This window comes from Aegilops tauschii, chromosome 6 (genome assembly GCF_002575655.3).
Source record: "Aegilops tauschii subsp. strangulata cultivar AL8/78 chromosome 6, Aet v6.0, whole genome shotgun sequence".
Classification (NCBI taxonomy): Eukaryota; Viridiplantae; Streptophyta; class Magnoliopsida; order Poales; family Poaceae; genus Aegilops; species Aegilops tauschii.
This window is the reverse complement of record NC_053040.3, coordinates 55,145,708-55,217,796: the sequence shown is the minus strand read 5'-3', so window position 1 is coordinate 55,217,796 and position 72,089 is coordinate 55,145,708. Positions and strand designations below refer to the sequence as shown.

Here is a 72,089-nt window from a genome sequence, read left to right as displayed (position 1 = left end):
TCGTTCTTTTAACATTTGATCACTGACAGTACTTCCCTACCGCTCCGCTTCGACAAATGTCTTTCCAATAATGCGCTCATAGTTGCCTTTCGGCAGAGACTTTGGTCGTTTTGTCAGGACAGCCAGAGTGCGCTTCGCTTTCACCGGATTTACCTTCTCCTCCGGAGGCGGATATTTCTTTGCTTTCACCCCTTCAAAGAAGTTCTTCACTTCGGCTCGCACGATCTTCGTGGTTTCCTCCTCGGTCCTCTCATATGGTAACTTCTCTGGAGTCTTCGGAGAAGGACCGAATCTGTATTGCCTCCCGCCTCTGGCTGTACTGCTAGACGCCGGCAGACCAGACGGAGCGGCTGCGGCTGTCTTCTTTCCTTGCTTACGAGGCGGAGGAGAAGGACTACGATGCACCGGAGCAGCCGGAGCGGCGACAGGTCTCTTCCGCCCTTGCTGACGAGGCGGACAAGGAGGAGGCTGGCTGCTCCGGCGCGCCGGCGCAGGCGGAGAGGAGGCGGAGTGCCGCCACGCGCCGAAGAAGGAGGCTGAGTGCCCTGATCACTTGGCGGAGGAGGAGGCGGAGTGCTGCCACGCGCCGGAGAAGGAGGCTGAGTGCCGTGATTACTCGCCGGAGGTGGAGGCGGAGTGCCGCCACGCGCCGGAGAAGGAGGCTGAGTGCCCTGATCACTCGCCGGAGGAGGAGGCGGAGGAGGAGGCGGAGTGCCCTTACTCGCCGGGGGCGTCCAGTTCGGAAGGTTGATGAGCTCCTTCCGCCATGGGCATGGAGTCTTCAGAGCAGAACCCAGCCGAGTCTCCCCTTCACCGGTAGGGTGGTCAAGCTGGAGGTCCTCAAATCCCTCCGTTATTTCGTCCACCATCACCCTAGCATATCCTTCTGGAATCGGACGACAGTGAAAAGTTGCGCCGGGTTCAGGAGGTCGAACAGAGCCGACAACCGCCTTGATTTGAAGTTCTCCCATCGCGTCATAAGGTGGCAATGTTGAGACTCCGTGATAGCATCCACGGGGTAGCTAGCAGGAGCCGTCAAGACATGCTCCGGCTGAAGCAACTCGGTGGAAGCCACGCTGCTTCTCCGCTCAGATGGCGGGGTAGCTTCGGGGGTAGTTTCGGCAGGTCGATTGCTGCGAGCGATGTCTCGTTCCTCTAGCGCTTGACCTTTCAAGCAGCTTCTGAATTTGGCTCTGCTCCACTTTTTTCCTCCTCTCCTGGCTTTTGTAACCGCCTGCGTCCGGAAAACCAGCCTTCCACGGAACGGAGCCTCGCGTGCCTCGTGTCCGTCCAGGGTGCTCAGGATTCTCGAGGGCCATTGTGAGCTCGTCGTTCTCTCTGTCTAGCACGAACGTCCCTTGGTGCGCTGCATTGGTATAGTGCTGAAGCCTCTTGACTGGTATTCTCAATTGCTCGTCCGTCCAAATGCACTTCCCTGATACAGGGTCCAAGGTTCCGCCAGCCCCGAAGAACCAAGTCCGGCAACAGTCTGGCCAATTCATTGTCTCTGGTTCCATACCTTTATCAAGCAGATCATTCTCAGTCTTGGCCCACTTAGGCCGGGCTTTGACCCTTTCTGACTTCATTTGTTATTTCTCATGCATTTATTGATTATTTTGAGCTATGAGACCCTGAAATTGAAAATCATTTCAAATGAACTCTGAAAAGGTTGAAAGTTGGCATGGTATCATCATTTCATCCACATAGCATGTGCAAGAAAGTTGAGAGGGTTACGGCAAAAACTGGATGCACTTCGTGTACAAAACGGACAATGGTATCATACTCGTCTGTTACAAAGTTGGCATGGTATCATCATAATAGTTGCGGGAGAAAGTCTTCACTTTTTCTTCACTTGTGTCATTTGCTTATTGCGCCGTAACCATGGATAATCTTCATCGTTTATCAGGATGCTTGGGTCAGCCTTGACTTTGAAGGGAGGAATTTCATGAAACTTTTCATAATCTTCAGACATGTCTGTCTTGCCCTCCACTCCCACAATGTCCCTTTTTCCTAAAAGAACTATGTGGCGCTTTGGCTCATCGTATGATGTATTCGCTTCCTTATCTTTTCTTTTTCTCGGTCTGGTAGACATGTCCTTCACATAGATAACCTGTGCCACATCATTGGCTTGGACGAACGGTTCGTCAGTGTACCCAAGATTGTTCAGATCCACTGTTCTCATTCCGTACTGTGGGTCTACCTGTACCCCGCCTCCTGACAGATTGACCCATTTGCACTTCAACAAAGGGACCTTAAAATCATGTCCGTAGTCAAGTTCCCATATGTCCATTATGTAACCATAATATGTGTCCTTTCCCATCTCGGTTGCTGCATCAAAGCGGACACCGCTGTTTTGGTTGGTGCTCTTTTGATCTTGGGCGATCGTGTAAAATGTATTCCCATTTATCTCGTATCCTTTGTAAGTCAATACAGTCGAAGATGGTCCCCTGGACAATGAGTACAACTCATCACAAACAGTGGTGTCACCTCTGAGACGTGTTTCCAACCAACTGCTGAAAGTCCTGATGTGTTCACATGTAATCCAGTCGTCACACTGCTCCGGGTGTTTGGAGCGCAGACTGTTCTTGTGTTCATCGACATACGGGGTCATCAAGGTAGAGTTTTGTAGAACTGTGTTGTGTGCTTGAGACCAAGAATGCCCGTCCCTGCATATTATTGAGTCCGCTCCTAGCGTGCCTTTTCCAGTCAGTCTCCCCTCATAACGCGATTTAGGGAGACCTATCTTCTTAAGGCCAGGAATGAAGTCAACACAAAACCCAATGACATCCTCTGTTTGATGGCCCATGGAGATGCTTCCTTCTGGCCTAGCGCGGTTACGGACATATTTCTTTAGGACTCCCATGAACCTCTCAAAGGGGAACATATTGTGTAGAAATACGGGCCCCACAATGACAATCTCGTCGACTAGATGAACTAGGACGTGCGTCATGATATTGAAGAAGGATGGTGGGAACACCAACTCAAAACTGACAAGACATTGCGCCACATCACTCCTTAGCCTTGGTATGATTTCTGGATCGATCACCTTCTAAGAGATTGCATTGAGGAATGCACATAGCTTCACAATGGCTAATCGGACGTTTTCCCGTAGAAGCCCCCTCAATGCAACCGGAAGCAGTTGCATCATAATCACGTGGCAATCATGAGACTTTAGGTTTTGGAACTTTTTCTCTGGCATATTTATTATTCCCTTTATATTCGACGAGAAGCCAGTCGGGACCTTCATACTGAGCAGGCATTCAAAGAAGATTTCTTTCTCTTCTTTCGTAAGAGCGTAGCTGGCAGGACCTTCATACTGCTTCGGAGGCATGCCGTCTTTTTTGTGCAAACGTTGCAGGTCCTCCCGTGCCTCAGGTGTATCTTTTGTCTTCCCATACACGCCCAAGAAGCCTAGCAGGTTCACGCAAAGGTTCTTCGTCACGTGCATCACGTCGATTGAAGAGCGGACCTCTAGGTCTTTCCAGTAGGGTAGGTCCCAAAATATAGATTTCTTCTTCCACATGGGTGTGTGTCCCTTAGCGTCATTCGGAACAGCTAGTCCGCCGGGACCCTTTCCAAAGATTACGTGTAAATCATTGACCATAGCAAGTACGTGATCACCGGTATGCATAGCGGGCTTCTTCCGGTGATCTGCCTCGCCTTTGAAATGCTTGCCTTTCTTTCGACATTGATGGTTGGTCGGAAGAAATCGACGATGGCCCAGGTACACATTCTTCCTGCATTTGTCCAGGTATATACTTTCAGTGTCATCTAAACAGTGCGTGCATGCGTGGTATCCCTTGTTTGTCTATCCTGAAAGCTTACTGAGAGCGGGCCAATCGTTGATGGTTACAAACAGCAACGCGTGCAGGTTAAATTCCTCATGTTTGTGCTCATCCCACGTACGTACACCGTTTCCATTCCACGGCTATAAAAGTTCTTCAACTAATGACCTTAGGTACACATCAATGTCGTTGCCGGGTCGCTTAGGGCCTTGGATGAGAACTGGCATCATAATGAACTTCTGCTTCATGCACATCCAAGGAGGAAGGTTATACATACATAGAGTCACGGGCCAGGTGCTGTGATTGCCGCTCTGCTCCCCGAAAGGATTAATGCCATCCGCGCTTAAACCAAACCATACGTTCCTTGGGTCAGATGCAAACTCAGCCCAGTACTTTCTCTCGATTTTTCTCCACTACGACCCGTCAGCGGGTGCTCTCAACTTCCAGTCTTTCTTACGGTCCTCACTGTGCCATCGCATCAACTTGGCATGCTCTTCGTTTCTGAACAGACGTTTCAACCGTGGTATTATGGGAGCATACCACATCACCTTCGCAGGAACCCTCTTCCTGGGGGGCTCGCCATCAACATCACCAGGGTCATCTCGTCTGATCTTATACCGCAATGCACCGCATACCGGGCATGCGTTCAGATCCTTGTACGCACCGCGGTAGAGGATGCAGTCATTAGGGCATGCATGTATCTTCTGCACCTCCAATCCTAGAGGGCATACGACCTTCTTTGCTGCGTATGTACTGTCGGGCAATTCGTTATCCTTTGGAAGCTTCTTCTTCAATATTTTCAATAGCTTCTCAAATCCTTTGTCAGGTACAGCATTCTCTGTCTTCCACTGCAGCAATTCCAGTACGGTACCGAGCTTTGTTTTGCCATCTTCACAATTGGAGTACAACCCTTTTTTGTGATCCTCTAACATGCGATCGAACTTCAGCTTCTCCTTTTGACTTTCGCATTGCGTCCTTGCATCGACAATGACCCGGCGGAGATCATCATCATCGGGCACTGGTTCCTCTTGATCTTCATCAGCTTCCCCCGTTGCAGCATCATTGGGCACATCATCTGGTTCCTCTTGATCTTCAGCAGCTTCCCCCGTTGCAGCATCACCGTATTCAGGGGGCACATAGTTGTCATCGTCCTCTTCTTCTTCGCCGTCTTCCATCATAATCGCAAACAAGGTAACAATTAATCCAACGGCATAATGATACTGTTGGGGAACGTAGCAGAAATTCAAAATTTTCTACACATCACCAAGATCAATCTATGGATTAACTAGCAACGAGAGAGAGGGGAGTGCATCTTCATACCCTTGAAGATCGCAATGCGGAAGCATTGCAAGAACGCGGTCGGTGGAGTCGTACATGAAGCGATTCAGATCGCGGCCGAATCCGATCTAAGCACCGAACAACGGTGCCTCCGCGTTCAACACACATGCAGCACGGTGACGTCTCCCGTGCCTTGATCCATCAAGGGAGAGGGAGAGGTTGGGGAAGACTCCGTCCAGTAGCAGCACGACGGCGTGGTGGTGGTGGAGGAGCGTGGCACTCTAGCAGGGCTTCGCCAAGCACTGCGAGAGACGAGGAGGGAGAGGGGTAGGGCTGCGCCAAGAGAGAGGGAGACTCGTGTCTTCTGCAGCCCCAAAACCCCCAGTATTTACAGGAGGAGGGGAGGAGGGTGCGCCCCCTCTAGGGTTCCCATCCCTAGGGGTGGCGGCCAGCCCTAGATTGGATGGAGAGGGCGGCCAAGAGGGGGAGAGAGGGGGGCGCGCCCTAGGGTGGGCCTTAGGCCCATCTGCGCCTAGGGTTTCCCCCTTTCCCTTCCAAGCTGCGCCTTGGGCCCTAGTGGGAGGCGCACCAGCCCACTCAGGGGCTGGTCCCTTCCCAGTCTTGGCCCATGCAAGCCTCCGGGGCTGGTGGCCCCTCCAGGTGGACCCCCGGAACCCTCCGGTGGTCCCGGTACATTACCGGTGACGCCCGAAACTCTTCCGGTGGCCAAAACCTCACTTCCTATATATTATTCTTTACCTCCGGACCATTCCGGAACTCCTCGTGACGTCCGGGATCTCATCCGGGACTCCGAACAACATTCGGTAACCACGTATATCTATTCCCTATAACCATAGCGTCATCGAACCTTAAGTGTGTAGACCCTACGGGTTCGGGAACCATGCAGACATGACCGAGACGTTCTCCGGCCAATAACCAATAGCGGGATCTGGATACCCATGTTGGCTCCCACATGTTCCACGATGATCTCATCGGATGAACCACGATGTCGGGGATTCAATCAATCCCGTATACAATTCCCTTTGTCAACCGGTATGTTACTTGCCCGAGATTCGATCGCCGGTATCCCAATACCTCATTCAATCTCGTTACCGGCAAGTCACTTTACTCATTCCGTAATGCATGATCCTGTGACTAGCTACTTAGTCACATTGAGCTCATTATGATGATGCATTACCGAGTGTGCCCAGAGATACCTCTCCGTCATACGGAGTGACAAATCCCAGTCTCGATTCGTACCAACCCAACAGACACTTTCGGAGATACCTGTAGTGTACCTTTATAGCCACCCAATAACGTTGTGACATTTGGTACACCCAAAGCATTCCTACAGTATCCGGGAGGTGCACAATCTCATGGTCTAAGGAAATGATACTTGACATTAGAAAAGCTATTAGCAAACGAACTACACGATCTTGTGCTATGCTTAGGATTGGGTCTTGTCCATCACATCATTCTCCTAATGATGTGATCCCGTTATCAATGACATCCAATGTCCATGGTCAGGAAACCATAACCATCTATTGATCAACGAGCTAGTCAACTAGAGGCTTACTAGGGACATGTTGTGGTCTATGTATTCACACATGTATTACGGTTTCCAGTTAATACAATTATAGCATGAACAATAGACAATTATCATGAACAAGGAAATACAATAATAACCATTTTATTATTGCCTCTAGGGCATATTTCCAACAGTCTCCCACTTGCACTAGAGTCAATAATCTAGTTCACATCACTATGTGATTGTAATGAATCCAACACCCATGGGGTTTGTTCATATCTCGCTTGTGAGAGAGGTTTTTAGTCAACGGGTCTGAACCTTCCAGATCCGTGTGTGCTTTACAAATCTCTATGTCATCTTGTAGATGCAGCTACCACGCGCTACTTGGAGCTATTCCAAATAACTGCTCTACTATACGAATCCGGTTTACTACTCGGAGTCATCCAGATTAGTGTCAAAGTTTGCATCGACGTAACCCTTTACGACGAACTCTTTTACCACCTCCATAATCGAGAAAATTCCTTAGTCCACTAGTTACTAAGGATAAGTTCGACCGCTGTCATGTGATCCATTCCTGGATCACTCTTGTACCCCTTGACTGACTCATGGCAAGGCACACTTCAGGTGCGGTACACAGCATAGCATACTGTAGAGCCTACGTCTAAAGCATAGGGGACGACCTTCGTCCTTTCTCTCTCTTCTGCCGTGGTCAGGTCTTGAGTCTTACTCAATACTCACACCTTGTAACACAGCCAAGAACTCCTTCTTTGCTGATCTATTTTGACGTCCTTCAAAATCTTGTCACGGTATGTATTCATTTGAAAGTACTATTAAGCGTTTTTGATCTATCCTTATAGATCTTCATGCTCAATGTTCACGTAGGTTAATCCAGGTTTTCCATTGAAAGACACTTTCCAAATAACCTTGTATGCTTTCCAGAAAATCATTTCTGATCAACAATATGTTAACAACATATACTCATGAAAAATTCTATAGTGCTCCCACTCACTTCTTTGGAAATACAAGTTTCTCATAAACTTTGTAAAAACCCAAAATCTTTGATCATCTCATCAAAGCGTACATTCCAACTCCGAGATGCTTACTCCAGTCCTTAGAAGGATTGCTGGATCTTTGCATACTTGTTAGCATCTTTGAGGATTGACAAAACCCTCTGGTTGTATCACATACAACCTTTCCTCAAGAAAATCGTCGAGGAAACAATGTTTTGACATCCTATCTGCAAGATTTCATAAATAATGCAGTAACTGCTAATATAATTCCAACAGACTCTTAGCATCGCTACGAGTGAGAAAGTCTCATCGTAGTCAACTCCTTGAACTTGTCAGAAAACATCTTAACGACAAGTCGAGCTTTCTTAATGGTGATACTTACCATCATTGTCCGTTTTCCATTTAAAATCCATCCGTACCCCACAGCCTTATGACCATCAAGTAGTTCTTCCAAAGTCTATACTTTGTTTTTATACATGGATCCTCTCTCGGATTTTATGGCCTCGAGCCATTCGTCGGAATCTGGGCCCACCATCGCTTCTCCATAGCTCGTAGGTTCATTGTTGTCTAGCAATATGATTTCCAAGATAGGATTACGTACCACTCTGAAGTAGTACGCATCCTTGTCGACCTACGACGTTTGGTAGTGACTTGATCCGAAGTTTCATGATCACTCTCATAAGCTTCCACTTCAATTGGTGTAGGTGCCACAGGAACAACTTCTTGTGCCCTGCTACACACTAGTTGAAGTGACGGTTCAATAACCTCATCAAGTCTCCACCATCCTCCCACTCAATTCTTTCGAGAGAAACTTTTCCTCGAGAAAGGACCCATTTCTTAGAAACAATCACTTTGCTTCCGGATCTGAAATAGGAGGTATACCCAACTGTTTTGGGTATTCTATGAAGATGCATTTATCCGCTTTGGGTACGAGCTTATGAGCCTGAAACTTTTCCACATAAGCGTCGCAGCCCCAAACTTTTAAGAAACGACAGCTTAGGTTTCTCTAAACCATAGTTCATACGGTGTCATCTCAACGGAATCGCGTGGTGCCCTATTTAAAGTGAATGCGGTTGTCTCTAATGCCTAACCCATAAACAATAGTGGTAATTCGATAAGAGACATCATGGTATGAACCATATCCAATAGAGTGCAGTTATGATGTTCGGACACACCATCACACTATGGTGTTCCAGGCGGTATTAATTGTGAAACAATTTCCACAATGTCTTAATTGTGTGCCAAACTCGTAACTCAGATATTCATCTCTATGATCATATCATAGACATTTTATCCTCTTGTCACGACGATCTTCAACTTCACTCTGAAATCACTTGAACCTTTCAATAATTCAGACTTGTGTTTCATCAAGTAAATACACTCAACATCTACTCAAATCATCTGTGAAGTAAGAACATAACGATATCCACTGCATGCCTCAACACTCATTGGACTGCACACATCAAAATGTATTACTTCCAACAAGTTGCTTTCTTGTTCCATCTTACTGAAAACGAGGCCTTTCAGTCATCTTGCCCATGTGGTATGATTTGCATGTCTCAAGTGATTCAAAATCAAGTGAGTCCAAATGATCCATCTGCATGGAGTTTCTTCATGCATATATACCAATAGACATGGTTCGCATGTCTCAATCTTTTCAAAAATGAGTGAGTCCAAAGATCCATCTACATGGAGCTTCTTCATGCGTTTTATACCAATATGACTCAAATGGCAGTGCCACAAGTATGTGGTACTATCATTACTATTTTATATCTTTTGGCACGAACATGTGTATCACTACGATCGAGATTCATTTTAGGTGCAAGACCATTGAAGGTATTATTCAAATAAATAGAGTAACCATTATTCTCCTTAAATGAATTACCGTATTGCGATAAACATAATCCAATCATGTCTATGCTCAACGCAAACACTAAATAACAATTATTTAGGTTTAACACCAATCTCGATGGTAGAGGGAGCGTGCGATGTTTGATCACATCAACCTTGGAAACACTTCCAACACATATCGTCATCTCACCTTTAGTTAGTCTCCATTTATTCCGTAGCTTTTATTTCGATTTACCAACACTTAGCAACCGAACCGGTATCTAATACCCTGGTGCTACTAGGAGTAAAGTACACATTAATATAATGTATATCCAATATACTTCTGTCGACCTTGCCTGACTTCTCATCTACTAAGTATCTAGGGTAGTTCTGCTTCAGTGACCGTTCCCCTCATTACAGACGCACTTAGTCTCGGGTTTGGGTTCTACCTTGGGTTTCTTCACTAGAGCAGCAACTGATTTGCCGTTTCATGAAGTATCCCTTCTTGCCCTTGCCCTTCTTGAAACTAGTGGTTTTACTAACCATCAACAATTGATGCTCCTACTTGATTTCTACTTTCGCGGTGTCAAACATCACGAGTTGCTCAAGGATCATCATGTCTATCCCTGATATGTTATAGTTCATCACGAAGCTCTAATAGCTTGGTGGCAGTGACTATGGAGAACCATCACTATCTCATCTGGAAGATTAACTCCCACTCGATTCAAGCGATTGTAGTACTCAGACAATCTGAGCACATGCTCAACGATTGAGCTTTTCTCCCTTAGTTTGCAGGCTTAAGAAACTTGTTAGAGGTCTCATACCTCTTGACATGGGCACTAGTCTGAAATCCCAATTTCAGTCTTTGGAACATCTCATATGTTCTGCGACGTTTCAAAAACGTCTTTGGCGCCTCAATTCTAAACCGTTAGCATTACGCACTGAACTATCACGTAGTCATCAAAACGTGTATGTGAGATGTTCGCAACATCCACAAACCACGCTCGAGGTTCAGCACACCAAGCGGTGCATTAAGGACATAAGCCTTCTGTGCAGCAATGAGGACAATCCTCAGTTTACGGACCCAGTCCGCATAATTGCTACTATCAACTTTCAACTAAATTTTCTCTAGGAACATATCTTAGTAGAACTAAAGCGTAAGCTACGACATAATTTGCAAAGACATTTTGACTATGTTCATGATAAGTTCATCTGATTATTTAATGAACTCCCACTCAGATAGACATCTCTCTAGTCATCTGAGTGATACATGATCCGAGTCAACTAGGCCGTGTCCGATCATCACGTGAGACGGAGTAGTCATCATCGGTGAACATCTCCATGTTGATCGTATCTACTATACGACTCATGTTCGACCTTTCGGTCTCTTGTGTTCCGAGGCCATGTCTGTACATGCTAGGCTCGTCAAGTCAACCTAAGTGTTTCGCATGTGTAAATCTGGCTTACACCCGTTGTATGCGAACGTTAGAATCTATCACACCCGATCATCACGTGGTGCTTCGAAACAACGAACCTTCGCAATGGTGCACAGTTAGGGGGAACACATCTCTTGAAATTTTAGTGAGGGGTCATCTTATTTATGCTAATGTCGTTCTAAGCAAATAAGATGTAAACATGACAAACATCACATGCGGCATGATCACCTTCGTCACCGGCATGACACCATGATCTCCATCATCGTGTCTTCATGAAGTTGTCTCGCCAACTATTACTTCTACTACTATGGCTAACGGTTAGCAATAAAGTAAAGTAATTACATGGCGTTTTTCATTGACACGCAGGTCATACAATAAATTAAGACAACTCCTATGGCTCCTGCCGGTTGTCATACTCATCGACATGCAAGTCGTGATTCCTATTACAAGAACATGATCAATCTCATACATCACATATATATAATTCATCACATCCTTTTGGCCATATCACATCACATAGCATACCCTGCAAAAACAAGTTAGACGTCCTCTAATTGTTATTGCATGTTTTACGTGGCTGCTATGGGTTTCTAGCAAGAACGTTTCTTACCTACGCAAAAGCCACAACGGTGATATGCCAATTGCTATTTACCCTTCATAAGGACCCTCTTCATCGAATCTGATCCGACTAAAGTGGGAGAGACAGACACCCGCTAGCCACCTTATGCATGAAGTGCATGTCAGTCGGTGGAACCTGTCTCACGTAAGAGTACGTGTAAGGTCGGTCCGGGCCGCTTCATCCCACAATGCCGCCGAATCAAGATAAGACTAGTAACGGCAAGCAAATTGAACAAATCATCGCCCACAACTACTTTTTGTTCTACTCGTGCATATAATCTACGCATAGACCTAGCTCTAATACCACTGTTGGGGAACGTAGCAGAAATACAAAATTTTCTACGCATCACCAAGATCAATCTATGGATTAACTAGCAACGAGAGAGAGGGGAGTGCATCTTCATACACTTGAAGATCGCGATGCGGAAGCGTTGCAAGAACGCGGTCGGTGGAGTCGTACACGAAGCGATTCAGATCGCGGCCGAATCCGATCTAAGCACCGAACAACGGTGCCTCCGCGTTCAACACACATGCAGCCTGGTGACGTCTCCCGTGCCTTGATCCAGCAAGGGAGAGGGAGAGGTTGGGGAAGACTCCGTCCAGTAGCAGCACGACGGCGTGGTGGTGGTGGAGGAGCATGGCACTCTAGCAGGGCTTCGCCAAGCACTGCGAGAGACGAGGAGGGAGAGGGGTAGGGCTGCGTCAAGAGAGAGGGAGACTCGTGTCTTCTGCAGCCCCAAAACCCCCAGTATTTATAGGAGGAGGGGAGGATGGTGCGCCCCCTCTAGAGTTCCCAACCCTAGGGGTAGCGGCCAGCCCTAGATTGGATGAAGGGGGCGGCCAAGAGGGTGAGAGAGGGGGGCGCGCCCTAGGGTGGGCCTTAGGCCCATCTGCGCCTAGGGTTTCCCCCTTTCCCTTCCAAGCTGCACCTTGGGCCCTAGTGGGAGGCGCACCAGCACACTCAGGGGCTGGTCCCTTCCCAGTCTTGGCCCATGCAAGCCTCCGGGGCTGGTGGCCCCTCCCGGTGGACCCCCGGAACCCTCCGGTGGTCCCGGTACATTACCGGTGACGCCCGAAACTCTTCCGGTGGCCAAAACCTCACTTCCTATATATTATTCTTTACCTCCGGACCATTCCGGAACTCCTCCTGACGTCCGGGATCTCACCCGGGACTCCGAACAACATTCAGTAACCACGTATATCTATTCCCTATAACCCTAGCGTCATCGAACCTTAAGTGTGTAGACCCTACGGGTTCGGGAACCATGCAGACATGACCAAGACGTTCTCCGGCCAATAACCAACAGCGGGATCTGGATACCCATGTTGGCTCCCACATGTTCCACGATGATCTCATCGGATGAACCACGATGTCGGGTATTCAATCAATCCCGTATACAATTCCCTTTATCAATCGGTATGTTATTTGCCCGAGATTCGATCGCTGGTATCCCAATACCTCATTCAATCTCGTTACCAGCAAGTCACTTTACTCGTTCCGTAATGCATGATCCCGTGACTAACTACTTAGTCACATTGAGCTCATTATGATGATGCATTACCGAGTGGGCCCAGAGATACCTCTCCGTCATACGGAGTGACAAATCCTAGTCTCGATTCGTGCCAACCCAACAGACACTTTCGGAGATAACTGTAGTGTACCTTTATAGCCACCCAGTTACGTTGTGACGTTTGGTACACCCAAAGAATTCCTACGGTATCCGGGAGTTGCACAATCTCATGGTCTAAGGAAACGATACTTGACATTAGAAAAGCTCTTAGCAAACGAACTACACGATCTTGTGCTATGCTTAGGATTGGGTCTTGTCCATCACATCATTCTCCTAATGATGTGATCCCGTTATCAATGACATCCAATGTCCATGGTCAGAAAACCATAACCATCTATTGATCAACGAGCTAGTCAACTAGAGGCTTACTAGGGACATGTTGTGGTCTATGTATTCACACATGTATTACGGTTTCCAGTTAATACAATTATAGCATGAACAATAGACAATTATCATGAACAAGGAAATACAATAATAACCATTTTATTATTGCCTCTAGGGCATATTTCCAACAGATACCAAGCCTCGGTATGAATGGCAAATTTTTTAATCTTTCTAATCTTCAAGCGCATTGCATCCATCTTGATCTTGTCATCATCGACGACATCCGCAACATGCAACTCCAATATCATCTTCTCCTCCTTAATTTTTTTTATTTTTTCCTTCAAGAAATTGTTTTCTTCTTCAACTAAATTTAACCTCTCGACAATAGGGTCGGTTGGAATTTCCGGTTCACATACCTCCTAGATAAATAGAATCTATGTCACGTTGGTCGGCATAATTTTCATAAACAATAAATAACCAATAGTTATAAAGATAATATATACCACATCCGAATCATAGACAGGACGAGGGCCGACGGGGGCGGATACCAAAACCATCGCACTATATAATAACAAGCAATAAAATAGTAAGAAAATTAGACAAGTATCTATCTAAAGTAAGAATTTTTTTTGCCAGAAAGAAGATAAGAACAAGAGGCTCACCACGGTGGTGCCGGCGACGAGATCGGCGCGGGCGATCGACGGCGGTGAAGACGGGAATGGGACGTGACGGGCTGCTAAACCTAGACAAATCTCGAGGAAAATGGAGCTTTGAGGTCGAGCTTCGAGAGGAGAAAGCTTAACTAGTGTGGCTCGGGCATTTCATCGAACACCTCATGTGCACAGGAGGTGAGCTAGAGCACCACAAAGCCCTCCCCTCGCCGGCCAGAGAAAAACAAAGCACTGGAGTGCTCTGCTCGCGGACGAGGGGTATATATAGGCACCTCATTGGTCCCGGTTCGTGGCATGAACCGGGACTAAAGGGCAGCCTGTGGTCCCGGTTCAAGCCACCAACCGGGACCAATGGTGGTGGACCAGGAGCGAGGCCCATTGGTCCCGGTTCGTCCTACCAACCGGGACCAAAGGGGCCAGATGAACCGGGACCAATGCCCCCACGAGGACCGGCAGGCCCCTGGCCTCACGAACCGGGACCAGTGCCCCCATTGGTCCCCGTTCTGGACTGAACCGGGACTAATGGGCTGACCCGGCCTGAACCGAAGTCCTCTTTTCTACTAGTGCTGCGAGCTGTATATTGATTCCACCGCATTAGCCACCTGACTGTCTGCAGATGTTACGTGTATTGAGGGATTGCATGGTCATGTACTATTAAAATGAAGCTAATTGAGTTTAGCCATGGCTTATTTTCATGAAAATAATCCAAAACCAAAAACAGTGTATGTACATAGGATGTCCACAATCATCTGGAATAAAATGTGCGTCGGTGCTTTGGTTGTCCACGAGTTTTGTCTAGCATTTTCGTATAATCATGCATCCTCAGTCGGATCGGAGAAGTGAGCATATGCTAGCGAATTTGGATGGGTCGGAAGCAGGTTATTCATGGATGCACCCAACACAAACTTTTTCAGCTCAACATGTCAACCCGAAGCCATGCGTGATGAAATGAAAGCAAGGTAAGCACATAGAAAATATTTTAGCTTGCTGCATTTCAATATTCAGACAAATTTAGAACAGTAGTAGTAGTAGACTAGTAGTAGCTATTGGATGATCAACACAATACTATGCATGGCCATCTTTTACATCTGTGAATATTAACCTAATTAGAAGAGAAATATATATACGAATTACAAAGAATGCTTTTAGAGCTTCAGAGTTTCAGCAAACCAAACTTGGAGAGCAGCCGCTTGAGAAGGGAGGGACTACGGGTCCCGGTTATCTGCCCCAGGCCACCAGCCGCGAAAGTTGCGTGTAAACTTGGGTCGGCTTTGATGAACTCCAAGCAGGCCTCCTTTAACCCGAAGCACCGTCTCCGCTCAGCCACGGCAAACATGTCTGCCACAGTTTCTGCGCGTATGAAACTGGCTAACTTCTCTTCACAGATCGATTTGAGCCTCTGAAGATCATATCTTTCCGCAGCTTCAAGGAACTGCAGCAGCCGAGGTGCATATATAATTTCATGGCCATCGTATGCTTCCATGTCAACAAATTCAGGCAGTGCATCAGTGTAGATGTAAGTCAGCAAGCTCCCGAAGACGTCTGCTTTCATGTCGGTTATCTTGACGAAACTCGATTCATTCATGGCACCAAAGAGCTGTGCCTTGAAGATGGAGGATCGGGCTGCAAGCACGCACCGGTGTGCAGCAAACTTCTCGCCGGCAACCTCAAACGTAATGTCAGCACCCTCCTTGCTCAGGAGGAGATCGGCAAAATGGCTCTTCAAGTCGGACGGTGGTGACAGTTCATTGAACGGAAGAGCGCTGGTGCCGGCGCCCTGCTCCTTGGTATTCCCATCCGACTTGAGCACAACCAGGTCACACCGGAGGACGAAGCGGTCGTGCTTGAGATGCTTTGATCTTTCAAAAACCTCCCTTTTCATGAATCTAAACTGACCATGATGGCCATGAACATCATGGCGTTCATAGAAGAAGACAGGTTCGCTTTGGCGGATGTGCTTTGACACCCGCAACTCAGGCTGGTCGATGAAACTAAAGACATACTGAACCTTCACGCTGTGATTGATATCGTCGTCAAGGACAAGGAAAACCGATATAAATTCTTCATCTTCCGAGTTATCGCCATTAGCGCTGTAGTCGATGGTCCAGCGACGGCCGCCAACAATGAATGGACGAGACTCGATCCACTCGCCGTTGGGAGTCGTCTCTTTGGTGCGCGAGTAGCCTTCAACGATGAGCAGGTGGTACCCGCTGTCGGCGCCAGAGTCGACGGCTGACTTGGTGGAGGCGCACAACATGCCATCGGCGACGAGAGATGCGCCAGCGAAAGCCATGCCGGACAAATTAAGCTCGAATAGTAGACGCCCGCGACAAAGTTTGGCCCTCTATTTCTTTCGTTTCTATCAAGTTCAGACTCACGGTAGAATTTCACCCCATAGTGCAGGTATATATATACACGCACGGACCCCTGGTTAGGAGCCGTATACAACACCGATCACGTTTAGACCTATACAGACTCCTACACGTGCTCCTGAACAGTACACATACACGATTAGGCAACAGGACCTTGAAGATATATATGATCATTTTTCGTAGTTATCTTCTTTTTTAGGAAAGGAGGTTGAAATCCCTAGCTCTGCATCACTGGGATGCATACTACTATAGCGTGATGATTTCTATGTAAAAAGGATACTCCAAGTAGATGATGAGGATGCTTGATGTATGACACTTAGTTGATCATATATAGGAGTATACTATACTTACACAGTTACACTTCCGTATCGAATAATGTTGTGGAAAATTCTAGCTATACGAAACTGATTTATATGTCCCGAACGAAGATAAGATATAGTAGTAAGTCAGATCTGAACTGTTGCAGGCGACGACGGGGGTGACCTTTCCCACCGTTGATCAGCGGGTAGGAGACCGCTTCTGGGCGTTATGCGACGACGCCGGCGATGCGGAAGACGAGGACGGGGATTCCGGCGGCGAAGAGTCACCGTTGAGTTCGCCGACGCCATCCGATGCGATTTGCGAGGCGTTTCGAGTGGGCTACTCTGAGAAGGATGTGGCGAGGCTCGTCGACTTGGCGATCCCCCTAGATGATCCGGCCCGGCAGGGACTTGAGGACGACGCCGTTGAGGTTGTCCGCCGGGTTGTCCACCTGCGTACATCGGCGACAGCGATCCGGCCATGGCGAGGACCTCTTCCAAAGGTACGTCTCCCTAAACCCACTTTGTCTGATTTCTTCGAGGCCGGGGCGTGGAAAGTTGTCCAGAGAAAGAAGAAATCGAGGCCGGCGGCCACAGCGGCGGCGCCGGCGCCGGTGACCGGCGGATAGGCTGAGATCCGAGCCGATTTGAACTGTTGCGAGTAAAATGCTGAGAATCACACAATGTAAGCGAGCGGATTTGTGGCACGCAAGCGCAGGGGCACCAATTCCCAAGCACGTCCTTTCATTTTTGTCTTCTGGTTCTCAAACCTTTATATCCTTTGAACGAGCAATCCAAATTAATTTATGTTTTCATACTCATGTTTCTTATGACGAGGGGTTTTAAATAAGATCCATTTTGAATACGTTTTAACAAACTGAGAAAATAAATGCAATTTATTACGAGGAACCGATATAATCATGATTTTTGTGCTTATAAATGACAAAAAAATGCCTTTAAGATTTATATATGAAACTTGGTAAGAGTGAGAGAGAGAGAATCACAAGTTTCAAATAAAAAGTCGTAAGTTTCAATGACTAAATCTTAAAACTCAGTGTGCCCTTGTGCGGGATTCAACTATTTTAGGAATTGTGAGGCAATCGAGCAGCCTGGCAGGTCCGTGCCCGAGCACCTGCGTGCCCATGCGAATTTTCGACAAATTTGACGACATCCATCATTTTTGGGGTCAAAGTAAATACCACTCATATATTTGAAAGGAAGTGTCTCAGTTTCACTTAGTGTTATCCGGGTCCTCAGAGCTAGTGGTTCGGATATTTTGGATGCTACATACGCTTCCTGGCCTTGTTTGATTCCTACGAATAACTTACGGCTGGAACCTCCAAGCGGTTGAAGTTAGATTTCAAATTATTTTTCAAATACTCAGATTCATCTTTTGAACTATACACTCCAACTTCTCGGAGCGTAAAGATCTATCCTATTAGAGTTTTACTATGGTGGAGATTGCAATTGGGCACAAGAAGGGATTCTTCGCCAATCAACCAATTTCTTATTTCCTTTGCAGGGTGTGTGCCTCAGTAGACCTTGGTGGTCGGCCATGGTATGATAGGTGGGCCTAGACCATGGTGTACAAGAGCATTGTGGTTGTGTGGCCAAGGCATAATTGGTCCGAGGACTTTGTGCCAACAATCTGAACTTTGAAATAAATGCGCATCTTTGCGACCTCTACCCTATATCTTTACTTTGTGCAACTTTGCTTCCCGCTTGCTTTCCTACACTGGCATCTGTAGGGGAAACATGGCTTAAGAAATAAAAATGGCTTTGGTGACCTTCTCCTTTGGTGAGATCATGGAAATGGAGGTGACAATACATGATGTCTACGATTTGGTGGTGCTTCTCAAGTACCTAGTCCTGCGCACCATGGTGAAAGCCCTAGGTTTGACCTAGTTGGTTATATACCTGGCAATGGTGGTTTACCTTCTTGAAGGCATTGCATGGAGTTTGCTTGGACTTGATCTTCAGGGTGAAAACCCACGATCTACCTTCTATTGTTAGATCTGGTGACGGCGGCGTTTATGGTTCGTTCCCTTTCTACATGCGTTTCTATTAAAGAAACCTTTATCGTAGTTCTTGTGTACTCATGAGATAGTTGGTACTGATGGTTGCTGTTGTATTTTGTTGATCGTTGGTTTGATCACTTTTGATTTTTTCCCTCCGCCTAGGCATAGCTTCGGTCCTATATGACTTTGCTCATTGCAGGTGTGAACTTTTGTGTGCGTGTGTTGGCTTTGTGCATTCTAGCTGTGTAGAGGCCTAGTGTGTTCATTTTGTTTGTATCCCCTTGATGCTACATTATGAATCAATAAAAGTGCCATTTATCGAAAAAAGAAATAAAATCGGCTAAGTAAAATTGATAATAGTCTATTCACCCCACCCATCTAGACTCTTTTTTCGGAATCCTCCCATCTATACTCATATATGCACCTACATCAGACCCCACACAAACACATCGAGGCCATCTTGGAGAAAGGATAGGCGCCCGAAGTTCTTCAGCCAATGAGTTCCCCTCCAAGATAACATCCTTAAAGGTTAGCACTGCATTGCCATGTAGGTTAACATGGTGCGGCAGCAGGAATCGCAAGGGGTGGGAGCACGATAATCATGGGATGACTGACTGTTGTGCCAGTGGGGAATAGTCGACTCTTAGATAGAGGCAAGTTTCTCTTGTTGTATGAGGCGGAAGAACAAGGGACGGGGAAGATAATGCTGACATGTGGCGTTCACATCCACTTCACGTAGTATACACATAAGCTATTCCACCTCAGTATGGGGTAAAACTGGATCAAAATATAGAAAGATAATGCTCATACCATTTTATTCTATACATTTCTTTGGATTCAAATGCGGGATGGATGTGGTGTGTAGATGTGGATTCGAATACCGGATCATGTCGGGTTCAGACTTGGTATGGTAATACATTGGACTCGACTCGGAAACATGCATATACAAGGAAAATATACATGCTCGGAACTAAAATTATACACAACCAATGGGAAAATATTGATACTTATACATTTGAAATACACATAAAGCTCTATAAGGTACTTAAAATCCAAATAAATCATTAACAAGCTTATGTCTCATATCATATGAAAGTATAACATTTATGTATTGCTAGTTAGTACTTAAACTGTACCAATAAACCGGATACCCATATTTAAAAGGATGGCTTGTCTGGCTAGAGAAAATAAATTATCCTACATTGTATATTAGTAATATCATATCCTATATTGCATCCTGGTAATCAGAATCGGATTATATTTAGATGTCAAAATCTCTTACCGTATCCAATACCACCGGAATTAGAAACCATTTCAGACAGAAAGTCTCATAATCACTTTCAACCTTACACACTAGTTTTCCCAGGCAAGTTCGTTGTTACACGACTCTCAATTGGCCATCAAAGTGGTGGTTACTTGATACTCAATGTGGTGTTTTCTTTTACATTTAGGACAGTCAAACTAAACCCCTTCCTAGCCCTCTCGCACATTTACTAGTAGAAAACATGGCTTTGGTTGAGGCCTGGGCAAGGGCATCAATCCCGGTTGACTCACAAACTGGGACCAAAGGGGGCATCAGTCTCGGTTCGTGAGGACAGCGCGCCGGCCGGGCCTCGTGGGCCAATGGTCTCGGTTCATCTGACCCATTTGATCCCTGTTCCAGACACGAACCGGGACCAATGGGCCTCGCTCCTGGCCCACAACCTCTAGTCCCGGTTGGTGGCTGGAACCGGGACCAAATGTTGTCCTTTAGTTCCGGTTTAGCCACAAACCGGGACTAAAGAGAGGCCTATATATACCCCCGCCCCTGCCCGCAAGCAGAGCCATCGCTCTGCTATTTTGGCCGGCCGTGGGAGAGCTTTGTGGTGCTCTAACTCACCTCCTATACACATGAGGTGTTCGATGAAATGCCCGAACCAGACTTAAGCTTTCTCCTCTCGAAGCTCCTTGTCCAAACTCCATTTTCCTCAAGATTTATCTAGATTTGGCGTTCCGTCCTGTCCCATCCCCATCCTCACCGCCGTCGATCGCCCGCGCCGATCTCGTCGCCGGCACCACCGTGGTGAGCCTCTTGTTCTTATCTTCTTTCAAAAGAAAAAAAATTCTTACTTGTATGATTTAGATAGATACTTGTATAATTTTCTTACTTTTATTATTTTTTGTTATATTGTGCGATGGTTTTGGTATCCGCCTCCATCGGCCCTCGTCCTGTCTATGATTCGGATGTGGTATATATTATCTTTTATAACTATTTGGTTTATCTAGTGTTTATGACAATTATGCCGACCAACGTGACATAGCTGTTTTTTTCTAGAAGGTACGTGAACCGAAAATTCCAACCAACCCTATTGTCGAGAGGTTAAATTTAGTTGAAAAAGAAAACAATTACTGATGATCTTCCATGTAAAGAATTTAAGACATCATAACCCTATGCTCACACATTCAAAAGTGTTGATGAAATTTTAAAAGAGTTGACACATTACTTAAGGCAGGAGATGAGTCCCAGAGAGCTAGGCTGTTGCTGTAAAAGAACTTCTCTTTTTGTCGCCAATCCTAAATTACTGATGATCTTCCATGTAAAGGTAATAGCCATTGTATATTCATGTATGAACTGAGTTGTATATTCATGTACGGCATATCTCTATCCCGTGTCTGCCTTGTGACCCATCAGCTCTAAATGTGACCAGCCCTGTTTTTTCAAAGGTGGTGGGTTGATGCTAGTAGTCATTGCCTCGATCTTGTACCCTATCTATCTCTGCTTGACCATGATTAATTCGATGGTCGAAAAAGGAGCTTTCTTTTGGGCTGTTGAGGGCACATGATCTGGCACTCAAATCTTTCATTGCTTCAGACAGTCTTTACATCTAAATCACGAAGGTCATCTAGGTAGGAGAATTAAAAACTTGCATGTCCCCCAAACATTTGCCACTACTTAAAACTTCTGCACCTGTTTAAAGAAGGCTACTCCCACTGTTCATTTTTGTAAGTTGTTGAAGACAGTTGAAATTAAACTGTATTAGATGCTATCTTAAATGTTTTTGCTTACAAAAGTGAACGGAGGAAGTAACATACTTTGCTTGCTAATCTCCGTACAGGTGTACCGGTGCAAGTAGAGCAGCCAGTTGATCCATCCATGGTGCTGCGCGGGTGCATTCATGGCGCTCGCTCTCTTGACAGGCAGATCGAACGCCATTAATCCCACCTTAATTGCCACCAGCATCTACTGACTACTGCTCCTGGAGAGGACGGATGGAAGCAAGTGTTTTGCTTGGCGGGCATGCCCAGGCGCGTCCCGGACTCCCCATATACGCCCCATATATGGCCTCACATGAAGAGTGCCGGTCAGTCCGGGCGTTTAGGCCGGATATGGGTAGTATGGTTAGGTGGCCTTTTTCGATCCGGACAGTGACCGGGCAGCCCGTCGGGACGTTTAGGGCAAGTAAGAAGGGTCCAATTATAGATTTTCTTAGTAAAGAATACATCCTAATTTATAGTGCCTAAAAAACCAGCTGATGAACCAGTAGAGGGGCAGTACGTCCGTAAAAATCTGAACCGGAAGTCACGCCGGTTTGGTTTCAAAAATTATATGGAGAAAGAACAAGAACAATTCTATCAATTACTATATAAGAAGGAGACTATGACAAATTAAATAGCAAGTAACAGTTTGTGCACTGGCTAGCCTCTCCATGTCAATGTTGTGCGGTCTTTGGTTCGAATACCGTCGGCTTCACTTGTCAAGTAAACAGAGATAACAGCTCGGGACGGAAATGTATGTGAATGTACCGCAAACGCAAGTTATCCATATGGGGCTCGCCATAGTGGTCGTCGGCCTCCTCCCCACTGCCTCAGCCATCCAGCGTGCTCGTGCACAAGGCCACCGTTGCATGTCCTAGTGCTCTCCCCTGCATAGCCGCCAAGAGAGAAGAGGTGATGCTCGACCTCGACGCCGGTGAGGTCCATCCGCCGCTCCAAGCCAGCGATGAGAGCCCATGGGCGCAGTTGTGCAGTGCCACCATCCCCAGTTGCCCCCTCCCAGTGCGCACAACGTGTTTGATATAATGTGTAAGAGAGGGGGAGAGAGGAGAATGAAGAAGACTTGGTCAACGCATGCATGTGGTGATTTTTTTGCCAAGTCAACTCCTTAAAATCATGCCCTGCCTGTCGGGAAGGTGCTTAAACAGGCCAAATCGGCTCATCAGTGTTTTCTGCAAATGAATTTATGTAGTACAAAGTGAATTTTGCAAAAACTAGGGACCAATTAGTATTCTACAAATGTTTCATCGTCGGAGACAATTATCCCCACTGCCAGCACCTTGTAGTCTATGTTTCCCCTCTATCATAATAGAAAAGACATGCAATGCTATTGCATGTTCTTCCAAAAAATAGAAAATATTGTTGTGATTGTTTGGTATCAGTGTTTTGGTTGTCTATACGAGATTTGTCTTGGGATATTTGTAACATCATGCATTCTCAATCGGTCAGAGGAAGAAGCAGGTCAAGCACCACATTTTCCGGCACCCCACTAGCCAAACCCTGAGCCCCTCAATGCCAACCAACAACCAGACCAAAGCACCTTGGCTAATGAAGACCACCGCCAGCCTGCCGGCATGACGCTGATCTCGGCGACCCCCCTGGTCTGGGGATGGCCTCGTATGCCAACAAGACTGCCGTCTAAAAGAGGCCAAGGACACATTGAATTAAATCTCCGGCGACAAGAAGGGCCTTGAGCAGGCATGGTATTAACCTACACCTACCGGCACCAACGAAAAAGACTCCGATGATGGGCGGTTGGAGTAGCCTAGAACCCTGCATCACTGTCGGTCAACAAGGGGACGTTCAAGGAGAACTACCACTGCCACGAAAGGAAGCAGACGGCCACGACCCCTTGGCCTGACAGATCCCTCTCTCACCAGCCCCCACCCCACCCCTCATCTGGGAGGGCGAGGGCACCTGGGCAGCACACCCCCAGCCCAAGGCTAGGCGAGGTGGCCACTAGCACCCCAAGCCATGACCATGTGATAACCCACAAGTAAAGGGGATCACAACAGTTTTCGAGGGTAGAGTATTCAACCCAAATTTATTGATTCGACACAAGGGGAGCCAAAGAATATTCTCGAGTATTACCAGCTGAGTTGTCAATTCAACCACACCTGAAAGACTTAATATCTGCAGCAAAGTATTTAGTAGCAAAGTAGTATGGAAGTAACGGTAACGGTGGCAAAAGTAACAGTAGCATTATTGTAGCAATTGTAATAGTGGCAATGGCAAAGTAACGAAGCAAAGATCAATATGTGAAAAGCTCGTAGGCAATGGATCAATGATGGATAATTATGTCGGATGGCATTCATCATGCAACAGTTATAACATAGGTGACATAGAACTAGCTCCAGTTCATCAATATAATATAGGCATGTATTCTGAATATAGTCATACGTGCTTATGGAAAAGAATTTGCATGACATCTTTTGTCCTACCCTCCCGTGGCAGCGTGGTCCTATTGGAAACTAAGGGATATTAAGGCCTCCTTTTAATAGAGTATCGGACCAAAGCATTAGCACTTAGTGATTACATGAACTCCTCAAACTACGGTCATCACCAGGAGTGGTCCCGACTATTGTCACTCCGGGGTTGCCAGATCACAACACGTAGTAGGTGACTATTGACTTGCAAGATAGGATCAAGAACACAAATATATTCATGAAAACATAATAGGTTCAGATCTGAAATCATGGCACTCGGGCCCTAGTGACAAGCATTAGGCATAGCAAAGTCATAGCAACATTAATCTTAGAACATAGTGGATACTAGGGATCAAACCCTAACAAAACTAGTCGATTACATGGTAAATCTCATCCAACCCATCATGGTCCGGCAAGCCTACGATGTAATTACTCACGCAAGGCGGTGAGCTTCATGAAATTGGCGATGGAGGATGGTTGATCATGATGATGGCGATGATTTCCCCTCTCCAGAGCCCAAAACGGACTACAGATCTGCCCTCACGAGGAAGAACAGGGCTTGGCGGCGGCTCCGTATCGTAAAACGCAATGAATCCTTCTCTCTGGTTTTTTTTCTCCCCGAAAGAGAATATATGGAGTTGGAGTTGAGGTCGGTGGAGGTGCAGGGAGCCCACAAGGTCGGGTGGCGTGCCCCAGGGGGGTGGGTGCGCCCCCACCCTTGTGGCCAGGGTGTGGGCCCCCTTCACTTGATTCTTTCACCAATATGTTTTTATTAATTCCAAAACTTATCTCCGTGAAGTTTCAGGTCATTCCCAGAACTTTTTATTCTGCACAAAAATAACACCATGCCAATTCTGCTAAAAACAGCGTCAGTCCGGGTTAGTTTCATTCAAATCATGCAAGTTAGAGTTCAAAACAAGGGCAAAAGAGTTAGGAAAAGTAGATAGGACGGAGATGTATCAACTCCCCCAAGCTTAACCCATTGCTTGTCCTCAAGCAATTCAGTTGACAAATTGAAAGTGATAAAAAAAACTTTTACAAACTCTGTTTGATCTTGTTCTTGCAAATATATAAAGCCAGCATTCAAGTTTTCAGCGAAGATTATGAACTAACCATATTCACAATAACATTTAGGTCTTACGTTTACTCATATCAATGGCATAATCAACTAGCGAGCAATAATAATAAATCTCGGATGACAACACTTTCTCAAAACAATCATGATATGATATAACAAGGTGGTTTCTCGCTAGCCTTTTCTCAGACCGCAAAACATAAATGCAGAGCACCCTTGAAGATCAAGGACTGACTAGACATTGTAATTCATGGTAAAAGAGATCCAGTCACAGTCATACTCAATAGAAATTAATAACAATGCATACAAATGACAGTGGTGCTCTCCAACTGGTGCTTTGTATAAGAGGATGATGACTCAAGAATAAAAGTAAATAGATAGACCCTTCGCAGAGGGAAGCAGGGATTTGTAGAGTTACCAGAGCTCGAGTTTTGAAATAGAGATAAATAATATTTTCAGCAGCATGCTTTCATTGTCAACATAATAACTAAGAGATATCGGTATGTTCCATGCTACATACATTATAAGCGGTTCCCAAAAAGAATGGTAAAGTTTATACTCCCCCACCACCAACAAGAACACTCCACGGCTCGTCCAAAACAACGGGTACCATCCAACTAACAACAATCCTGGGGGAGTTTTGTTTGCAATTATTTTCACTTGATTTGAGCATGGGATTGGGCGTCCTGGTTACCAGCCATTGTCTCATGAATGATGAGCGGAGTCCACTCATCATGAGAATAACCCACCTAACATGGAAGATATTGACAACCCTAGTTGGTACATGAGCGATTCGAGCATACGAAACAGATTATCATTTGAAGGTTTAGAGTTTGGCACTTGCAAATTTACTTGGAATGGCATGTAAATATCGCATATATATAGGAAGGTATGGGGACTCATATGGAACAACTTTGGGTTTATGGAAGTGGATGCACAAGAAGTATTCCCGCTTAGTACAAGTGAAGGTTAGAAAGAGACTAGGAAGCGACCAACTAGAGAGCGACAACAGTCATAAACATGCATTGAGATTAACCAACATTGGGTGCAAGCATGATTAGGATATAAATCACCATGAAATGAATATCGTGGAAGCTATGTTGATTTTGTTTCAACTACATGCATGAACATGTGCCAAGTCAAGCCACTCGAATCATTCAAAGGGGCATACCATCCTATCATACTACATCACAACCATTTTAATTTTCATGTTGACACGCAAGATAAACCATTATGAACTCCTAGCTAATTAAGCATGGCATGAGTAACTGTAATCTCTAATTTTCATTGCAAACATGTTTCATTCATAATAGGCTGAATCAGGAATGATGAACTAATCGTATTTACAAAAACAAGATAGGTCGAGTTCATACCAGATTTTCCTCATCTCAATCATTTCATCATATATCGTCATTATTGTCTTTCACTAGCACGACCGAATGGTGTGAATAATATTAATAGTGCACGTGCATTGGACTAAGCTGGAATCTGCAAACATTTATTCAAAGGAGAAGAAAGGTAATATGGGCTCTTTGTTAGATCAACAATAATGCATATGTGAGCCACTTAACAATTTCATCGTGGTCTTCTCCTCTCGACCCCCAAAGAAAAGAAAAGAATTTCAAAGAAACACACTGAAATGTTTTTGGAGTTCTTGTTTTTATGAAGAAAGAAGAACAAGGACGAGAAAAACTATTTACACGGGAAAGCTCCCAACAAGCAAAAGAAGAATGAGAAATCTTTTTGGGTTTTCTTTTAACATTACTACTAAACATGCATAGAAAGTAAACTAACTACAACTAATTTTTTTGGTTTTTTCTTAAGGGTTTTCAAACACACAAGAAGAAAGCAAGCAAAAAAATAAGCTAACATGGATAATGCAATGAAAAAGTATGAACACCGACAACTGAAATGAATGTGTGGACATGAATATAATGTTGGTGAGAAATACGTACTCCCCCAAGCTTAGGCTTTTGGCCTAAGTTGGTCTACGCCCATGGATGAAAGTAGCCCTCTAAGGTGTACTGAGGAGGATCCTGGGGGTTCCACTGGTTTGCGAGCTCCTGTGGCTCCCACTGATAAATCAACTCCTGGTATGGATCACATGATGGCTCTGGCTCAGGAGCTGGGGATCGTGTCCCCTCTCAGTATGCATGAATGTCCATGGGCAAAACGAAGTACCTGCCTGAATGAATATCGAACAAAATAGGTGCAGGCAAGGTAATAATCTGAAAGGCGACCTCGCTAAATACCAAGTTATAAATATGTCTCTTTTCCTCATCATGGCTAATAAACTTATGTGCTACCATGCTGTCATAATCTAAATATATAGTGGGTAGTAGTTTCTCCTCTTTTTCATAGTGCCTAATGGGTATCTCAAAGTGTTTAGCAAGGCGAGAGGCGAAGATACCTCAGAAAATAGGACCCTTTGTACAGTTTAAACTCAACCATTTAGAGACCATAGCGCCCAAACTGTAAGTTCTATCTCTATGTAAAGCGTGGCGCAAAATAGCAAGGTCAGGGGCACTAAGGCCTCCACTCTCGCCACGACCAATTAAACATCTCCCGACGGATAATGAGTAATAGCGTAAAACAGGGAAATGCATACTAGCCACACTTGCTCCCGACACTCCTCTGTTTTCCCCTACGGTAATTTCATGAATAAAACCTTCCACATCACTAGGGTGTGGTTCCTCGACGCTACCCTCATAAGGCAATTTACAAACCTCACAAAAGTCATAGAGCGCCATTTCTTTGTACTCATCATATAAGTGAAAATCTACCATGGGTGGCGATCTCCTAGCGCGAAAATGTAAATTTTGCACAAAAGTATTAGTGAGTAGGAGATAGTGATCACACTGGTCGAGGAGGAAGTCGGTGATGCCTGCATTCTCAGCCAAATAATAGAAATCATCGTAAATTCCGGTCGCCTGTTAGAATGCATCACATGGCCATTCACATGGTCGAATCTCCGCGGCGCGAGGAAGATTACACTTGGGCTTCTCCTTCTCCTTGTTTTCCTTTTCCTTCGAACCCCGGCTCGAGGAGCCTCTCAACAATCTCCTCATCATTTTCTTCATCTGAAAATTCCGAAATTTTTAGTGACTCAAAATAAAAGTGAACCAAACTCAACAATATTGATAGCAACTACTCCTACAAGTGCCTAGAGGCTACATCATTCATCAGAACTACTTTGGACCATATAAATTTGACATGCAAGCTCAAGAACAAGGTCATCACAGTAGCAAAAATTTACAATGAATAAAGCACTAGAACAAAAACTAATTGGACCATTGGAGGAGTCACATACCGAAGAACAATCCTCCAAAGCAATTTTATGAATGCAGCTTTGAGCAAGGAAATTGAAATGGCAGCAACATGAGCAAGAACACGAGTTTGAGCTATGGAGTGATTTTTTTCTATAGGAAGGAGTGGATGGGTGCTGGAATAAGTGGATGGAGGCCACGTGGGCCCCACAAGGACAGGGGGCGCCCCAGGGGGGTGGGCGCGCCCTCCACCCTTGTGGCCAGCTGGTGAGGCCTGGTGTGTTCTAAGTGCCAGAAAATTCTAAAATATTATATACAAATCATACTAAATTTTCAGGGCATTTGGAGAACTTTTATTTTCGGGACATTTTTTATTGCACGTATAATTCAGAGAACAGACAGAGAATACTATTTTTGTTGTATTTAATCTAAATAACAGAAAGAAAAAGATGGGTACTGAGAGTTGTGCCTTCTAAATTCACCCATCTCATGCCCATCAAAAGGAATCATTAACAAGGTTGCTCAAGTCTTATTAATAAACTTCTTCTGAATGACATGAAACCAGAGAATTTTCGAATAACACTAGGTTACCACAACAGGGATATGCATTTTCCCAACAATAAGAATATCATATTTCTTTTTGCAGTAGGAAGGGAATTCAAAACCTCCAATAGTAATAGTTGAAAATTTTCCAATAGAATTGATGCTATGAACTTGAGGTTGTTTCTTCGAGAAGTGTACTGTATGCTCATTACCATTAACATGAAAAGTGACATTGCCTTTGTTGCAATCTATAACAGCCCATGCAATATTTAAAAAAGGTCTACCAAGGATGCTCGACACACTGTCGTCCTCGGGAATATCAAGAATAACAAAGTCCGTTAAGATAGTAACGTTTGCAACCACAACAGGCACACCTACACAAATACCGATGGGTATAGCAGTTAATTTATCAGCCATTTGCAAGGAAATTTCAGTAGGTGTCAACTTATTCAATTCAAGTCTACGACACAAAGAGAAAGACATGACACTAACACCGGCTCAAAGATCACATAAAGCAGTTTTAACATAGTTTCTTTTAATGGAGCATGGTATAGTTGATACCCCTGGATCCCCAAGTTTCTTTGGTATTCCACCCTTAAAAGTATAATTAGCAAGCATGGTGGAAATTTCAGCTTCAGGTATCTATCTTTTATTAGTAACAATATCTTTCATATACTTAGCATAAGGAGGCATTTTAAGCATATCAGTCAAACGCATACGCAAAAAGATAGGTTTAATCATTTCAGCAAAGCGCTCAAAATCCTCATCATCCTTTTTCTTGGATGGCTTAGGAGGAAAGGGCATGGGTTTCTGAACCCATGGTTATCTTTCTTTATAGTGTTTCCTAGCAACAAAGTCTCTCTTATCATAACCTTGTTTCTTTGATTGTGGGTTATCAAGATCAACATCAGGTTCAATCTCTACATCATTATCATTGCTAGGTTGACCATCAACATGAATATCATCATTAACGTTAGCACTAGGTTCATGTTCATTACCAGCTTGTGTCTCAGCATCAGAAATAGAAATGTCATTGGGATTCTCAGGTGTGTCTAAAAAAGGTTCACTAGCATGCAAAGTCCTATCAGTTTTCTTCTTATTTTTATTAGAAGGACTAGGTGCATCAGCATTAATTCTCTAAGAATCTTTCTCAACTCTCTTAGGATGGCCCTCAGGATACAAAGGTTCCTGGGTCATTTTACCACCTCTAGTCATAACCCTAACAGCATTATCATTGTTCTTACTATTCAACTCATTAAGCAAATCATCCCGAGCTTTAAGTACTTGTTCTACTTGAGTTGTAACCATGGAAGCATGTTAACTAATAAGCTTAAGATCATTAACAGTTCTACTCATATAATCACCCAAGTGGTCAAGCATGTAAGCATTACGTTTCAATTGTCTACTAACATAAGGATTGAAGTTTTCTTGTTTAACAATAAAATTATCAAACTCATCCAAGCATTGACTAGCAGACTTATTATGAGGAATATCACCTTCATCAAATCTACAGAGAGAGATTACCTCTACTACCTATGTTGGGTTATCAAGACCATGTATTTCTTCAATAGGTGGTAAATTTTTAACATCTTCAGCTTTAATACCTTTTTCTTCCATAGATTTCTTTGCCTTTTGCATATCTTCAGGACTGAGAAATAGAATACCCCTTTTCTTCGGAGTTGTCTTAGGAGTTGGTTCAGGAAGTGTCCAATCATTATCATTACTCAATATATTATTCAATAGCAATTCAGCTTGCTTAACAGTTCTTTCCCTGAAAACACAACCAGCACAACTATCCAGGTGGTCTCGAAGTATCGGTTAGTCCATTATAAACTATATCAAGTATTTTCATTTTTCTTGAGAGGGTGATCAGGCAAAGTATTAAGTAATTGGAGAAGCCTCCCCCAAGCTTGTGGGAGACTCTCTTCTTCAAGTTGCACAAAATTAAATATTTCCTTTAGGGCAGCTTGTTTCTTATGAGCAGGGAAATATTGTTTGTTATGAGCAGGCAAATATTTTGCAGAAAGGTAGTAAATCATATACTGGGGACTACGCACACAACCAGGATCAAGAGAATCAAACCATATCTTAGCATCACCCTTTAATGAGAAAGGAAACAATTTAAGAATGTAGTAATAGCGAATTTTTTCCTCATGAGCAAATAGGGTGGCTATATCATTCAATTTAGTAAGATGTGCCACAACAGTTTTAGATTCATTACCATAGAAAGGATCAGATTCAACCAAAGTAATTAACTCAGGATCGACAGAGAATTCATAATCCTTATCAGTAACAAAGATAGGTGAAGTAGAAAAAGCGGGATCAAATTTCATTCTAGCATTCAAGGATTTTTCTTTCAGCTTAGCTAACAATTTTTTAAGATCATCTCTATCATTGCAAGCAAACAAGTCTCTAGCAGTTTCTTCATCCATAACATAATCCTCAGGTACAACATGCAATTCATATCTAGGGGGAGAATCATAATCTTCAGTTTCAATAATATCATCAGTTTCAGTAATTTCATTCTCTCTAACCCTTGCAACTTGTTCATCAAGAAATTCAACTAGTGGCACAGTATTAGTAAGCGGAGAAGTAGTATCACCATAAGCATCATGCATAGCAGAAGTGGCATCATCAATAACATGCGACATATCAGAATCAATAGCAGGTATAGGTGTCGCAAGTTTACTCAAAACAGAAGGTGAATCAAGTGCAGAGCTAGATGGCAGTTCCTTACCTCCCCCCGTAGTTGAGGGATAGATCTTTGTTTTGTTGTCTTTCAGATTCCTCATAGTGATCAACAGATATAAATCCCAAGTGACTCAGAGAATAGAGCTATGCTCCCCGACAACCGTGCCAAAAAAAGGTCTTGATAACCCACAAGTATAGGGGATCGCAACAGTTTTCGAGGGTAGAGTATTCAACCCAAATTTATTGATTCGACACAAGGGAGCCAAAGAATATTCTCGAGTATTAGCAGCTGAGTTGTAAATTCAACCACACCTGAAAGACTTAATATCTGCAGCAAAGTATTTAGTAGCAAAGTAGTATGGAAGTAACGGTAACCGTGGTAAAAGTAACAGTAGCAGTATAGTAGGAATTGTAACAGTCGCACAGGCAAAGCAACGAAGCAAAGATCAATATGTGAAAAGCTCGTAGGCAATGGATCAATGATGGATAATTATGTCGGATGGCATTCATCATGCAACAGTTATAACATAGGGTGACACAGAACTAGCTCCAATTCATCAACATAATGTAGGCATGTATTCCTAATATAGTGATACGTGCTTATGGAAAAGAACTTGCATAACATCTTTTGTCGTACCCTCCCATGACAGCGGGGTCCTATTGGAAACTAAGGGATATTAAGGCCTCCTTTTAATAGAGTACCGGACCAAAGCATCAGCACTTAGTGAATACATGAACTCCTCAAACTGCGGTCATCACCGGGAGTGGTCCCGACTATTGTCACTCCGGGGTTGCCGGATCACAACACGTAGTAGGTGACTATTGACTTGCAAGATAGGATCAAGAACACAAATATATTCATGAAAACATAATAGGTTCAGAAATGAAATCATGGCACTCGGGCCCTAGTGACAAGCATTAGGCATAGCAAAGTCATACCAACATCAATCTTAGAACATAGTGGATACTAGGGATCAAACCCTAACAAAACTAACTCGATTACATGGTAAATCTCATCCAACCCATCACGGTCCAACAATCCTACGATGGAATAACACACACACAGCGGTGAGCATCATGAAATTGGTGATGAAGGATGGTTGCTGATGACGATGGCGACGATTTCCCCTCTCCGGAGACCAAAACGGACTACAGATCTGCACTCCCGAGGAAGAACAGGGCTTGGAGGTGGCTCCGTACCGTAAAACGCGATGAATCCTTCTCTCCGATTTTTTTCTCCCCGAAAGAGAATATATGGAGTTGGAGTCCAGGGGGCCCACAAGGTCGGGTGGTGCGCTCCAGGGGGTGGGCGCCCCCCACCCTTGTGGCCAGGGTGTGGGCCCCCTTCACTTGATTCTTTCACCAATATTTTTTTATTAATTCCAAAACTTATCTCCGTGAAGTTTTAGGTCATTCTGAAATTTTTTTATTCTGCACAAAAATAACGCCATGGCAATTCTGCTGGAAACATCGTCAGTCCGGGTTAGTTTCATTCAAATCATGCAAGTTAGAGTCCAAAACGAGGGAAAAAGATTTTGGAGAAGTAGATACGACGGAGACGTATCACCACGTCGTGAGGAGCACAGCGGCCATTGCCCCTTGGAAAGGCCCCGCATTGAGCCGGCGAGCGCCGGCCAGCCCAAGATCTAGGTCGCACCAGACCCCGCGGGTGCCGCCCGGGCCATCCATACCATAGGCAACAACACCCCAGGCATCTCCCACCATGTCGCGAAGCAGCAGCTCCACTGGCGGCAACCAGGTCCCCCGCAACCCGCGGCGATGGATCCGCCCGATCAAGATCTGAGGAACACCGTGGCCACAGGGGCCAGACACATGCTTCACGCCGTAGCGCCTGTGTCCCCACCGCCGCCCTCCACCACGTCGTTGAAGGAAATATGCCACTAGAGGAAATAATAAAGTAGTTATTTATATTTCCTTATATCATGGTAAATGTTTATTATTCATGATAGAATTGTATTAACCGGAAACTTAGTACATGTGTGGATACATAGACAAACAGAGTGTCACTAGTATGACTCTACTTAACTAGCTCGTTGAATCAAAGATGGTTAAGTTTCCTAACATAGACATGAGTTGTCATTTGATTAACGGGATCACATCATTAGAGAATGATGTGCTTGACTTGACCCATTCTGTTAGCTTACCATTTGATCCTTTATTATATTGCTATTGCTTTCTTCATGACTTATACATGTTCCTATGTCTATGAGATTATGCAACTCCCGAATACTGGAGGAACACTTTGTGTGCTACCAAACATCACAACGTAACTGGGTGATTATAAAGTTGTTCTACAGGTGTCTCCGATGGTACTTGTTGAGTTGGCGTAGATCGAGATTAGGATTTTTCACTCCGATTGTCGGAGAGGTATCTCTGGGCCCTCTCGGTAATGCACATCACTATAAGCCTTGCAAGCAATGCAACTAATGAGTTAGTTGCGGGATGATGTATTACGGAACGAGTAAAGAGACTTGCCGGTAACGAGATTGAACTAGGTATTGGGATACCTACGATCAAATCTCAGGCAAGTAACATACCGATGATAAAGGGAACAACGTATGTCGTTATGCGGTTTGACCGATAAAGATCTTCGTAGAATATGTAGGAGCCAATATGAGCATCCAGGTTCCGCTAATGGTTATTGACCGGAGACGAGTCTCGGTCATGTCTACATAGTTCTCGAACTCGTAGGGTCTGCACGCTTAACGTTCGGTGACGATCGGTAATATGAATTTATGTGTTTTTATGAACCGAAGGTAGTTTGGAGTCCCGGATATGATCACGGACATGACGAGGAGTCTCGAAATGGTCGAGACATAAAGATCGATATATTGGATGACTATGTTTGGACTTCGGAAGGGTTCCGGGTAAGTTCGGACAAATACCGGAGTACCGGGGGGTTACCGAAACCCCCCGGGAGTGTAATGGGCCTATTGGGCCTTAGTGGAGAAGAGGAGGGGCGGCCAGGGCAGGCCGCGCGCCCCCTTCCCCTCTAGTCCGAATTGGACAAGGAGGGGGGGCGGCTCCCTTTTCCTTCCCCCTCTCTCCTCCTTCCTTCCCTCCTACTCCTACTCTTGGAAGGGGGGAATCCTACTCCCGGTGGGAGTAGGACTCCTCCAGGGTGCACCATAGGAGGGCCGGCCCTCCCCCCTCCTCCACTCCTTTATATACGTGGGAGGGGGCACCCCATAGACACACAAGTCGATCAGTTGATCTTTTAGCCGTGTGCGGTGCCCCCCTCCACCATAATCCACCTCGGTCATATCGTAGCGGTGCTTAGGTGAAGCCCTGCGTCGGTAGCATCATCATCACGGTAATCACGCCGTCGTGCTGACGGAACTCTCCCTCGAAGCTCTGCTGGATCGTGAGTTTGTGGGACGTCACCGAGCTGAAAGTGTGCTGAACTCGGAGGTGCCGTGTGTTCGGTACTTGGATCGGTCGGATCGTGAAGACGTACGACTACATCAATCGTGTTATCATAACGCTTCCGCTTACGGTCTATGAGGGTACGTGGATGACACTCTCCCCTCTCATTGCTATGCATCACCATGATCTTGCGTGTGCGTAGGAATTTTTTTGAAATTACTACGTTCCCAACAGTCGTCACGTCCGTCATTAAGCGAGGGGAGAAAAGGCCCCGCCGATACCGACGCTAGCCGGACTTTGCTTAGGTCAAAGCTACTATGCGGAGTGAATAAAAAAATAGAGGTTGTTTCAATATTCAGTACAAATTCAGAACAACAGTGGTTATAGTAGCTATTGGATGATCAACACAATATACTATGACCCTCTTTTTATCTATTCTTGGATACTATGGACGAATTACGAACTACAGGTTTATTAGAACTTCGGAGGTTCAGCGAAGCAAACTTGGAGAGAAGCTCATTGGCGATGATGTCTGACTCCATGTCACATATATAATTGGCCAACTTCTTGTAACGCCCACGATGCGGCTATATCTCCCACGTGTCGAGGCACGACTTAGAGGCATAACCGCATTGTGGTTTTGTCGCAAGAAGGGTCATCTTCACACAATCCCATGTAATGAACAAGAATGGGATAAAGAGTTGGCTTACAATCGCCACTTCACACAATACATAAATAATATTCATACATCATCCAAAATCCACACATAGACCGACTACGGTCAAATCCAAATGAAAATAAGACAACCCCAAATGCTAGATTCCCGATCGTCCCAACTGGGCTCCACTACTGATCATCAGGAAAAGACACATAGTAACGACCACGTTCCTTGTCGAACTCCCACTTGAGCTCGGTTTCGTCACCTGCACTGGCATCGTTGGCACCTGCAACTGTTTTGGTAGAATCTGTGAGTCACGAGGACTCAGCAATCTCACACCCGCGAGATCAAGACTATTTAAGCTTATAGGAAAGGATGGTGTAATGAGGTGGAGCTGCAGCAGGCACTAAGCATATATGGTGGCTAACATACGCAAATGAGAGCGAGAAGAGAAGCAACGGAACGGTCGAGAAGCTAGAAATGACCAAGAAGTGATCCTGAAAGTACTTACGTTCATGCATAACTCAAACCGTGTTCACTTCCCGGACTCCGCAAAGAAGGAACCATCACGGCTACACACACAGTTGATGTATTTTACTTGGGTCAACTGACAAGTTCTCTACAACTGGACATTAACAAATTCCCATCTGCCTCATAACCGCGGGCACGGCTTTCGAAAGATAATACCCTGCAGGGGTGTCCCAACTTAGCCCATCATAAGCTCTCACGGTCAACGAAGGATAAACCTTCTCCCAGGAAGACCCGATCAGTCTCGGAATCCCGGTTTACAAGACATTTCGACAATGGTAAAACAAGACCAGCAAGACCACCCGCTGTGCCGACAAATCCCGATAGGAGCTGCACATATCTCGTTCTCAGGGCACACCGGATAAGCTAAGCGTACAGGTACCAACGTAACCCAAGTTGCCAAGGGACGGTGCCGCACGGTGCTCTAGTTTGGACCAACACTCGGAGGAGCACTGGCCCGAGGGTTTAAAATGAAGATGACCCTCGGGCTCTAGAAAACCCGGGGGAAAAAGGCTTAGGTGGCAAATGGTAAAACCAAGGTTGGGCCTTGTTGGAGGAGTTTTATTCAAGGCGTACTGTCAAGGGGGTCCCATAAATCACCCAACCGCGTAAGGAACGCAAACTCAAGGAACATAATACCGGTATGACGGAAACTAGAGCGGCAAGAGTGGAACAAAACACCAGGCATAAGGCCGAGCCTTCCACCCTTTACCATAACATATAGATGCATTAATTAAATAAGAGATATTGCGATATCCCAAAACATCCATGTTCCAACATGGAACCAACTTCAACTTCACCTTCAACTAGCAACGCTATAAGAAGGGCTGAGCAAAAGCGGTAACTTAGCCAAACAACGGTTTGCAAGGAAAAAGGATGGTTAGAGGCTGACATGGCAACATGGGAGGCATGATATAGCAAGTGTTAGGTAGCGCAGCATGGCAATAGAATCGAACAACTAGCAAAGCAAAGATAGAAGTGATTTCGAGGGTATGGTCATCTTGCCTGCTAGGTTCTCAGAGTTGTCGAGAGCTTGATCCTCGTAAGCGTACTCAACAGGTTCATCATTCACGAACTCGTCTCCCGGCTCTACCCAAAACAAGAACACAAACAACGGAACCACAATCAATCATGGGAGATGCACAAGCAACATGATGCAAAACATAAATGATATGCAAGATGTGATATGCGATGCATATGCGTGCTCCGGAAGCAAAATGATGAACAAGGCAGTAACTTGGCAAACCAAGCATGCCACTGGAAAGATGAGATGATTTCGGTCGAAATCGATATAAGGATCGCCGGAAACGGACGCACGGTTTGCAAATGGCAAGCAAAACAAGAATGACACGAATCTGCGATTAACAGCATGATAGCACTTAAAATGCAACAAGTAACAATGCTACAGCACGCCAACATAGCAACAAAGCATAAGGTAGTAATCTACAGGAGATTCTTGAGAAAATATGAACACTGAGCTACGGCTAGATCATACCATAGTAGGTTCAAACAAGCATGGCAAAAGTGCAAAAGATATCAGGTTCACAGACTTCGAAAAATTACTGGACATGACTGAAACAGTATCAGGTAGCAATGTTCAGGGCACGAAATCAACATGCTACAGGAACTTAACATGGCAAAACAAGGCATGGAAGAATTCTAATAAATGCATATGACAAAAGTCCCTTACTGACCATGAGCCAAAAAGGATCAGAAGATATGATGGCAACCAGGTAAACATAGAAGGTTTCGTTAACAGGTTTCAGACTTGGCAGAAAACAGAGCATGGCAGAAACAATAATATGAAGGCATCTTTGTGAGCTTGATGCACTCACCACAGAGAAATGCATGACAAAACAAGCATACCTACAGCAAGATGTCATGTTTATGAAGCTATCCATGGAAAGAACAAATACATATCATGTATGAAACAACTAGAACAAACATGGCAAAATTGAATATCAAGTTAACAATCTGCCAGAAATATTTTATAGCAAAAGTAGAGCAAGAATGAGTCATGCTATAGCACTCCATAATTGCAAAAAAGGACAGTAATGGATCTATTAAACAATATCTACAAAAATCCTTACTGAACATCACCAAAATAAGCATGGATATATCTGTAGACACATGGATACATAGCAACAAATTAACAGCAGACAAAGACTTGGAGAAATTACAAAGTCCCTGAAATCAGAAACATTACGGAGCCTAGTTTGCATGCTTGTGCTAGTCACCATAGAGATCAAAAAACACATGGCATACACCCCTGGAAAGATGGCATGGCATACAACAAAACACATGTAGATCTCATGCCCATAAGATGCACAGATTAAATGCAACAAAAATAACAAATCTCCAAGTTCTGCTAAGTAACAGCAGATAACAGCAACTAGCACTCTTGCACCAGAGATTTGGGCATCAATATGAACTCAAATGAACATGGTGCAACGGGACAAAATATAGAGCACCACGAGGCGAAAATTTCGATATATTACACGTGCGAAACGGAGCTATATGCAGAGAGTTACGATGCAATGAACAGGTGCACATACTGTAAAAATCTTCAGGCTTTGAGAAATCGGGGGAGGACAGAAAGTCAACGCACGGCCAGATCCAGATCGGCGCGGGCTCGCCGGAGCTCGGTGGGGCTGCCGGAGTTGAGGGAGGAAGGAGAGGGCGGCGCTCGGGCCGGCTTCGGCGCGGGACGGCGGAGGAGAGGAGGAGCCCGACAGGCGCGGGGGCGGACGGCGAGGCGCGGCGGCACGCCGGCGGGCTCGGGCGGCTCCGGCGCGGGTCGGCGGGGAGCGCCGGCGATGGCGGGGCGGCGCTGGCGAGGCGGCCGCGCGCGCGGCTCGGGCCACGGGCGGGGAGCGGGCGACGGCGTGGGCCGGTAGGGCCCCTCACGGGCTCCTGCGGGCCGGCGGCGATGTGGGCGCGGGGCGCCACGTGGCGGCGTCCCGTTGGCTGCGGGCGGCGGCGGCTTCTGTCTGGCCCCGGGCGGACGTGTCCGGCGGCGTGGAGGATCGGGTTAGGGTTTCATCTACGATTGTATTTCGGGAGGGATGCATATATATATATGTAGAGGGAGCTAGGAGAGTCCAAAAGGAGTGCGGTTTTCGCCCACACGATCGTGATCGGACAACCTAGAGCATGGAAGTCACTTAGAGGGGTTTTGGGCTGTTTAGAGATGGGATTTTGCTGCACACACAAACGGACTTTGCGGTTGCCCGGTTAACCGTTCGAGTACCAAACGACCTCCAAATGGAACGAAACTTGACCGGTGGTCTCTTGGTGGTATACCAAGGCCACTTGACAAGCCTCGGTCCATTCCGAGAACGTTTGACATCCGCTCATGAAAGAAAACAAGAGGGGTGCGCCGGAGGAGGTGGGAGTGCCGGATTGCAAAACGGACAACGGTGAAAATGCTCGGATGCATAAGACGAACACGTATGCAAATGCAATGCACATGATGACATGATATGAGATGCATGACATGAACAAAATGCAAAACGACAAACAAAACCCGACCATGAAAGGAATATCATTACACATAGCTGAAAATGGCAAGAGTTGGAGTTACAAATATGGAAAGTTACATCCGGGGTGTTACAACACTCCACCACTACGAGAGGATCTCGTCCCGAGATCTAGGACTGAAAGAAATCCGGATATTCGGAACGGAGATGGTCCTCGCGTTCCCAGGTGGCTTCCCGGTCGGAATGGTGCGACCACTTCACTTTCAGGAATTTGATTGACTTGTTGCGAGTCTTGTGCTCAGTTTCTTCAAGAATAGCAACGGGGTGCTCATGATAAGATAGATCTTCTTGGAGGTCAATCTCTTCGAAGTTGATGGTGCGCCCAGGAGTCCTGAAGCACTTGCGAAGCTGTGACACGTGGAACACATCGTGCACGTTCGCGAAGTTGGAAGGAAGCTCAAGTTGATATGCGAGGCCGCCTCTTTTACCAATGATCTTGAAAGGACCGACGTATCTAGGTGCAAGCTTCCCTTTGATACCGAAGCGACGAGTGCCTTTCATTGGAGAGACACGGAGGTAGACATGGTCTCCAATCTCAAAAGCCAAATCACGGTGCTTACTATCATAGTAGCTCTTCTGGCGCGATTGCGCGACTTTGAGATTTTCACGAATGACTTTACACATTTCTTCAGCCTCTGTGATTAAGTCATTGCCACGAAGTTGGCGTTCACCAGTCTCTGACCAATTGAGAGGAGTACGGCACTTTCTGCCATAGAGAATCTCGAATGGGGCCTTGCCCGAACTCGCTTGGAAGCTGTTGTTGTAGGAGAACTCGGCATATGGAAGACAATCTTCCCATTTCATGCCAAAGGAAATGACACAAGCCCTGAGCATATCTTCAAGAATTTGATTGACTCGCTCGACTTGGCCACTAGTTTGAGGATGGAAAGCTGTGCTGAAGCGAATGTTTGTGCCCATGGCCTTCTGGAAAGAGTCCCAGAACTTAGAGGTGAAGATGCTTCCACGATCTGAAGAAATCAATTGTGGAATGCCGTGCAAGGAGACAATCCTGGAGGTGTATAGCTCTGCCAACTTAGCTGCTGTGATCGATTCTTTGATTGGAAGAAAATGAGCCACTTTAGAAAGCTTGTCAATGACAACGAAGATAGCATCATTTCCACGCTTGGACTTTGGAAATCCAGTCACGAAGTCCATTTCGATATGATCAAACTTCCACTCTGGGATAGCAAGAGGTTGGAGGAGACCAGCTGGTCGTTGGTGTTCTGCTTTCACCCTCTGACAGACATCACATTCATTCACGAATTTGGCGATTTCTCGCTTCATTCGTGTCCACCAATATGACTGCTTAAGGTCATGGTACATCTTCGTACTTCCAGGATGAATGGAAAGGAGAGAATTGGGCGCCTCATTCATAATGACTTTCCTTAGATCACCTTTAGGAACCACAATCCGGTCCTCGAAGAATAAAGTGTCTCTGTCATCAATGCGATAGCACTTGTATTTGGAAAGACCCTTATCAATACCATGTTTCACCTTCTTCACCATGGTATCCAGGAGTTGTGCCTCACGAATTTGATCTTCCAAAGTAGGAGAGACTATGAGGTTGCCAAGAAAGCCTTGAGGAACAACTTGGAGATTCAGCATGCGGAAAGCTTCACAAAGATTCGGTTGGAATGGCTCGAGAATTAAGCTGTTGCAATAAGCCTTCCTGCTCAAAGCATCTGCAATCACATTGGCTTTTCCTGGAGTATATTCAATACTCGGATTGTACTCTTGAATCATTTCGACCCATCGAGTCTGCCTGAGGTTGAGGTTGGGCTGAGTGAAGATGTACTTGAGACTTGTGATCGGTGAATATGTGCACTTTCCTTCCCAACAAGAGATGTCTCCATGTTATTAATGCATGGACAACTGCCGCCAACTCAAGATCGTGAGTGGGGTAGTTCTTTTCATTGGCTTCAACTGACGAGAGGTATAGGCCACAACTTTCTTCTCTTGCATTAACACAACACCGAGACCTTGGAGAGAAGCATCACAGAAAACTTCAAATGGCTTGGATTCGTCAGGAGGAGTTAAGACAGGAGCTGTGACGAGTTTCTCTTTGAGAGTGTTGAAAGCAACGTCACACTCAGGAGACCAGACATACTTCACATGCTTCTGGAGGAGGTTGGAAAGAGGCTTTGCAATCATAGAGAAATTCTGAACGAATCTTCGGCAATAGCTTGCAAGACCAAGAAAACTGCGAAGCTGCTTGACATTCTGAGGAGGTTCCCAATTCACAATTGCAGACACCTTCTTGGGGTTAACAGCGATGCCCTTGGCAGAGATGATATGACCAAGGTAAAGAACTTCATGAAGCCAAAACTCACATTTGGAAAACTTCGCATAAAATTGATACTCTCTGAGCTTGTCGAGCACCAATCGCAATGTTTGGCATGATCCTTCTTATTCTTGGAGAAGACCAAGATATCATCGAGATACACCAGGACGAATTCATTGGTATAGGGGTTGAAGATGAAATTCATCATCCGAGAGAATGTTGGAGGAGCATTGACAAGGCCGAAAGACATGACAGTATATTCGTAAGAACCAAAGCTTGTTCTGAATGTTGTCTTGGGAATATCCTCTTCACGAATGCGAATCTGATGATAACCCATTCGAAGGTCAAGCTTGGAGAATACTTTAGCAGCTTTGAGTTGCTCGAATAGCTCATTGATGTTGGGAAGTGGATACTTGTTCTTGATTGTCTTCTTGTTCAATGGACGGTAGTCCACACAAAGTCATTCCGTGCCATCCTTCTTCTGGACAAAAAGAACACCACAACCCCATGGAGAAGAACTCGGTCTGATCAAACCCAGATGCTCTTGTTCATCGAGCTGTTTCTTCAATTCCTTCAGCTCCTTGGGTCCAAGCTTGTATGGACGCTTGCAAACGGGTTCAGTGCCCAGCTCAAGATCGGTAACGAACTCAACTGGCTGGTGAGGAGGCATACCCGGAAGCTCTTCTGGAAAGACATCTTGATACTCACAAACGACTGGAATTTGAGAGATGGCATTCAATTCGCCCTTCTCATTGAGAGAAAACAACCGAATGGTTTCATCACGAGCGGCATAAATTATAACATCCTCCGTAGAATGTGTCAATTGAATTTCCCTGGCAGCACAATCAAGTTGAGCCTCGTGTTTAGAAAGCCAGTCCATCCCGAGAATAAGATCAATATCCGAGTCACCAAGAATAACTGGAGAGGACAGAAATTTATAGTTGCCCATCTTGATAGAAACATCCGGAATCATAGTGGTAGCCCTCATAGAAGAGCCCGGAGAAACAACTCCCATGGGTTTTTCCAACATTTCCGAAATAAAATCATGCTTTGCAACAAATGATCTTGACATGAAACAATGCGATGCACCAGTGTCAAAAAGAACTTTTGCAGGAAAGTCGTTAACAGGAAGATTACCCATTATCACATCAGTAGATTCCTCCGCTTGAGCTGCATTCATCATGTTCACCTTTGCAGACTTGGGATTATGCTTGACCACTGCATTGCTGGAAGATCTGACAGGAGGAGGAGGCGGAAGACGCCTTTGGTTGAAGCACTTATTCGCATAGTGACCTTTCTGCTGACACTTGTTGCAAGTCACCTCTGAGAGTGGACGATGATAAGGAGCATTTGACTTTGGAGCTTGATTCTGAGACTTGTTCTAATAGCCAGGGTTGGAAGAGTGGGAAGAACCATTGCCACCTTTGTTCTTCTGCTGGTAAGGCTGACGAAACGGAGGAGGAGGCAACCAGAACTTCTGTTGCTTAGCAGCCACTAGTGAGGAAGAAGAAGACTGAACAGCGTCTCTAACTCTCTTCTTAGAAGCCTCACACTTGAGCTGAGCAGCCTCTTGCTTTAGTGCCATATTGTAGAAATCATCATACTTGGTCGGCTCAAAAAGCACAAGAGGTAATTGCAGATCTTCTCTGAGGCCACTTCTGAATTGATAGATCATGCTCTTTTCATCAGGAACGTCTTGCTTAGCGAAGCGAGCGAGTTTCTGAAACTGATTATTGAATTGATACACGGACATGCTGCCTTGCTTGAGATTGCGGAACTCCTCACGCTTGCTCTCAACAACACTTTGTGGAATGTGGTGAGCTTTGAAGTCCCGACAGAAGTCAGTCCAAATGATCACACGACCTCCTTTGGAATCTTTGTATTGTTGATACCACTCGGCAGCTTGATCCTTGAGTTGAAAAGAAGCGAACTTGACAAAGTCCTCAGGCCTGACATTGCTACATTCAAAATGCTTGTTGATGTCCACGAGCCAATCATCGGCATCCGTGGCCTCGGCACTAGCTGAAAGACTTGGGCTGATTTGCGAGAAACTGGTTGAGGTAGCGAAATGAGGCTGATTGTTGCCTTGACCTTAATTTCGTTGATTGCCTTGCCCTTGGGTGCGTTCTTGCAAGAGTTGTAGAATCATCTGACCATTGGCGTTGGTGGCTGCCATGATAGCTTGCCATGCCTCCGGAGGCGGAGGTGGTGGCGAAGGGTTCGCCTGACTCCCTTCATTGCGTTCCGGATTCTGACGCATTGGCGGAGCCATCCTGAAGAGGGTGACATCCGTTAGCATCTTGATAGACAAATAGACAAGTTGAATCAACGAATAGAAATTGCAACATATAGTCTTCACAATAACCATTCGAACGAGGATAAACGAATGAATTCCATAGTAAATCATCACGCTTCCATTAAGGTGAGAAGCCACTTGATAAGAGATTGATGAATAAAATAAAAAGGTACGAGTGGAACAAATAAATGGTAAGGATTACCCAATCACAAACCAAATATCTGCGGGAAGGAATACTAAGAGCTACATGAATCCCACCTATAAACTCCCGAAACTTTCTGGTTATGCAATCTGGTGTTGGGGATACAGGGGACACAAAATATATCACCGAAACTAGCAATCCCTAGATCCAGCTGTATCCATCCGTCAACACATAACCAAGAAACCTTCGAAAATCGTGTACGTCAACCTTCGAAAAACATCCGTTATACGAGTTATGGCAATACTCCAGAACTCCCGACCCAGTACTGGGTGGCGTCGAGGTGATCTCACCAACAACTGCATAAAAGAGATTTCGATGTCGGCGAAACTCAGGTATTCCAGAACTGCAACGATAAAATTGTGACGACAACACCTCGGAGCTCAACTCCCCGGGACACTGCCACAACCCCTAAATGTCAGGAGGCACCAAGAACAATGTTCTCGTCACAAAACCATCGGAACGATTCTAAGATACCCGCATGATCCTAAAATTTTTTTTAGTGAAATTTGAGGAGAGAAGAGTCAAAACTTCTACGTCACGAGGCCTCACCAGAGCGACGAAGAGACTAAGGAGTAAAAAGAATCCTACTCTCCGACATATATAATCCTAAGACTCAAAACATTTTTGTTCTAGACTCAACAACGCCAGCGATTCGATCAAGCAGGGGCTCCTCAGTCGGGGATGGCTCTGATACCAACTTGTAACGCCCACGATGCGGCTATATCTCCCACGTGTTGAGGCACGACTTAGAGGCATAACCGCATTGTGGTTTTGTCGCAACAAGGGTCATCTTCACACAATCCCATGTAATGAACAAGAATGGGATAAAGAGTTGGCTTACAATCGCCACTTCACACAATACATAAATAATATTCATACATCATCCAAAATCCACACATAGACCGACTACGGTCAAATCCAAATGAAAATAAGACAACCCCAAATGCTAGATTCCCGATCGTCCCAACTGGGCTCCACTACTGATCATCAGAAAAAGACACATAGTAACGACCACGTTCCTTGTCGAACTCCCACTTGAGCTCGGTTTCGTCACCTGCACTGGCATCGTCGGCACCTGCAACTGTTTTGGTAGAATCTGTGAGTCACGAGGACTCAGCAATCTCACACCCGCGAGATCAAGACTATTTAAGCTTATAGGAAAGGATGGTGTAATGAGGTGGAGCTGCAGCAGGCACTAAGCATATATGGTGGCTAACATATGCAAATGAGAGCGAGAAGAGAAGCAACGGAACGGTCGAGAAGCTAGAAATGACCAAGAAGTGATCCTGAAACTACTTACATTCATGCATAACTCAAACCGTGTTCACTTCCCGGACTCCGCCGAGAAGAGACCATCACGGCTACACACACAGTTGATGTATTTTACTTGGGTTAACTGACAAGTTCTCTATAACCGGACATTAACAAATTCCCATCTGCCTCATAACCGCGGGCATGGCTTTCGAAAGATAATACCCTGCAGGGGTGTCCCAACTTAGCCCATCATAAGCTCTCACGGTCAACGAAGGATAAACCTTCTCCCAGGAAGACCCGATCAGTCTCAGAATCCCGGTTTACAAGACATTTCGACAATGGTAAAACAAGACCAGCAAGACCACCCGATGTGCCAACAAATCCCGATAAGAGCTGCACATTTCTCGTTCTCAGGGCACACCGGATAAGCTAAGCGTACAGGTACCAACGTAACCCAAGTTGCCAAGGGACGGTCCCGCATGGTGCTCTAGTTTGGACCAACACTCGGAGGAGCACTGGCCCGGGGGTTTAAAATAAAGATGACCCTCGGGCTTTAGAAAACCCGGGGGAAAAAGGCTTAGGTGGCAAATAGTAAAACCAAGGTTGGGCCTTGCTGGAGGAGTTTTATTCAAGGCGTACTGTCAAGGGAGTCCCATAAATCACCCAACCGCGTAAGGAACGCAAACTCAAGGAGCATAATACCGGTATGACGGAAACTAGGGCGGCAAGAGTATGGCAATAGAATCGAACAACCAGCAAAGCAAAGATAGAAGTGATTTCGAGGGTATGGTCATCTTGCCTGCAAGGTTCTCAGAGTTGTCGAGAGCTTGATCCTCGTAAGCGTACTCAACAGGTTCCTCGTTCACGAACTCATCTCCCGGCTCTACCCAAAACAAGAACACAAGCAACGGAACCACAATCAATCACGGGAGAGGCACAAGCAACATGATGCAAAACATGAATGATATGCAAGATGTGATATGTGATGCATATGCGTGCTCCGGAAGCAAAATGATGAACAAGGTAGTAACTTGGCAAACCAATCATGCCACTGGAAAGATGAGATGATTTCGGTCAAAATCGATATAAGGATCACCGGAAACGGACGCACGGTTTACAAATGGCAAGCAAAACCAGAATGACACGAATCTGCGATTAACAGCATGATAGCACTTAAAATGCAAAAAGTAACAATGCTACAGAACTCCAACATAGCAACAAAGCATAAGGTAGTAATCTACGGGAGATGCTTGACAAAAGATGAACACTCAGCTACGGCTAGATCATACCATAGTAGGTTCAAACAAGCATGGCAAAAGTGCAAAAGATATCAGGTTCACAGACTTAGAAAAATTACTGGACATGACTGAAACAGCATCAGGTAGCAATGTTCAGAGCACGAAATCAACATGCTACAGGAACTTAACATGGCAAAACAAGGCATGGCAGTATTCTAATAAATTCATATGACAAAAGGCCCTTACTGACCATGAGCCAAAAAGGACCAGAAGATATGATGGCAACCAGGTAAACATAGCAAGTTTCGTTAACAGGTTTCAGACTTGGCAGAAAACATAGCATGGCAGAAACAATAATATGAAGGCATCTTTGTGAGCTTGATGCACTCACCACAAAGCAATGCATGACAAAACAAGCATACCTACAGCAAAAGTAGAGCAAGAATGAGTAATGCTATAGCACTCCATAATTGCAAAAAAGGACAGGAATGGATATATTAAAACAATATCTACAAAAATACTTACTGAACATCACCAAAATAAGCATGGATATATCTGTAGACACATGGATACATAGCAACAAAATAACAACAGACAAAGACTTGGAGAAATTACAAAGTCCCTGAAATCAGAAACATTACGGAGCCTAGTTTGTATCCTTTTGCTAGTCACCATAGAGATCAAGAAATACATGGCATACACCCCTGGAAAGATGGCATGGCATACAACAAAACACATGTAGATCTCATGCCCATAAGATGCACAGATTAAATGCAACAAAAATAACAAATCTCCAAGTTCTGCTAAGTAACAGCAGATAACAGCAACTAGCACTATTGCACCAGAGATTTTGGCATCAATATGAACTCAAATGAACATGGTGCAACGGAACAAAATATAGAGCACCACGAGGCGAACATTTCGATATATTACACGTGCGAAACGGAGCTATATGCAGAGAGTTACGATGCAATGAACAGGTGCACATACTGTAAAAATCTTCAGACTTAGAGAAATCGGGGGAGGAGAGGAAGTCAACGCACGGCCAGATCCAGATCGGCGCGGGCTCGCCGGAGCTCGGCGGGGCTGCCGGAGTTGAGGGAGGAAGCAGAGGGCGGCGCTCGGGCCGGCGTCGGCGCGGGTCGGCGGAGGAGAGGAGGAGCCCGACGGGCGCGGGGGCGGACGGCGAGGCGCGGCGGCACGCCGGCGGGCTCGGGCGGCTCCGGCGCGGGTCAGCGGGGAGCGCCGGCGATGGCGGGGCGGCGCTGGCGAGGCGGCTGCGCGCGCGGCTCGGGCCGCGGGCGGGGAGCGGGCGACGGCGCGGGCGGGGAGGGCCCCTCACGGGCTCCTGCGGGCCGACGGCGATGTGGGCGCGGGGCGCCACGTGGCGGCGTCCCGTTGGCTGCGGGTGGCGGCGGCTTCTGTCCGGCCCCGGGCGGGCGTGTCCGGCGGCGCGGAGGAGCGGGTTAGGGTTTCATCTGCGATTGTTTTTCGGGAGGGATGCATATATATAGGTAGAGGGAGCTAGGAGAGTCCAAACGGAGTGCGGTTTTCGCCCACACGATCGTGATCGAACGACCTAGAGCATGGAAGTGACTTAGAGGGGTTTTGGGCTATTTAGAGAGGGGTTTTGCCTGCACACACAAACAGACTTTGCGGTTGCCCGGTTAACCGTTGGAGTACCAAACGACCTCCAAATGGAACGAAACTTGACCGGTGGTCTCCCGGTGGTATACCAAGGCCACTTGACAAGCCTCGGTCCATTTCGAGAACGTTTGAAACCCGCTCACGAAAGAAAACAAGAGGGGTGTGCCGGAGGAGGTGGGAGTGCCGGATTGCAAAACGGACAACGGAGAAAATGCTCGGATGCATAAGACGAATACGTATGCAAATGCAATGCACATGATGACATGATATGAGATGCATGACATGAACAAAATGCAAAACGACAAACAATACCCGACCATGAAAGGAATATCATAACACATAGCCGAAAATGGCAAGTGTTGGAGTTACAAATATGGAAAGTTACATCCGGGGTGTTACACTTCTCTTCACAGATCGATTTGAGCTTTTCGAGATCGTATCTTTCCGCAGCTTCAAGGAACTCGAGCAGCCGGGTTGCATCTGTTTTATTACCGTCATCATCTGCTTCCATGTCGTCAAAGTCTGGTACTGCATCAGTGTAGATGAAGGTAAGAAAGCCCCTAAAGACGTCTGCTTTTATGCCATTTATCTTGACAACACTCGATTCGTTCATGGCACCAGAGAGTTGTGCCTTGAAGACGGTCGATCAGGCTACAAGAAGGCACCGATGCGCAGCAAACTCCTCGCTGCCAACCTCAAATGTAATGTCAGCACAATCCTTGCTCAGAAGGAGATTGCCTAGATGGCTTTGCAAGTCAGGCGGTGGTAATTTCGTGAACGGACGGGAGGTGGAGCAGGCGCTCCGCCCCTTGGTGTTCGCGCCCGGCTTGCACACAATAAGGTCACACCGGAGGATGAAGTTGTCGTCCTTGAGATGCCTTGATATTTCAAAATCTTCCTTCTTCATGAATACATACTGACCATCAAGACGTTCATCCAAGTAAACTGGTTCGCTTTGGCGGATGCGCTTTGGCACCCGCAACCCGGGCTGGTCAATGAAACTGAAAACATACTGAACTTTAACGCTTGGCTCGATATCGTCGTAAGGGTAAGGACAAGCAATATAAATTCTTCATCTTCAAAACCATTAGGGTGGCAGTAGATGGTCCAGCGACGGCCTCCAACAATGAAAGCATGAGACTCGATCCAGTCATTTTTTTGAAAATAAAAGGTAGAGATCATTCTACCTTATATATTTCAAATAGGCCACAGCCTGGGGACACAAAGTCCATTACATGAACCAGGAGAAATCGCACCAAAAGTGCGTAAGAAACAGGGGAGGGGGAGAAAGGAGAACATCAAGATCACAACATTATTAGCTTGTCAAACTAAGCACCCAGGTCATCAGATCGTCCCTGTCTTGTTGCCGCGTAGCTCTGTGTAGCCAAAGACGAAGCAAATTTGCAGCATAGAACCTTGTGTAAGCACCAGACCAAACCTTATTGTTGAAATCTCGATCATTCCGAGCATGCAATAAAGTGACGGCGCAGGCTACGAAAGTGACATTCCATATCCTTTTGGGAGTGAGCTGTTGAGCAGCGCGTTCAAAGAAAGACAACAGGTTAGGGGAAACACTCGCCAACGCGTCCAACTGCAGCTTGCCCCAGAGATGTTCAACAGGCCGGCACAGCCAAACAATGTGAGCAACCGACTCCACAGCAGGACAGATATCACAATCTGAATGTGAGACAAGTGCAGACCAGCCTTTTTTGAACATATTATCTTTGGTATTCAGACGCCCATACAAAGCCAGCCAAAGAAAGACCTTGTGCCTGCTTGGAATGATTGCATCCCATATCCACTTCTCAAAAACACACCTCCTACCTCGGAACATGATCAGCTTGTAGAAGTAACTTGTAGCAAGCTCCTTTCGAGACAGAGAGGAGAACCGATTGTGACAGTGGCATCACTGCTCCAGGTGCCATGCGCAACGAGGGCATGCAGGACCTGCAGCTCTTGCAAGGCTGTATGCGATAAATTTGGATATAACTGGATATCCCAACCACCTGAGGATATTTGCGACTGAACTGAACATAATTTATATTTGGCAAAAGAATATAAGATTGGCAGCACAAACATCAGCGTCCCCACCTCTAGCCACTGATCCTGCCAAAAGGAGACCAGAGCCCCTGAACCAACCGAGCAACGGGAAGAAAACATGACCAGCGGGATGCAAGATTTGAGTCCTTTCCAGAAGGCAGTGTCTCTTGTACGATTGCCACTAGGTAAGTTATTTCTGCAGTACTGCGAGGCGAACCACTGATAACAAGGTATATCAGAAAACTGAAGAACTCTGGCCACGAACTTGCATATCATAGCTTGATTGTGTGCTGAAAGATCCCTGATTCCCAAGCCACCCGCGTACCATGGCAAGATGACTTTATCCCAAGCTACAAGGCAGTGACCCCCCGAGGTTTTGCTCTTGCCTTGCCAGAAGAAAGGGCGCAAAAGCCCCTCCAACTTATTAATTGACTCCTTTGGCCACGGGAAGCAAGTCACGAAATAGCTGGGGATGCCGGCAAGCACATAGTTAAGCAAAGTAAGCCTGCCTCCCCATGAAAGGAAAGTAGCTAACCAGCCCGACAGCCTCTTGTCAACTCTGTGTATAATAGGCAGGAGCATACCATGCGTAATCTTATTCAGAGACAGAGGTAAGCCGAGGTAAGTGCACGGGAAGGAGGAGACAGGACAGCCAAGGACACGGGCAATATCCAGCGCAAGGTCAGCATCAACTGAAACCGGGACCAACGTACTTTTGTGGAAATTAATTTGCAGGCCAGAGAAATCTGAGAAAGCAGAAAGGATGGTTTTGATAACCTGCGCTTGCTGCAAATCACCCTGGAAGATGAGCAGAGTGTCGTGTGGGTACTGCAAAACTAGGAACAAAACATCCGAGCCAAGGGGGTGCAGCAAACTGCCAGCCTGGAAATGCATGCAGCATAGTCGCTGAAGCACATCAGCAACCAAGATGAAAAGGTATGGAGACAGTGAGTCCCCTTGACGAAAGCCCTTCTTAGCGGAGAAAGCATCCCCAAGCTCTCCATTCATTAGCACTTGTGATTCACCAGTGGATAGCAAGGAGGAGATCCACTGAATCCACCTCTGTGGAAAGCCTCTAGCTTCAAAGATTTGGAAGAGGCAGCTCCAGCTCACAATATCAAAGGCTTTCCAAAAGTCTAGCTTTAAAACAATAACCGGCGGCCTTCTTTTGTGAGCAGTTTGAACCAGTTCAGTGGCTAAAGCAAAGTTCTCGATGATCGAGCGCCCTTTCAAAAACCCAGACTGCAGAGGGTGCACAAGCTCTGGAATTCTGCGCTGAAACCGGTTGGTTAAAACCTTGGAGGCCAACTTGGGCAGACTGTTAACCAGAGAAATAGGTCTGTAATCACCCATCTAAAGAGGAGTGTCCTTTCTGGGTAGCAAGGTGATATAGGCCCTGTTGATGCCCTCAAGTGAGACAGTGTTTGCATGAAAATCAGCAAAGAACTAGAGAATGTCAGCCTTGAGCAAGAGCTTAAAGGCCTTGTAGAACTCATTTGTAAACCCATCTAGGCCAGGGCTCTTGTTATTTGGAGCCTTGTTAATGGCAGTCACAATTTCAGCCCAAGTAAAATCAGCCGCAAGTTCAGCCAAATCTGAAGGCGCATATAAGGAGCTGAGCTGCACCGTAGGCAAAGACACAGCAGTCTGTCCCAGCAAATTCTTGAAATAGCGAGTGGCCAGTGCCAGCTTCAAGTTGTTATGATAAAGCTCAACCCCATCTTGGACAAGGACCTTGACTTTATTTCTACGTGCCTGGCAATTTGCAGCAGCGTGAAAAAACTTGCAATTCTCGTCTCCAGACACACACCAACGCACTTTGGCGCGACATCGCCAGAGGGCAGTTCGCCACAAAATTAGTTGCTCAGCTTTAGCAGATGCAGTTTCTCGAAGCACAACTTCAAGAACAGAGAGGGAGCGCCTTTCTTCTACTACATTTAGGAAGTTTACCACGTGTTTGTTATTGTCTGTGTAGATTCTGAGGCTCGATTTTTTCCTGCTCCAAGCACGGAGGGCAGCTCTAACTCTCCTCATCTTCGAAGCTGAAAACAGAAGCAGAAGAATTCAAAGTTTGGTGCCCCCTTGTCCAATTGTCAACAACGATGTTACTTGTATCCTCCATCTCAAGCCAATGATCTTCCATCCTAAACAAACTGCTTCTCGTTACATCCGCAGAGAACTGAACCAAAATGGGTGTATGATCAGAGGTAGTGGCTGGCACAACAGTGGCTGTGGTCTGCATAAAACCAAGATTCCAAAAAGCATTGACCAAAACCCGATCCAACTGAGCCATTGTAGGGGTACTCCTTTTATTGGTCCAGGTGAATTTCTTGTTATCCAGCTGAACATCATCCAAACCATGATCTCTGACCCATGAGTTGAAAGTTTCCATGACCCTCCAGTTAACATTGCCACGGGATTTTTCAGAAGCAAACCGATACATTTTGAAATCGCCCACAACCACCCAAGGGGCCTTAGCCGGCACGGCAATATTGTTCATAGTCTCGAAGAAAGCAGGTCTATCTGAATTTAGGCAAGGAGCGTATACTGAAGTGAGCACAAAGGAAACATTGGTGGTTGTGTGTTGAGACTGGCTGGCCAACCACCACACCTGGATCCCAGGCAACAAGAATGCCCCTAGAAACACCATCAGAAGGAAAAGCCACATGATCACATAGATGAGCGGGAAGAAAGCTGCGTAACTTGGACCGATCGAGCACTTACAGCTTGGTCTCCTGCAGACAAACAATGCTAGGGTGGCAAGAGGTTAGAACATCACGAACTAAATAGCATTTGTCATCATTGGGAGTTGTCTGCTTGGTGCGTGAGTAGCCTTGGACAACGAGCAAGTGGTACCCACTGTCCGTGCTAGAGTCGACGACTGACTCGGTGGCGGCGCACAACTTGCTGTCGGTGATGAGAGATGCGCCTGCAAAAGCCATGCCTCACATACCTCAACTAGTAGAGCTACGAGAAACATGGATATGAGATGTGGTGCTATATATATATTGGGTGATATCGTTGGGAAAGATTAAAGAATTTTTTGAAAGACCCAGCAAGATCGCTGGCTACATTGATTTAGCAGATAGGAGAATACAAAGGTTTGATCAAAGCGATCAGAGAAGGAAATAAAGAGGGGAGGCATGCAATCAGCTACCCCTCCTGGGTACTACTAAGCTAAATTTCTCCCAACAGATCCCCGAATGGGGTCTCTAATTTCTTGGCTCCTGCTAGTCTCCATTGCTCCAAATTGTTGCTGATTTTTGCACATGTACGTTAAATATTAGGCAGCAATCCCCGAAAGGTGCAATCATTCCTCTCCTTCCATATTTCCCATAGTATCATAATGATCATCGATCTGATTGCCCCTCTGTTTTGCGGAATAGTCCAGTTGATGATTTCCTGACTTACTCGAATAGAGTTAAGGAGTCCCCTGTCCGAGGGAGCCAGTGAGGAGCAGCCAGATCGCCCTGCCGCGTGCAGCCATATTTCCCGCGCAAAACTACAGTCCCAAAACAAATGTGTAGACGTTTCAAGGTTGGAGAGACACAATTGGCAGAAGTAGCTATTGGTCCAACCCCTCCTCTGAAGCCGATCATTGCACCATAATCTGTCTTGGAGCAGCAGCCACATGAACATCTTGAGCTTGTTAGGAGCCCACACCTTCCAGACCATAGTGTTGAGGTTGGACCGAGCAACCGGCTGAAACTGGTTGTTGCAGGCTGAACTTGTAGTGTAGCAGCCATTGCTTGTACCGTGCCATCTTATGAGGTCGTCTTCGTCAGGCCGCAACACGGTGTTTGCATCTTGGATCATGCGTTAAATGGACGGAATTCCGGTGCTATGGCCATGGTGTTTCCATGTTGGAGGTCTTTGATCCATTGATCATTCCGGAGAGATGCTTCGACACTTCTGTTTTTCCTGCGGGCATGATTGAATACTGCTGGGAATGAGATAGCTAAAGGAGAATCACCTATCCAGTTGTCATTCCAGAAACTAGCTTTGCGGCCATTTCCGATCCGAACTCTGGTTGCCAAGCTGAAGATTCTTCGATCCTTCTCCGAAGCCAGGAGATGCAGCTGCGTCCAAGGTCTTGCCGGCTGCTCCCACGCTAGCCATTGCCATCTGAGATGAAGAGCGGTGCTAAATTTGTTTAGATCGAGGATGCCCAGCCCACCTTGCCGCACCGGGGAGCAGACTTTAGACTAGGCCACCTTGCACTTTCCACTAGTGAGCTCTTCATCCTGGGTCCATAAGAACCACCTTCTAGCCTTGTCTATCTCTCTTATGATCTTCTTAGGGACCTTGAGGACTGTCATGGCGAAAGTTGGCAGGGAAGAGAGCACACTATGGACTATGACCCTCCTACCTGCCAGGTTGAGCAGCCTTCCTTTCCATCCTGCCAGCCGCGCTTTTATTCTGTCAAGAATGAACTGGAAGTGAACCAATCGCAGCCTGGTCGTTGAGATCGGTAGTCCAAGGTAAGTCATTGGAAAATCTACCAGTGAGCCTCCAAAACTCTGTAGCACCTCCGGCAAATTCACATCGTCGCACCTAATGGCGGCCACAGATGATTTACTTTGGTTGAGGTGAAGCCCCGTGGCCTCCCCAAAGTTTGCAAGCAGAGCCAGCATCCCCTTCTCTGGAGCCGTAGCCAGCAGGCGGTGGAGAGGGTCGATGGCGAGGATGAAGAGCAACGGTGAGAAAGGGTCTCCCTGTCGCAGACCTTAATGGTGGCAGAACTTCTCCCTAGGCTTGCCGTTCGTCAAGACGGAGGAGGTAGCCGTTGACAACAGCATGGTGGTCCAATCCCTCCAACGTGAACTAAAACCCAATCTCTGCAGGAGCTCCAGTAAGTATTCCTAGGAAACTGAATCGAAGGCTTTAGCAATATCCAATTTGAATAGGAGGGCCGGTTTTTTCTCTTTGTGAAGCGCTCTGACACAGCCTTGCACGTATTGATAGCTATCATGGATACATTTTCCCTTCTGGAAGGCGGTTTGTGCCGGGGAGATCAGGTCCTTGAGTTTGACAGCCAGCCGTAGAGATAACACCTTTGCAATGAGCTTCGAGATGGAGTGAATGAGGCTGATGGGCCTGAAATGACACAACTCCATTGCCCCGTCCTTTTTTGGCAGCAATGAACGCGGTGTTGATTTCCTTCAAATTTACTCCCGCCAGGTTGTAGAACTTCTGAAAAACTGCCATGATGTCATACTTGACAGTGCTCCAACATGCCCTGAAAAAGCGCCCGGTGAATCCGTCCGGTCCAGGCGCCTTCTCCGCCGGCGAGGCCAGCACCGCCGCCCACACCTCAGGTTCGGTGAAGGGGAGGTCGAACCCAGACATGTCAATCCCCGGTAGGTTTAGCTCTTCCCAATTCAGAGTGCACGAGCGCTGTCGTAGGCGTCCTATGGATTCGGTAAAATGATCGCGCGCGGCCGAGGCCTTCTCATGATGCTCTGTAATTTCAGCATTGCCCACCTTGATGGAATGGATGTAGTTCTTTCTCCTTCTTGCTCTGATTTTTGCATGGAAGAATTTTGAATTTGCGTCGCCCGCTTTGAGCCACATGATCCTGGACGCCTATCTCTTTCTGGCCCTTTCTAAGGCAGCGAACCGAAGCACCTTCAGTTTAAGCTGCTTGCGTAGCAGCCGCTCTTGCTCCGTCAGGTTTCTAGCCTCTTGCGCCATGTCTAACTGCAAGATCACCGCGTTTGCAATGTGGAACTGCAGTTTGGCGCCTCCAAAGAGTGATCTGCTCTAGATTTTCAGGTCGGCCGCAACCCTCTGAAGTTTCCTGCTGATGCGTATGAAGGGGCAGTCATGATTTACCAGCCGATCCCAGGCGTGTTGCCCCGTTTCCTGGAAGTGAGGAAAACGCGCCACAAATTTTCAAACCGAAACCTAGCCTTCCTGATCGGGGGTGCTCCGTTAGCTAACAGGAGAGGGCAGTGATCAGAAAAGGATGTTGAAGCCGCCGTGAGCATCACATCAGGAAACATGTCTTCCCATGCCAAGTTACAGAAAATCTTGTCGATGCTGCATAAGGTTGGGGATTCTCTTTCACTACTCCAAGTAAACCGTCTATTTCTGCATTTGACCTCTCTGACCCCAGCAAGATCAATCGCCCGGCGGAAACGACCCATCATCCTTCTGTTAATCAGGCCATTGTTTTTGTCCCTCGCCTGATATATCATGTTAAAATCTCCGTTGAGCATCCAAGGTTCAGAGGGGGGAGGGGCTGCGCTGGCTAGTTCAGTTAGGAAGTTTTCCTTTTGCTCATCCTCCGAAGGACCGTAGACAGTTGTCATCCAAAAGAACTCGCCGCTGCCGATGATCTCTACCCTAACCATAATGGAGAAGCTAGCAATCATGTGCGTAACTACGTTGACCAGATGTTTATCCCAGAAAATGGCGGCACCGCCTCTAGTACCTATCGTAGGTAGTACGACGCAACCCTGAAGCGAAGGCCCTCCTACTTCTACTACTAGCTGCGTGGTCCAGGACTCGATCTTAGTTTCCTGCAGGTTAAGAATCGCAATTTTATTTGCGTGGGCAACCTCGCAGACGGCCGTGCGCTTTGCCGGTGAATTTAGGCCCCTCACGTTCCAGGACATGATTCTGAAGTTTGCATCAATCATGTGGACAGGCGATATCTCTTCGTCAACTGAACTTACTACTGAAGGAAACAAGAACATGAACACACACACACACGCCTTACAGACCTGCGGGGAGCGGCGCCGGCCACCAATAGGCCCCAAATTCCGACGCCGACTAACACTAGCACACGCGCACGGAAATTTTTTGCCTAGGGCACTTGACCCTCTATTTATTTCTATTTCTGTCAAGCAAATTCACGGTGCAATCTCACGCCATATAGCGCATGTATATATGGACGCTCGGAGCCCTGGATATTAAGGTGAAACGTCGCCATCGTCGCCATTGTTGATTCTTCTATTTTCTGTTGAGGTTCTTCTTTTTCTAGCTCCTGCCACATCTCACTTTGCTTGCACACTACTGCAGGTCACATGCCGCTCGCCGGTTTGGTATAAACCATGCCGGCCGGCTTTTGCACCACCCCCGCACCCCAAGTGTTCGAAGAATTTCCTAGGTGAGTTCTTTTGTTTGTTTCTCTTTGAACCGAGTTGTTTGATTGAACCGAACTGTTTGGATTGTAGATGAAGAGGTTGAGGGAGATGGCGTTGGAGGACTCGTCGTCGTCCGAAGACGAGGATGACTTTGACACCGTTTTAGGCATGATTTTTGATGATGATGTTCGGCAGCCAAGGAGAGGATCACAATTTGTCTTCATACACATAAACCATGATAGAGCGGAGGTCCATGCCAAGATCATGAAAGATTACTTTGATCAAAACCCAACCTATGCAGAGAAGTACTTCCGCCAACGCTTTCGGATGCACACAAGTATTTTTCTGACCATTGCAAAAGCCGTTAAGAGATATGATGACTGGTTTAAGCTCCAGAGAAGTGCATTAGGAGAGATCAGTGCAAGCCCTCTGATGAAATGCATTGCGGATGTTCGAGTCTTGGCATATGGGTGTTCTGTCGATGCAATTGATGACTATGGATGCATTGGCGAAGACACAATCTTGGAGGCTGTTCGAAGGTTCACCAAAGTAGTGATTGATGTTTTTGGCCCAGAGTACTTGAGAGCACCAACCGAGGAACACGCTCAAAGGCTGATGACTGAGAGTGAAGCAAGAGGATGGACGGGGATGCTTGGATCACTGGACTGTATGCACTGGAGATGGAAGAATTGTCCTGCAGGTTGGAAGGGTAGGTACAAAGGCCACGTCAACAATCCAACGGTCATTCTTGAGGCAGTTGCATCGAAGGATCTTTGGATATGGCATTCATTCTTTGGTCTGCCTGGCTCTCACAATGACTTGAATGTGCTATCGAGATCACCTCTATTTTCTAGGCTTATAAAAGGTGAAGCTCCCGCTTGGGAGTACTCGGTCAACGAGCACAACTACTTGATGGGTTACTATCTTGCGGATGGCATCTATCCATCATGGGTCACCTTGGTCAAAACAATTCCGTGCCAAAAAGGTAACAAAAACACTCACTTTGCCCAATGTCAAGAAGCTGCAAGAAAAGACGTGGAAAGTGCCTTCGGTGTGCTTCAGAAGCGCTTTCCAATTGTTCGTGGCCCTGCCGAGTACTGGAACTCCAAGATTCCATGGCGAATCCTGACTTGTTGCATCATATTGCATAACATGATCATTGAAGACGAGAGAGATATGCCTAAGAACTTTCGGTACAGAGTATGATACAAATAGGATCTTGACATTCCTTGAGGCGCACCGCAAGATCGAGAACCATCAAGTTCATACTCAGCTCCAACAAGATCTTGTTGATCATCATTGGCAACGTTTAAGCAAGTCCTAGTTGTTCTATGAAATGCTATTTGCTACATTTGAACCATTCGGTGTGTTTAAATTAGGTTTGTAATTTATACTAGAATTGCAAAGTTTAGAATTTTTTTTACTCCGCTATATTTAGGGGATCGACTAGGTCCGGCCAAAACGTAGTGGAGTATAGTGGAGCATATATACTCCACTAAGCCTTTTCTCCACTAAGTTTTAGGGGATCGGTTAGAAATGCCCTAACACAACATGAGGAACATAGTGGAGTACTGGACTGGCAGATGGGCTGGGGGGCACACGTGAACGCATGACACTGATTACAGACTTAAAATGAGCTGAGTGTCTCGCTTTGTAGTTGGCTTTCATAGAGTGATGTAAACAATACACCACATTGACTATCACATAACCACCAGTGATGGCTTTCATAGTAGCTGCTACTAGACCATGGATAGAGTGTTATCACATTACTCTTATATAGGTTTGAAACATGATTACTTGAGTGATTCTGGAAGAAAACTTGGAGAGAAGCTCCTTCAGAACAGAGGGCCTGCAGGTTCTGATTATTTTCTCCAATCCACCAGCTGGGAAAACTGTGTGCAAACTTGTGTGAGTTTTGATTAAGTCCAAGCAGGCTGCTTTCAACCAGAGGCAGCGTCTCTGCTCAGCAACGATAATAATGTCTGCCACCGTGTCTGCGCCGATCATATTGCCCAACTTCTCTTCACAGATCGACTTCACTCATTGGAGATCATATCTTTCCACGGCTTCAAGGAGTTGCAGCAGCCAGTCTTCTTCCGTTTCACCCTCTTTTCTATCATCTATCTTGTCCGCAATCTCAAATTTGGGCATTTCTTCAGTGTAGATGAAAGTAAGCAAGCCCCTGATAAGGTTTGCTTTCATGTCATCTATCACTAGTAGAAAATAGGGCTTTGGTTGGGGCCTGGGCAGCCCATTAGTCCCGGTTCGGTCACGAACCGAATCGGGACCCATGGGAGGCATATGTCCCGGTCCGTGCGCCCAGGGGGCCGGCCGGCCCTCGGGAGGCATTTGTCCCAGTTCGTGTGGACACATTTGTCCCGGTTCTAGGCACGAACCGGGACCAATGGTCCTCGCTCCTGGCCCACAGCCATTGGTCCCGGTTCGTGCCTAGAACCGGGACAGAAGGGGGGCCATCAGTCCCGGTTCCAGCCACGAACCGGGACCAATGAGGTGGCTATATATACCCCATCACCGCGGCAGAGCACTCCACAGTGCTCTGTTTTTGCTGGCCGGCGAGGGGAGAGCTTTGTGGTGCTCTAGCTCACTTCCTATGCACATGAGGTGTTCGATGAAATGCCCGAGCCACACTAGTTAAGCTTTCTCCTCTCGAAACTCGACCTCCGAGCTCCATTTTCCCCGAGATTTGTCTAGGTTTAGCGGTCCGTCACGTCTGAGGGAGTCCTGGACTAAGGTGTCCTCGGGCGTCCGGCCTATTAGCCATGGGCCAGACTGATGGGCTGTGAAGATACAAAGACTGAAGACTCCACCCTTGTCCGGATGGGACTCTCCTTGGCATGGAAGGCAAGCTCGGCGATCGAATATGAAGATTCCTTTCTCTGTAAACCAACCTGTTGTAACCCTAGATCCCTCCGGTGTCTATATAAACCGGAGGGCTAGGACTGTAGAGGCCAAGACTCATAGCCATAGACATACAGGCTAGACTTCTAGGGTTTTAGCCATTACGATCTCATGGTAGATCAACTCTTGTAATACTCATATTCATCAAGATCAATCAAGCAGGAAGTAGGGTATTACCTCCATAGAGAGGGCCCGAACCTGGGTAAACATTGTGTCCCATGTCTCGTGTTACCATCGACCTTAGACACACAGTTCAGGACCCCCTACCCGAGATCCGCTGGTTTTGACACCGACATTGGTGCTTTCATTGAGAGTTCCACTATGACGTCGAAGATAGGATCGACGGCTCGCCTTGTTCTCAAGGACAATATCACCTCCAGAGGAGCACTGGCCCTAGGCCAAACCCTCCGGCTAGGCGGCTTTACCATGACCGCCCGTTCGGTCGTTAAGCCGACGATGACCTCTCGGGTCATCGAAAATCCCCTTCGTATCGACTCCGAACACTCCAAGCAGATGGATCCGGCGGAGCTTTCGTCTTTAAACGAGCGCCTATATCGCATCGCCGCCCTGGGGGTCGCTATAGATTACGATCGAATTGGGCTTAAACCCGATCAGCGAGAAATCAAATCTCCACCGATCACCCACCAGATAGCGGTAGTCGAGGAGGGAGATGACAACTCTTCCTCCATACTGAGGATGGACTATGTCCGGATCTCCGACCTCGAAGAGCCGGACACCCACATGCGGAGAGATGCACCCTGCCCTCCGAACATAGAATCGGATGACGGGCCTAAGAAATCAGTGGATATTCCTGGAGCCCGATCTATTAAGTTCGGAAGACCTTCAGACTCCGGATCCAAAATTGGGTCAGGGTTCGGATTTAAAACCACCCACCCACCTAAATATAAGCACTCTCATGAGCATACAACAGCTGTCTCAGGAAGCGGTCCACCACTTCTGGGCCAGATTCCTTCTTGTCAAAGACAAGATTAAAGATTGCCGCGACGAGGAAGCGATCAGCATTCTGCAACAATTGCATGGATAAAGGAATCCTCAACGCCATCAACCGCCGTTGCATATTACACTTCGTTGACTTGGCAACTATCGTACAGAAGTACAGCACAATGGAAAGCGCCTGGAAAACTAAGGCAGCCCGTTGGGAACCATCGGTCCCCACTCGACCCCTTGTTCAGGCGAAAAGGGCGCACCCTCGTGGCATGCCCGGTCCAATAGTAAAGAAATATAAGCCCATTACGGGGCACAGAACCGTTCTGGAAGGATGGCTCGATGGGCCATGCAAAATACACACAATACCGGATAACATACCAACCCATAGCCTTAGAGCATGTTGGATACTCCAGCAAGTGGCCAAGAGCGGCGAGGATATCCTCACCAAGAATACCCCAGAACAACACCCCCTAGAACACGACGACCCCAAAGTACTGACGGTCTTCGAGACATTCGATTCAAACAATAGGCGCAAAAGGGCACTCCGCGAACTCGCCGAAGTCTGTCAAATCGCAGCAATAAACCATTGGAACGACACGGCTATAACTTTTAATGTCGGTGACGAACCAAAATACAGGACAGTCCGAGCACCAGCCGCCTTGGTCCTCGGTCCAATCGTGGACAGCTTTAGGCTCACCAAGGTTCTCATGGACGGCGGCAGCGGACTAAACCTCATCTATGAAGATACACTCCACAAAATGGAAATAGACAGGAGCCGCATCAAGCAAAGCAGCACGACCTTCCAAGGAATCATTCCCAGTCGGGAGGCGCAGTGTGTGGGAAAAATAACACTTGACGTGGTATTCGTCATGCTGGAGAATTATCGGTCCGAAGAGATAACCTTCCAAGTGGCCCCTTTGAACAGCGGATATCACGCCCACTTGGGGCAAGATGCATTTACACGCTTCCAAGCTGTACCTCATTACGGGTACATGAAGCTTAAGATGACCGGGCCCAACGGCATAATCATTCTCACCAGTGATCCGGACATAGCACTCCGCTCCAAAAATAAAACCGCATCCCTGGCCCTTGAGGCATTATCTGAAGCCCTCGCGGCCGAAGAATTAACCGCACTGCGCTCCATGATGGACAGGGACGATGTGATCCTAGACAAACGACCCAAATCCACCTCCTTCAAACCGGCGGAAGAAATAGTCGAATTCCAGGTCCATCCAACGGACCCCAAGAAGACAGCATCTATTGGAGCACAGCAAGACCCAACGGTTGACGCTGCGCTACGAGATTTCCTGCGCGAGAACTGGGACATATTCGCTTGGCACCCTTCTGATATGCCAGGAATCCCACGCAGGTTGGCCGAACACAGCCCCAATATATTGAAGGGATGTAAACCGGTCAAACAAACACTGCGGCACTTTTCCGAACCCAAACGCCAAGCTATGGGGGAGGAGCTAGCCAAGCTAATCGAGGTCGAATTCATTAGAGAAATAAAACACCCGGACTGGCTAGCAAACCTAGTGATGGTAACAAAGAAGGATAAATCCTAGCGTCTGTGCATCGATTTCAAAGACCTCAACAAGGCATGCCCTAAGGATCCCTTCCCTCTCCCTCGCATCGGTCAGATTATTGATGCAACCGCAGGACACAACTTACTGTGCTTCCTCGACGCATACTCCGCATACCATCAAATCAAGATGAAGGAGTCAGATCAAGCCGCAACGGCATTCATTACCCCATATGGGCCTTTCTGCTTCAACACCATGCCATTCTGGCTCAAAAAAGCCGGCGCCACCTACCAGCGCATGATCCAAACATGCCTGCAGAAACAGCTCGGTAAGACAGTTGAAGCATATGTGGACGACGACGTCATCAAAACTAGACACGTCGATACACTCATAGACGATTTACGTCTCACATTCGACAACCTCCGTGCATATGACATCAAGCTCAATCCGGAAAAGTGTGGTTTTGGCGTCCCCGCTGGAAAATTGCTGGGCATCATCGTTTCCAATAGAGGGATTGAAGCAAATCAAGCCAAAATCCGAGCTCTGTCACAATTGGCTACGCCAACGGACCTTAAACAGGTCGAAAAACTCGCCGGTTGCCTGGCAGTTCTAAGCCGCTTTATCTCCAGATTGGGAGAAAAGGCATTGCCACTCTATCATATTCTATGGCGCACCGATCACTTCGAGTGGACGGATGCGGCAACGGCCAGACTGGAAGAAATAAAAACCCTTCTGGCGAGCAACCCAATCCTGGCCGCGCCGAACGTCGGCGAACCCATGTTATTATACATATCGGCAACACACCAGGTGGTGAGCACCGTGCTCGTCGTTGAACGAGAACAGGACGGACACAAATTCCCGCTTCAGAAGCCAGTATATTACGTATCCACTATCCTCACACCATGCAAATCCCGGTACCCTCATTATCAAAAGATAGCATACACGGTCTTCATGGCATCACGGAAGCTACGACACTACTTCTAGGAGTGTTCGATCACAGTGGCTTCCGAAGTACCGCTCAATAACATAATAAACAACCGTGATGCTACAGGCCGGATTACCAAATGGGCCATTGAGCTCCTTCCATTCGACATAACATACAAACCGCGTCGAGCCATTAAATCTCAAGTACTGGCTGACTTCGTCGCCGAATGGACAGAGGCCGAACTCCCCAAAGAGTACGGCACATATTCCAATTGGGTTATGTATTTTGATGGTTCCAAAATGCTCGCAGGACTAGGAGCGGCCGTCGTTTTAACGTCCCCCACTGGAGACGTCGTCCAGTACATACTCCAAATATTATACACAGACTCCAATAACGCAGCCGAATACGAGGCCTTGTTGCATGGCCTTCGGATGGCCGTCTCCATGGGCATACAACGCCTGGAAGTGCACTGGGACTCAAACCTCGCAATATCTCAAATAAATGGAGACTTTGATACCAAAGATCCTAAGATGGCGGCTTATCGTAATGCCGTCCTAAAAATGTCGGCTCGGTTCGAGGGGATCGAGTTTCATCACGTGGCCCGAGAAAGTAATCAAGCGGCGGATGTCCTTGCTCGCATTGGCGCTAAGCGCGACCCTGTCCCACCTAACATCTTTCTGGAAAGGCTTTTAAAGCCATCCGTGGTGTGGCAAGGGGAGAACGGCAACACTACTCCGGATCCGAAAACAACCCCAGATTTCAAATACACCGATATCATCGGGGGCTCAGCCACCGAAGTAACACCGTCGGCCCATCTCATTATGGCAGTCATCGCCCCATGGACCGAACCCTTCTTTGCTTACGTCAATAGGAAGGAACTCCCCGAGGATCAGAATGAGGCCCGCTGCATTATCCGGCGTTCGAAGGCCTACAAGGTTCACGACGGAGAGCTATAAAACAAAAGCGCTACCGGAGTCCTTCAAAGATGTATCTCTGAAGAGGAAGGGCGGCAGCTCCTAGCTGAGATTCATGCCGGTCTCGGCGGGCACCACGCCGCAGCTCGGGCCCTTGTCAGCAAGGCCTTCCGTACAGGGTTTTATTGGCCGATGGCCCGATCGAGCAGATGCACAGGACCTTGTCCAACGTTGCGTTGGATGCCAACTCTTTACCAATCAAAGCCATATGCCCCCCCACTGCCCTACAAACAATCCCCATCACTTGGCCTTTCGCGGTCTGGGGACTGGATATGGTCGGACCCCTTAAAGATGGAAGCCATAAGAAAAAATATCTGCTGGTCATGGTGGATAAATTCACTAAGTGGATCGAGGCCAAACCAGTTAAAACGGCCGAGTCCGGGCCGGTGATAGAATTAATATCCGGCGTTGTGCACCGTTATGGTGTTCCACATAGCATCATCACTGATAACGGTGTCAGGACCCCGATTCTAGGTCACACCGATATAGCCTGTGACAACTCATATCACTTTGCGGCCTCACGCACGGTATTCCCATAGGTGTCGCCTTACCATGGCCCGGGACCGTTTGCGCCTTTTGGCTCAAGTATATGATGGTGTCGCTAGCATCCATATGACAGAGAACCCGGGCCAACATGACTAGTCGTGAACCCAAAGTGGCACTAACTTACGGGGACAGGCATACATGAATCAACATCGAGCATGTCGGTCAGCAGCGTGCGAATCCGGGCTGTAGCACTGGGCTAACAGGACTCCGGGAACCCGGGCTGTAGCAGGCTAGGCAGGACTCCGGATGTCACCGCGTGACATTTCCCCGAAGGGACAGACACAGGAACGAAGTGAATCACATGCTGGCCAGTCAAGTGTTCCGGAGCAGTAGTGTTGGGCTAGCAGGACTCCGGTGAACCGGGCTGTAGCGGACTACTATGGCTCATGGAAGCACAAGACTACATTTCCCCATAAGAGAGGCTACCAAGGATAAACAACTAGGTTGTCGGATCCCACACATACCAAGCATTTCAACCATACACACAATATGCTCGATATGTGCAAATACAACATGGCATCACAACATAACTCTACGACTCAAGTATTTATTCATCAGACTCCGAGGAGCCAAGTATTACAAGCATGAGTCTCATGACCCCAACATACAGAGCATACAAACAACAAGCACATGCGGAAGCTTAACTTGTCTGAGTACAGACAACTACAAATGAAGAAGGCTGAGAAGCCTGACTATCTACAAGACCCTGCCGAGGGCACAAGATCGTAGCTGAGGTAACAAGCTAAACGTCGAAGTCCACGCGGAACTACTAGCGAGACTGACGTCTCTCTGCAAAAACATAAAATAGGCAAACGTGAGTACAAATGTACCCAGCAAGACTTACATCAGAACTAACAACATATGCATCGGTATCAACAAAGGGGGTAGTGGAGTTTAACTGCAGCAAGCCAGCTTTGACTCAGTGGCTAACCTGAACTACGACTACAAGAAACTCTTTTGAGGTGGCACACACGAGTCCACATATTCACAAATTAATACACCACTATGGATCCGCTCCCGTCTACCTACGAGAACGCCATCCATAGCACTCACGCTTATCTTGCGCATTTTAGAGTATCCACTTCAAGTTATCTATGAACTGTACAGGCAACCAAGTAGTCCTTTACCGCGGACGCGGCTATTCGAATAGATGATGTTAACCCTGCAGGGGTGTACTTCTTCACACATGCTCTCACCACTTATCGCCGTTTACACGACATGTACTCGGCAACCTTCAAGCGGAAGCCTAGCGAGGGTGTCGGCCACGGCCTACCTAAACACTCAGGTCTCTAGTCCAGGTTTATTGCCTATTCAGGTTCCATCCGTAGGGAGTCCGGCCGAGGTTTCCACTTACGGCCCCGAACGATGTGTATAGGGTTCCGAGACAACAAACGGGCGCCCGGGATGCCCGGCCACGTGCCTACCGCATCACAGCCCACCCCTCGGGTCAGCGCTGCGCACGGCCTCCAGCATACTACAAACACCAGAAACTACTTGCAACTCCTGGACAGAGGACAAGGGTGGATAAGAAGCCGAGAGGGTCCATTGGTTTCGGGCCCAATGCATGGTAGTAGCTGAATCTTAAATCACACATACAGATCTCAGCGCTTAAGGACAGTTCCAATGAAACAACCCACCATGTACTCCTACATGGCCTCTCATCAATACCTTTACCAAATCGTGTTCACACACTTAGCTCACACCCAGTAGGACATGTTCATCCCCATTCCAATTCATCCCCGATGAATCAGACCTGTCTCAACTCTAAGCAGTAGCAAGCATGACAAACAAGCATGAATGAGTAGGCACATCAGGGCTCAAACAACTCCTACTCATGCTAGTGGGTTTCATCTATTTACTGTGGCAATGACAGGTCATGCAGAGGAAAAGGGGTTCGACTGCCGCATCATGTAACAGTTGAATCGTTGTTGTCCTAATGCTGTAAAAGAGAGCAGGAGCGAGAGAGTGGGATTGTATCGGAATGAACAAGGGGGTTTTGCTTGCCTGGCACTTCTGAAGATGATATAGCTCTTCATCGGTTTCATCGAACTCATCATCGGAACATACGTCTACCAAGGGGGAACAACCACCGGCAAGCACAGAAAGAACACAATCAATGCAATGCACAATACGATGCATGAATATGACATGGCAAAATGAGTGTGTTGGGCTAATGCATCTACAACCAGGGTGGTTTCAGCTCATTTGAATCAAAGATTCAAATACAAACTCAAGTTATGGGTTTATAAAGTGCATTAACATGTTTTGAGCTAAACAGCAAGTTTAAGTTGCTCTAACATGCATGAAACCAGTACAGATGGATAGATTGGATTTTTCTGATCATTTTTCATATATAATTTGTCTCGTTTGGAGTTACGATTGAATTTCTATGATTTTTCAAAGTTTGGAACATTTTCTGAAATTTCCAAATCATTTTTGAATTAGAAATATTCCAGAAAATGCTTACTGCGTCAGCTCTCGGTCATGCTGATGTCAGCTGGTCAACATGGTCGGTCCTAGTCAAACCTGACCCGTGGGGTCCACTGGACAGTGAGACAGTACTGGTTAGGTCACTGACAGGTGGGGCCGGTCAAAGGCTACGTCAGCGAAGTCAACACTGACGCGTGGGACCACTGTGATTAGCTAAACTAAACAGGAAATAAATTGTGGTTAATTTATGTCATGGGGCCCACTTGTAAGTGGGTCAGGGGGTTAAATTAGAGGCATCATTCGCAGCTAACGACATAGCCACGTCAGCCCGCCGGCGTTTAGCCACCGGTGACACAAACCGCGGCGGAGACGCGTCGGGTTCACGCTACATGGCACCGTTTAGGGCGCGGTTGGGTTCTATGGCAAGCTGGAAGTGCACCGCATCCAGTGGTGCAGGCGGTTGGGTGCGGGGAGGCCGGGAACGACGGCGGCGATGACAACCGCGGTGGCTGGAGTTCGGACCTCGGCGAAAACGGCGTTGCAGCGCACAGTAGGAGCAACGGGTGAGTGCTCTATACTCCTGGTGGCGTGCTGCGCATGTTGCAGTGCTCGGTTGCGGGTTCCCGTAGGTGTGGGTGTGGTGGCGACAAGGCTGTGTGGCGGCAAGCTTCGGGCACGGCGGTCGGCGGGGCTAGAGGAAGAAAACGATGGTGGGGAGAGAGGGGTTCGGTAGTGGAGCTCACGGCAAGGTCGATGAGTAGCTCAGCATGCTCGGGGATGCTCGGGGGTCGGCGAATCGAACGACGGCGTTTGTCGGAGCAGACGAGGAATATGGCGACGGTGACGATGCTGCAGGGCATCCGCGGGCGCGTTCTTCGGCTTGGAGCTTCACGTCATCAAGGCGGAGCTAGAGGTCACAACCATGGGGCAAGGGGATGGCGGTGGGCGTGGTGCTTTGCGGCGGCGGGCACCGGCTAGTTTGGACGGCCGTGAGAGAGAGAGAGAGAGCAGAGGAGGGGAGGGCCACGGGAGAGAGTGAGAGAGGTCCCATGGGGGTGCGTGGCGACCCGGGAGAGATCCAGGGCGACGGGGACGCAGGCAGGCAGGGTGGAGGTGGCGGGCCAAATCTGCTGGGCCACCAGGTAAGTGGGCCTCAGGTAAGTCTCTGCTTCCTTTTTTATTTCTTTCTGTTTTCTATTTTGCTGTCGCTTTAGGGCTTTATTAAAAATACTTGAACAGAACCAAAAATCATGAAACTGCTCAATGCCACTGTTTGGAATATAACCAATCGCAAACATTTAAGTTTATGATTATTTGGACATTTAAAATATTTTATAGCATTTAAATGCCCAAATGCAAATAGAGTATGATTTAATCTAGTGACCCAATGATGTCCTAGAAAATTGTGCACCATTTTTGTCAGAGGTTCTAGACCAAGCCAAAGATGATGAACATTTTAGAAGGGCATTTCAGGTTCATTGAAAAGATTTTTAGTAAACCCTAGTTGTTTTCAGGGGGAGTGCTGGGGGTTCTGTCATCCCCATTTCAACTTTCTGTGAAAAGTAAACATGATGCAACACCAGATGCTAGCACTAGGCCTTACTAGAACTAGGGATGTGACAACTCAGCCCTACTAAACAAGAATCTCGTCCCGAGATTCAGGCATAGGGTAAGATGACAGAGGGACACCAGCTAATACAATCTTCACGATCCAGATGTCTTTCTCGAGGATGTTGATTCATTGCATCACCTTGATCTCGACGTCTTGCTTTGAGAACTGCACCCAACATGATGACGACAGAAAGAAACTCTACAGGAATCGATCTCCTCGAAGTTCGAGCACTCAGGATCAACTCATGAAGTGAGACGTTGAAACATCTCTTGAGCTGAGACACAAAACACACATCGAGGGCAATGGCAAGAGGTATCTGACAACGGTTTGATTGGGTAGGCAAATATACCATGCTTAAGATGATGGTGCATGGTTTCAAGATAGCGAGGAAATAATTGACATGATTCCATAACGGGACACCTTGGGGGAGGTGACTCGTAGAAATATTCCCTTGAGTGGCAAAAAGAATTACTTTTGATATAGAAATCATTGAAACTCTCTAAACCAGCCCAAGGAAATTCACAAATGATTGTTTGAAGGAGTTCGGAGAAACGACATACTCAGTTTGGAAAGAAAACTAGAGTTATAAGACAACCCAGCAAACGGAAAGCACATTCCAGATGATGTTGAGGATATAACCCAGTGACTGAGCGACCTCTCAACAACTTGAGCATTTCCTTACTCATCAAGGTCTTACCAATACCCGTGTCAAGGATGCTGGCAACACAACATACTACCATGATGAATAGTGATGGACGATGCAGATGCAAAGGGAGATAACACCTTCTCAGACTTCTCCTTAGTGAGGCCAAGGAAACACAATCTGATGATCGACCGAGAGACATTTAGCACTCTGCTTCTAATGTTCTCCTTGATGTGCTAGCGTAACCCATTCATAGATATGGTTTGATATCTAGAACATCGGGTAAAAAGGCCGGACTTCGGGAACACGAAAATCCATAAGGAACACTAGAGAAGTAAATCCTACGAAATCCTTATGGAAAGGTGGCCAACTTTCTCAATCAAGATACTACAATAATGGGTCTTCCGGCTGGGTGTGTTGGTCACGACATCCACTTTACCGGGTTACAGAGAGACCATTATTACAGTTCTTGGGAAACGTTCCAACCATCATATCTGCCTGAGATTCAGATCTGGTTGGTGTCAAGATATTCCAGACTCATCAAGTCTAGAAAGGAAAATGAAAGTTTACAACACAAATTGACGAGATGGCGTTGCGAGATTCTCGGGGAGTGAACTACGATAGCAAGCTCCAAAACATGAGCTGGTTCTACTACATACATGTGAACACATTGTCCAAGACAAGCATGACCACATAGTAGTCTTACAACGAAACACTACCGAGTTCAGGTGAGGAACCATCATCGAGGATAACGAAGTCCTAACATAAGTCATGATTCTTAAGAAGGAACTTCTTCTCCTTGAACAAATCAATCAGTGGCTTGAGGCCTATCAAACCATGGAATACTTCGCACATGCATGACTCACTTGGGATGATTCCGGAGAAAGCAAAAAACAATCTTTCTCAAATTCACGGCGGCAACTTGCACCTAATGCACGTGAACTTGGGTAAAGTCACTTCTTACACCAAACATGTATTTCATGAACGGGACATGAAGATAATGCTTACAAAAGTTTCCAACACTAGCTTGATGTTCAACATGAATCATGGGGAGACAAAATGCTGCTGATGGGCTCAACAGCAACTCATCGGAATTTCCATATCACTGGACTTCCACCATCATGTGAACACGGTGATAGCATTGGTCAGACCAAAAGATGTAATGGTGTATGCTCGAGGGATCAACCATGGGTAAGACAACATTACGGGCATCATTGGTTCTGATTTGACTTGACGATAGCCCATACTCAAGTCAAAGTTTTGACAAGACAATAGATCCAACAACTGATCACGAGGACCAATCGATGGAGATATCATATTTCTTCAACACACACACACACACAAAAGATATCCCTTAACATGAACTAAGTCGGACAAGCTTTTATCTTCCAACTCTCCAAATTGTTGTTTGGCTTAACCAACTAGCTCAGGGGTATCCAACACAGATTCTTGGAGAATGGGTGGTTTGGAGGAAAACCAACATGTTCACGAACTCAACATAACAGTCAAGGGACAACCTGGTGATACTTCCGAGAAGATATTCGGAAGATTAATAACCAACGAAATGTTATTAAGCTCGGGAGCAATCTTGCTTTCAAGGCAAGATGATATGATCAAAAGAGTGAGGGATTGAC

The 72,089-nt window shown here is 46.5% G+C and overlaps 1 protein-coding gene and 1 pseudogene across 1 annotated transcript; both read right to left on the bottom strand.

Annotated features, from left to right (window-relative positions):
- Positions 1 to 15,204: 15,204 nt before the first annotated feature.
- Positions 15,205 to 16,344, bottom strand: LOC109771410 (BTB/POZ and MATH domain-containing protein 2-like). The gene is made up of 2 exons (XM_073500617.1): positions 15,922 to 16,344; positions 15,205 to 15,771 (listed from the first exon to the last, which is right to left on the bottom strand). The coding sequence occupies exons 1-2, from the start codon at positions 16,342 to 16,344 to the stop codon at positions 15,205 to 15,207; spliced, it is 990 nt and encodes a 329-aa protein (XP_073356718.1).
- A 764-nt stretch (positions 16,345 to 17,108) lies between these two features.
- LOC141025807 (BTB/POZ and MATH domain-containing protein 2-like) lies at positions 17,109 to 53,918 on the bottom strand (annotated as a pseudogene).
- Between the last annotated feature and the right edge of the window lie 18,171 nt (positions 53,919 to 72,089).

Bases quoted from the DNA above. Each gene is read 5' to 3' on its own strand.
- LOC109771410 (XM_073500617.1), bottom strand. From the start codon at position 16,344: ATGGCTTTCGCTGGCGCATCTCTCGTCGCCGATGGCATGTTGTGCGCC. The intron at 15,772-15,921 runs GTTTTTGAAAGA...TCCGACTTGAAG, and splicing joins TTAGATTCATGAAAAGGGAG to AGCCATTTTGCCGATCTCCT.